Source organism: Saccostrea cucullata, unplaced genomic scaffold, assembly GCF_032062105.1.
Source record: "Saccostrea cucullata isolate Sc308-1 unplaced genomic scaffold, CSIRO_AGI_Scuc_v1 ctg5215, whole genome shotgun sequence".
Lineage (NCBI taxonomy): Eukaryota > Metazoa > Mollusca > Bivalvia > Ostreida > Ostreidae > Saccostrea > Saccostrea cuccullata.
This window is the reverse complement of record NW_026940463.1, coordinates 10,793-82,881: the sequence shown is the minus strand read 5'-3', so window position 1 is coordinate 82,881 and position 72,089 is coordinate 10,793. Positions and strand designations below refer to the sequence as shown.

The window sequence follows — 72,089 nt, the reverse complement described above, 5'->3', positions numbered from 1 at the left end:
ACATCAGAGGTTGCGCTCTATATTAAATATCGATAAATAGCTTAAAAAATTTGTCGTTTTTGTACACTTCTTCAGAATGAGGAAAATGACGCATTTCGTGACATCATAATGTATTGGTTATCAAGAAAACTGCATCATTTTTAAAGATACGCAGTCACCAGACATCTAAGTGATATTCAATGCATTGTTAACTAAAATTATGCATTTTCAATTCTCAGATACTCACAGGGCCAAAGAAGGCAAAAGTGAACCTTGTTCTTTGACAGAAAAAATACTTTGTTAAACAGAGGAATATCTGCCGATTTCAATGCACTAAATATTTTTCATAAGCAATGACGTCATATGCTTGAAATCACATCAGAAAAATGACGGAAATATAATATTTCTATGATTTCTACGGGAAAAGTATATATTATTTAAATTAACAGAGTAACAGTCACCGAGCGCAGGTCTGCTCAAAGTCAATTTTTAATATGATAATAATATACTGATATACAAAAGAAACGCAACCTCCAATTTTCGATAAAATTTTAAATATTTCATGTTTACATCTTACAGAAGATACACATGTGTTTTATTTAATAGTGCATCAAATTATTACCTACATGTATCTATCACCACTGTAGAGGTGGTAACAATTGAACTTTTCTTGGTTTATTATCGAATATGCGCTCCATTAGCATTTGTTGCAGCTCGAATTCTGCGATGCACAAAGTTTGTTTCACGGTTGAATTGTATCATAGGAATGTTCTGTCATTCTTCAAGAAGTCCCTGATGCAAAGCGGGCAGAGTATCTTTTGGATTTTGGCGCTTTCGTATGCGTCGATTTAACATGTTCCACACGTGCTTAATAGGCGACAAATCAGGAATGTATGAGGGCCGTGGTAACGTTTCGACAATGTTTCCGTGAATAAAATCAATTGAAAGTCGCGCTGCATGACTCCTTGCATTGTCTTGTTCAAAGATATGGTTTTGCTGGTAGACAAACGGAACGACTACAGGTTGCAGAACAGTGTCAATGTACCGCTGAGCTGTCAAACTGCCTTAAATGAATACTAAGTGGGTTTTCCTACCACAACATATCCTGCCCCATACCATAACGCTTCCACCACCGAACCTGTAATATTCCACCTTGCAGGTTTTGGCATAACGTTCACCGCGTCGTCTAAGAACAGGCCCACGACCATCTGAGCAGTAAAGCGTGAATTTTGACTCGTCAGTGAAGAGTACATGACGCCGTCTTTGCAGTGAAATCGCAGTTGGACGGTGTCGTTGCAACCATTGTAGTTTGCCGTCACATCAATGACGATCAAGGGGTATTCCGACTGCAACATTATATGGCTTGATGCCTTTTGAATGAAGACGCCTTAGCACAGTATCTCGGCTTATTCTTGGATTTTGCGTCACAGGTGAATGATGTCGGTTTCTAGTGCAGTTCTAAACAGGTTGCACAAGTGCTGCAACCTTATGAAACGATCCTGGCGTTGTGTCGTCACCTTTGGTTGACCAGTTCTAGGGCGATCAGCATTGGCACCAGTTTTCCTAAGGCGTTTGTACAGACGAGATATTGTGCTTTTGTGGACATTAAATATTCTTGCAACATCACTAAAGGTGTTTCCAGCCAACAATAACTGTACTGCCCTATTACGCGCATTGTTTGAGACCCTAGGCATACTCATTGTAGTACGAAAATCAAAGTTTAATGTCAAACTATTCTCATCAGATACCTGAAGAATAACTAACGCGCGAAATACTATAGCGAATATTCGCGCACGTGCTAATCGGGATATTTTATTGATGCCCCTCTTTCACGAAAATGTATAGTGTCACCGAGTTCAATCAACCATACCACTGCCTGAAAACATGTATGAAATCCCTCGATTAAAAATTGCTAACAATAAATCATAAATTCTTAAAAATTAATCATATTTAAATAGGGTTGCGTTTCTTTCGCGTGTCAGTATATCATTGAAATATATTAAAGTTGTTCTTGAACCGGAAGGAGTTGTTGCTTTTTTATCATTTTTTTTAAACGGTTATTATTAAGTGATAGAATTTCAGTTATCAGAATCATGATACTTAGTATAATCTTTCATTTCTTTCAAATGATATCATAACACTTGGTTAAACAAATATATAGAACTTTCGTTATAATGCACTATGCCTTCATGACATTGCATAACATCTATCTTAACCTAATTATATTTCTATAGAAAGTAATTCATAAAAAACAAAATAAATACATAGTTTAAACACGACATTAAGGAAAAAAAAATATTCGGCATATTTTTAATAAATTGAGACTTGATTTTTGAAGCTTCTTATTAATTACATTATTAAGAAATTAAATACATGCATATGTATACCTATCCAGTAAGACGAATGAACAGAACCAAAACCTTCTTTGTACTCATTCCAAGTTCTGTCGAAATCCGTTGATCCGTCAACACGCTTCTGTATAGCCTATTGTATAAATAAAAATATCTTTGAAATCATTTCATCAAATATTTACTAGTATTTCTACCCTTCTATCTGTTTCAATGTCATGTAGTGATTCATTAATCATTACACTGACCGTCCAACCTCCACCGTTTATATCCATATCACAGTAAACATCCACTGGACGGTTGTAGGAGGGATATATCGTATAAACACATGACACAGTATAGCCGTCAGCAAGTAAACTTCTGCAATCCATCGGATGAACATTCCCTAAAATTCATCAAGAAAAATCAATAATTATTTTTATTTAGACACAATGTGACATAAATAACAGAAACAAAGAAGGAGAAATTAGACAAATTATTACAAAAAACCATCAATTAAACGCATTTATGTCAAGGCAAGGTAGGTGAACAAAGAATACATTTCAACTGATTAATAATATTCAGCAATAATCAGCAGTACCCAACAGTAATATTAAGCAAAAATCAGTAGTGCCCCTAGCCAATCACACATGAAACCCTGACACTTTGCCACACTCTTCACAATTTTGAAAATGTCAGCACCCTTTCTTATCAAAGGGCCTGATTAATACCAAATAGCAGATTTTGAAACTCTAAATCGTTTTAGAAATTTAAATTGTTAAGTGTTACATGGATACCACCTTACCAGAAACTGTGACCCTGGAGTAATAAATTTCAATATTTTGGAAGAGGCAATCTTGCTCATCATAACTATGTACTTATTTAGTTTATTTAAAACACATTAACTTTAGCTAGGAGAGAAATCATACGGATTTAAGATCAAAAGTATTTTGAATAAAGATCTTAATGATGAATCAGATTCAATGATATTATATTTCGAGAAATCAATGCCATTTCAACAAAATTTAAAGGTAAGCCATTTGAAGCTTTCTGACAAATATGTATATAAGTTATAAAAGCTGACAATGTTGATAACGGTTCAATTTTTATCATTATCAGGAACTATTCCAAAGCGCATGCATTAAAGTGAATTAATTCATATCAAATGAACTATGGGTAATTTAATCAATGAAATTTATTCTGAATGAGGATCCTTGTATTAATCTAGAAAAAAAGGATATAAAGATACAAGTATGAATTATTAACTAAAATCAATTTCAAAGATTTTTTCTGAGCCAGTTCACCCATATGACATTGCGTAAATAATACTGATAAAATACCCCTTTTTAATCGATCTTGAGAATTTCTTTTTCTCTTGATGATATTTATTTTACTGATAAGTATTGTTAAAACTCTCAATAATACTATAGTATCACAACGTAATACGCTATTGATCAGTAACCTGTTTTATTAAACTTGCTTGGATTTTTTTTCAAATAGGGGCGTATTCTAGACTTTTCCAAATACCGTACCTTAAAAAACACCAGGCGAGATTTCAGCTGAGTCACACTTATGATCCCTAGCTTTTCAAATATTCAATACTAGTATCATGATATACATTGATAAAAAGTTCTCATCGGAACACTATGTTCCCAAATATTTAAGGAATGAAGCTTATTTCAACTTATGGTGTACGATACAACATTACTGACGATTTAAAACTGCGAAATATACTTTGAGACACTGTTAAATACAATGAACTATAATTATTTAGAATTGACAACAGAATCTGATAAAAAAAAATAGAGCTCCGGGTACCTTTTAAGCTCACATGATTTTTTGCACAAATTGATACCACATTGTTACAGTGCAATTTTGTGTAAGTCAACAAAATGTTCCTAAGACTAAAACTATCTTAAAAGTGATCATGACTTAATTTAAATTCTCTTACTTAAGACGTAATTTTCACAAATTAATTTGTATGATTTTGATGTTTTTGTCTGATAGATTGTGATAGTTCCAAAGTGGTTTTTCATTTCGTTTCTCGTTGACTGCAGCTGTCTTTGTATCTGAAAATAGTTCTTTGCTTTGCCTAGACACAAAAACTTAAGCCTATGCAACATCTTTATTCTCTACACATTAACATGACTCTAAAGCGCAAGATGATAAAAGTAATTTTTTATCTGTTAAACTGCTCTTCTTGTTAAAAAGCTGGGTTTTTTGACGAGTTACTTCCTGAAATTGAGCATAATGAAAGATTCGCCCCATCGTTTGAAAATTTGAAGGTTGAACGTTTCAGATACCTACGGTAAAATAATTTTCTATTCAAGAGTAACAATTAAGGGATAAACAATCCTTTACTTTCAAACCCTTTTGCATTATTTCTTATGGTAACATTGCCATTTTTAGGGGCCACGGTTCGACAAAGCCAAGACAAGTATGGAAATATGCAAAGTACTTAGAAAATGCTCATCGTTAAGAAGTCAGTTTGGATATGACAGATAAATAATATCAAAGGAAGGTCGATCAATTTCATTTGTGACTACGTATTGTAAATTCATACAGAAGTAACATCATACGATTTATTAATAAAGTCACCTTCAAAACCTCGACTAAGAAAACTTAAGATAATGATTTTAAGCATCTACCATTGTCATAAGATTTGCCATATATTAGGGTAATGTCTCGTGCGAAGTTCAATTTATTTTTAATTTTATTGCAAAAAGAATTTGACTTTTATTTGTGCGAAAAACCAAGTAAGCTTAAAAAGTGCGAGGAGTTGCACGCACGCTTAAAAGCGGGTTAATTGTAAATTACTGTGATGTAATCTAAAAAATAAAAACGACTTAGCGAACCAACTTATTGGCGAGTATATTTTGTATTACCTTCCGTGTCCGGAATAAAGTATCTCCATCCTACTTCCGGTCCTGCTGAATTAGTTGAATGACATCCGGTGTGAACTCGGCATTTCTGTCTTTGTAAATTGAAACCAAAGAAAGTACATCCTGGACCACACATTGCTGAGCACATAATCAGTGAATGAACGTAATATTCAGCCAACAGGTTCTCCTGGAGAATGTTATCATCTAAGTCTATTTTAGCAGTGTAGTGTCTTGATACAGACGTGGAGAGTCTGAACAAAACAACAAATAAAGCCCCAAAGAATACCTTGTTCATCATAGTAACTGTTGTTTCTGAAGTCTTAATGGGAAATATATGTCATTCTAAGCTTGGATACATTTATATAAATTTAAATATATTATCTTTTTTTCAAACCGAATTCTTAATTAACAAATTTCTGATTGGATAAATATACCGATATTTCATAAATCGATCCATGGGCGAGTCGTGCGACTTTGAGTTGAAAAAATATTTCAACTCTCGTCTCCATCATTCAGACACATGACAATTGTCTTTTTCCCACATATCGAAGCGAGAAGATGATACAGACTCATTTTATTGTTTATTTCTTTTATTTCCACGGCTACGATTGTATGTTACATAAAGGTTTTCTTTGTTATGCTAAATATGACTTGACCTGAGTAGATATAAACTTAAAGGGTATTTAGATAACAAACAGTATTCAATATCAAAGTCCATAAAACAATATAAAAATGGTGCAGAGCAATCAAGGACCTCTTAAACATCAGAGTTGGGATTGGGTACCATGGAGCAGTAAGCATCCCCTGTCAACTGGTCACACACGAAGAAAGCTTATACTGAAGTTCAACCTCAGTGAATAATAAAGATACGCGGGTTTGTTAAGGCAGCACATGGATCAGAATTCGGCGAATTAACACTTAATATTTATACAACACTAATAAATCGGAAAAGTCAAGGATAAAACTTTAAGTATAATTGTGTATTCTATAGACTTCAATGGAACTTATACTACAGGATGCACTTCACCACGTGACGTCTATAATTAGATATATGCCTTAATGAAAAGTGAAAATTTTAACACTACCCCGGGGATAATTAGTTCCAATTTATATCAATAGTTATGTTAAAACATCTCTGTACCATGAAAAGTGCTGCTAGAATCCTACTCTCCTATTATAGAAATAATTATTCAATAATTTCGGACGAAACCTTCCTAAAATTTTTACATTTTGTTCATAACATCGAAAAAAATGCATCAATTCCCGTAAACCATAGGATTCTAGCAGCACTTTCCAAAAACAGAAGAATATGAACTTTAGATAGAAACAAAAATTAAGTTTCAAGGTATGTGGCGTAGTGTTGAACTTTTGCATCTTTTTTTGTTACGAACGACAGAGGAAAGGCTGATCGGCAAGAAAACACCCTCTCTGCTTTAATTTTACGAAGAAATTGCAGAATTATTTTACCATACCTTATTTATACGCTTTATTCCCACAAGAATTACACATGATATTCATTCAAAATGCTTTTAAACTCCGATTTCTTGTGTTTGTTTACATCAATTTTCGTTACTTTTCACTTTCACTCTTCTACTGCATGATCAACAGTTATGACGTCACGGGTTTGGTATGTAACCCCTGTGAAAACTACAGAGGCCCAGGAACGACAAAATTCCGTTGATATTATTCCTCTGCATATTTTGGTTTATTTTTTCGACCTCAAATCAATCTTAGATATCGATTTTAAGAAATTTTCATCTCTAAATCTTACGTCATATAGCTTATTATTACATCATAGCATATAGGCAAGTAGAATATTTGGTTGTAACCTTAACCTTACCTTCGCATTAACATAAAAGTATTAAAAAAAGGTATTTAAAAAAAGTATTAAAAAAATGAATGTACATGTACAGTAAATCCTTTGGACATAAGCAACTGAACCACAAGCTTCATATGTACATGTAACAACAATCTATGAGATATAGACCTGTCGTTGTCTCCGTCTACGGTACTGAAGTGCAAAATACATTGTAGAGTAACACAATAAACATCTTTATTACACTCTTTCCGTTCGATAGATCAGAGTCTATCATACCGTGATCAGCTTACGATAAACAATTTGTCCAAACGAATGTACAGATACTAGTGGATGATCATTTGATTCTCATTTCGGTGAGATAGAGGAGGGCTGGTAAGATTTGCCAACTCAGTTTATTTAAATGCAATAATTATTATTCAAGAGTGGTCGTTATTTCAAAAGTGTTTGCAACACAGCCCCACTTGGTTATAAAAACGAATATATTATCAGCTATTTCAATACACACTGTTAAGACTGCGCAAGACAACACGTTGATATAGTCTAAATAAATTTGAGATTCTACAGCGAATATTAATTTGAACTGTACAGATTTGACATGTGTATCTGATCTGATAATTTTTATTGACCTTATTATTTATGGGAGAATAATGTCCGCGGCATTTGTTTGATCAAGGCAATAACTGTCAGTGGCAGAATCAGAGACAAACAATACAATACAAATCTCACCACGGATTATCTGTTGAAATATCTGTAGAGGTACACAACAATATAAGACACAGCTTATCATAGAAATTACTGTATAAAGATAGAAATGAATGGTAGTTTACCACAACCTACCCTCCGTTGTGTGCTTCAGAATATTTTTTCTTACTCTCAGTTTTACAAGATTATTATTCTTTCTTCTCTGATACAAATATTAAGTTAAAGGTCATACAGTTAATACAAAGACAAGCCGACAAATACATTAATGCCACTTTTGTTCTTATCTTTATTAAATGTATAGCTTTAAATTTTAGCCAAGGATAACCATTATCTAGTCATTTATAAGTACTTTATTCTTATTGTTTACTTAACTTGAAATTCAAAACAGTCTATTAGTTTCAAAATGATGAATATTAAAAGAACAATTATACATATAATACAAAAGTACTTAATAGCAAAAACGTTTTCATCTGCATTATCGTCAAGAACAGTTTTGTTCCAAACATAACTTAATACTATTATCAAACATTAATTATATCATGACATATTAAAAATAACTTACAGATCATTTTACATGGTAAGGAAAAGTTTTAATATAAAATAATTAAAATTATATAAAGATTTTACATTCAGCTATAACATAATTACAATATTATACTAGATCAATAACATAACCAAACTAATATGAGCTTTACAATAACAACGTCTAAAATCAATCACAGTATTACAATTCAATCAATAACATCATTTAATAGTAATCATATAAATCATTCAATTAATCATTTTACATGAACATGCGTATTGCAAATTGAATATTTGTATATATTGTATACTGAATATCCATGTTTTGGGGGAAAATATTTTAGAGATAAAGGACTCAGAGCAATTTATATGCAATTAAGATAACTATTTTCAAAAAATAAATTAGTGAACACAAATTTACTTAGTAAAATTTCATAACATAATACACTTCTATTTTTACTTTTTCAACAGTGGAAAACTGCAATTTATCCTTTGCACAAAAGTGATAATTTTGAAAGTAATATTGCTACGTTGAAAAAATATCAAAAGTGCAGCAATACATTTCTCCTGAATACCAAAACTTACTTTAGTGAAACATGTCTTGTCTTTAAAATGTGCATTTAAATATCTTGATCAATACGAGGCCATATTTAAATATAATTGTCTCATTGATTTTTTATTAGAAGTACTATCAAGTCCAGCCAACTAAAAAACTAGAAGGATCCGGATTTGACGAGTTGTACTGTATATGGTACCAAATTCCTTCCCAGGCAATAGCTTTTCAGTGATGTTTTATCATCATGGAAGTCTTCTTTATCTCACTACTAGACACAACTGTAGGAGACCATGGATTGTCCCAGTATTCCGGGTACCAGGGACCGTTGAGGTTGGCGCGGTGACAGGAGTTATACCACCAGCCTCCTCGGTTCAAAACGGCACAGTTACCACCAGACCATCCGTCATTATCCCGATCTCGGGTGGTAAATGACATCCCAGACAGATCTTTGCTAGAAATCCCAGTATCTAACAGACTGTCACCTGAAGAAAAAAAAGTGGTCACTTTAATAGTGTACGAAGTATTTAAAGGAGCCGACTGGGGCTTTATTGTGTGAAAACAATACAGAAAGAAAAAAAAAGAAACACATATTAAACTTTTGAGTTAAATTAAAACAATCATTTCGAATATGTTTTCCAGCATTGTTATCAAAGATTTTAATTCATCTATAATCAACAAGTTACCAAATTTTTGTATGATTTTGACGTATAATTCCCGAGTAATTGAAATTGATATGTCGACACCCCCCAAAAATAAAACTAAAAATACCATAATACCCCTTGCGCATCAGTATCAAACTTGATTTTCCTTTGCAGTTCATCAGAGCATTTATCTTTTTCATTTTTTTTTTAATTAATCCCTTCCGACGGTAGTCTTAATATCTGAGAGTAGCTGTATTATTCTAAAGCCAACAAATCCCCCCACCCCGGCCAATGAATTACCTGAATTTTTGATTCTGCAAAGAATGTACAGAATCCAGTTGGTTTGATACACGTGAATATTTTTAAAAAAAAGTCTCAACAAACACTATGTACATTTTCCCAGTGTAAACACGCTAAAAACACTAGGCATAAGACGCGTACGTGTGCGTGTGAGAATATAATCGACGTAAAATTGCAAAGCTTGCGGCCAAAATTAGACCTGAGAGTTTCTGTCCATTTTCGGTGACCGTTCACGGTAGCTCAGTCTGCAAATCGCTCGCTCCGTGACCGGGAGGTTGTGAGTTCGTATCTCGGCCTTGACTGACCCCGTCGATAAAATGGGTAGCAACTGTTCCTTCGCCATGCGGTCGGCACTTTGAAGTGAAAGTTGCGGGTCTTTCGGATGAGACCTTGAAAACCGAGGCTCCATGTCAGCGGTCCCTCTCTGCTCAATGGCCCTGAGTGCCGAGTGAAGGTCAAAATTTGAAGCCCTTCACCGGCATATGAGTGAAAAATTTTCGGACGTTAAACAATATACAATCAATCAATCAATCATTTTCCTTGAAAAAATTTGAGCATAATTGTCTCCTGTTTAATTATCAGATTCAGTGAAAATGCGTTGACAATAACCTAGGTGGCATGTTGAAAAGTCCTATCTTAATGTGACGTTGTTACGCGCCAACGTCATCATGATGGTTGGTCGGAAAGATTTTAAATTAACTGTTTGGCAACCGAATAAACTTATTTTTGGTTGAATTTGGTTTAAAACAATCTTCACAGCAACATGCTGTTGCCTTTTTATTCACTTATGCAATATTGAATTAAATTACTAGACCCAATGTAAGTTCCGGCAGCCATACCATGATTGCCAGAAATTTATACTGACTGCAAATATGCAAAAACGATGTCTATGACTAAAATGCATCGTATGGCACTATAAAATGTGATCACAAAAATAACATCATCAACATGCACGTGTTTTTTTTTTTTTACTTTTTATTACTTCCTTTACGTTATGCCATATATTTCATGGTTGAGTATTTTGACCAGCGATTTTAGTGCAAAGTAACCAAATTTTTGGTCACATAGTAAATTTTTTTTAGCATTTTATGTCCTAATGCGTTTCCTTTTCCTTTCAATATACAATAGAGAGACTCTTTAATTCTATAGAATTTGAACTAAATAAAACCTCTAGTGTACATTCAAATCCAGCCTAAGGAAAGGAAAATTTACTGCCTTGGCCGTTTCAATATAGGTACATTTACTATAGGGTTACGTGGAAATGCTAATTTTTCGCACTTGGAAATAAATTTAAACTAGAGGAACTGTGAGCAATGAGCCCACTAAATGATACCCCCTGCCTTCCATAATGTCCATGTGTTGCTATATATTGTTTTACGGTAATGTGTAAAGAGGAATAACTCGTCCTATCAAATGTTATCCAGAAGCTTCTATAAGTGACGTCATAGGTAAACATATAATGGTATTGTCCATGTTTTGCTATGGGAAACCTAAAATACGTGTCGACGAAAAATGTGGAATGGGAGGTCACAGTGGCAATATGTAATAAAGATTCTGTGAAAGTTTCATTAAATTTCATTTAGTTATATAAGAGGATTTGCGGATAAGAGATAAAGCGGAACAGACGGACGGACGGACGTGCGGAAATCCCGATTACTATATACCTTCCCACTTTTCAAGCGGGCGTATAAAAAAATCGATAGATAAGTTGCTTTAATTATTATATTTCATGAGTGATTCCAAATTGTACAGTATATTCAAAATTGCAGTCTTGTTCTTTAGATAATGCATATCAAAATGTCATATTTAACAAGTTCCCCCCTCATTATTTTAGGATTGTTTTAAAGAATTAAATACGCCTGATTTTACTTTTCTGTCAAAGTATTGCGCAATGAAAGCTTCGGTCTGACCTTCAAGCCGAAATAATGTTAAATATTTATCAATAATAAATGGTTTCAGAGCAAAAGAAAAACCTTTTTTTTCATGCAAAGAAATATTAAAAATTATCATTTTAAAGAGCATCTGAGGAAAGTTTTTAAAGAATATATAACAAAATGCACTACTTTTAAAAAAAATCTTCATAAAATATTCAAATGTGATTTAAAGAAGATTGAAAATAAACATGCACTTTAACATCAAGAAAAGGTAACCTTCAGAAACATTTAGGAAGAAACATAATCAGTAAGTTAACATAACCTATCTATATAATCACAAGAATGTTTATCTTTTATCTTATACTACTATTGTTATTATCAATAATTTTGTTTTCTTGTAATCACTTTTAGTACATTTTAGCATTTTAAATTGTGCCAAATTGATGTATAATTTCCCATGATCAGCACACTGTTCAGTCATATAAAGCCTGTAACTCAAAAAAAATGTTATAAATAAATGACTGCCGTCACGAGAAAAGTGCCCTTAAGGTCAATTTTTCACAAATTTTTTTTTTGGTAAATATTGGTAGCCGAACTCTTTCTGAATACAAATATACATAAATTTTAAAAATATCGCACTTTTTCAATATTTTATGTGAGGCGCTCCAAAAACAACTTTGACGTTACTCACCGAAAACGTAATGACGTCGCCTGTCTATAATTCAATTTTCAAAAATTCTTAAAATGACATGTTATTTAAATAAGTTATATTAAATCGGTTTGCGAATAAGAACTTAAGAAAGTATTTTTTTTTTCTTCCAAGCGACTAGTATGTAACAATTCCTTTGGGATTTCTTGTGTTCTTTCTATTTTCATACCATTTTAGAGCATATATATATATATAAAGAGAGAGAGAATCCTAATGCAGAAGGACATGGCGCGCAAAACGGGGCACTCCTTCGCAAAAAATTCTTAGGAGTCAGCATTAACTCACCAACAAACACACACGTAATTCCCTATAACTGTTACGATAGGATTGAAACACCATGTATTTTCTGTATCATCGAAAAATTTGAGTGGACAATAACTGAAATAATTGAGAAATAAATTAAGAGACGCCAAAATCTGTAAACTTGCTTTTTTAAAAATGTTTATTTCGTTCATAAAAATTCATGAATTTAAAAAAAAAAAAACGTTCGCTACTTCCACGCAAGCGGATTTTAAAACATTTACGTTTTTGAATATTTTATTTAAAATGTTTAAAGCTCTAAGTTTCCATTGTTTATACAATTCAGTTTCTTCGCCTGTCTTAGTCGTGGGGTAGAAACATAGTAAATAGGCATATGAAGGATTGTCTTTTGAATGGTTTTTAACCGTACCTTAAATTGAAACTTTCTTTGAAATTATACCTCAAATTGAAACCGTCTTTTAATTTCTTACTTTCTAAAAAATTACATCAATTAAAATCGGTTACTGCACATTAATCTTTTATTTTTGTGGCACCTTTACCCTGTTTCACTTCAACACAACATTTGTATACTAGTATTTCTAACAAGGACCGCTACTATGATAAAAAAAAGGTTTATGTATAATATTGTATAATTTAATCAAAGAGATGGCGAATCGTGCTGTTCTTGTCTCTTTTTATTATTTGTGCACTAAACGGTGCTTGACTTTTCTGTTCGAAATTACAGTTCCATTAAAATTTTGACGAAATCTATTTGAAACTGAAACTGATAGAATACTAGTATATTTTTACGGAAGAACGGCAGGCCCATACGAAAGTCATTACAGTTGCGGGTGGGGGGCAGCTATATTTTTTTCAGTTGTTGGCACTTTCAACTTTCCACTGTTTGATCAGAAAAGCTCAATTGATCCTTCGGCTCAGGTGAGCTATTAAACATAAATCTCACCTAATGTTCCTGTGGTCGATCCATTCAGGTAAAGTCTGTATTTGTCTGTCTCGCCGGTTATGGAGAATTCCTCGTATTGTTGGTATAGAGTGGTTCCATTGGTCAGAGTTATGGACACGTACATAGACGGCTTGTGTTTGGTTAACAGATGAATGACGTCATTTCCTAAAATGTAACAGTAATATTCATTAAGTAAAACCTATGGAGGAACAAGCTATGAACATGTACATTTTATATAATTAAAAAAAGGGGAAAAAATCGTATGTATAAAAGTTGAAACTATTAAAGTATATGTCTCAACCATCTATCCTTCTGTGTTCAATAAACCAGAAGTGAAAAAAGAATAAGATAGATTACACGATCAGTATGTACTGGTTCCTGCTGACAAAGCAGGTAACAACATTGTGTTCGTTTGTAAGGCTCACTATATAAATTGCATTCTAGAAGAACCTCTATTTTTTATAATATTATTATTTAATTAATATTATATTTAATTCTACAAGTGGTAATCCTACTTATACTCATACTTCTCTTTCTAAGGAAGACATTCTTCAAAATCACCTTTCATTTTTGAATACTTTTAATATTCTACAGTGCCAAAATGAATTTGAACTACTTGATATATATTAGATTCCGAAACCTCATAAAAATCCTTACAAACAAAGATACATTGCAGGTTCCAGTAAATGTTCAACCAAGACTCTTTCGTTACTTTTCACTAAGATTTTGACAGTAGTGAAGGAGAATTTTCAAGAGTACTGTGCAACTATATATTCAAAAAGTGGTGTAAATCAGATGTGGATACTTAAAAATTCTAAAGAACTTTTGGACAATTTAAAATCACAAGACTTTACAAAAATCAACAGCTTAAAAACTTACCACTTTTCAACTTTATACACAACAATTCCCCACGATAAATTAAAGTCTAGGCTTTTTGATATCATTGACAGTTAATAATTCAATCGAAGTGGAACTCGTAAATTTTCTTAACTTGTCATTGGTCATGTGCAAAATTATTTTGTTAAAACAGATTCTGATTGCACACATTAGTACTCTGAATTTGACATCAAAAATATGCTTGAGTTTCTGATTGACAATATCTATGTGGTTTTTGGAGACCAGGTATTCCAACAATCTATTGATATTCCCATGGGTACAAATTGCGCTCCGTTACTGGCAGACTTATTTTAATGTTCATATGAAGCAGAATTTATGCAAAATCTTATGCGTGAAAAGAAGAAAACACTTGCTGTGGCCTTCAACTCGACATTTAGATATATCGACGACGTATTGTCAATCAATAATCATGATAATTTCCATTCCTACGTCGATACGATATATCCTGGAGAGCTTGAGATAAAAGATACCACAGAGTCCGACATATCTGCTTCATACTTGGATATTTTACTTGAAAAAGACACTAATGGCAATCTAACAACCAAGCTATATGATAAACGTGATGACTTTAACTTTTCTATCGTCACCTTCCCTTACTTATGCAGCAATATACCTTCATCACTTACATGCGGAGTATATATATCTCAGTTGATTCGATACGCAAGAGCATGCTCTACGTATGAACAATTTTTTAAATAAGGTAAATTATTGACAAGCAAGTTGATGAAACAAGAATATCAACAGTCTCGTTTAAAGTCATCATTTCGTAAGTTCTATATGGTCGATACAATGACCTTGTCAGCAAATACAATTTATCATTGAGTCAAATGCTGACTGACGTTTTTCATACCAAGTTTTAGTCCATTATTTATACACTAAATTGACGACGGATTTTTTCCGTTATTTCCTGATCATGACAACGAGCACACGGCGGGTGTGACCGGTCGGCAGGGGATGCTCACTCCTCCATGGCACCTGATCCCACCTCTGATGTTTTGGAGGTCCGTGTTTGCTCTGCTCTTATTTTGTATATTGTTTAATGCACTTTGAGATTGAATACTGTTCGTTATCTCCATATCCTTCTCTACTGAATTTCATATATACCTCAAATAGAGATATAATTTTCCTTTTCAAGTGATTCAAAATGTATTTACCTAACCAATAAGATGAATTAACTGAACCAAATCCATTCTTGTACTCATTCCAAGTTCTGTCAAAATCGGTTGATCCGTCAACACGCCTCTGTATAACCTAGATTTATGAAGAATTGTCTTTGATATTAGTATAACAAATCTTGATTTCTTTTATCAGTTATTTTGCCATGAACTAATTGATCGAAAAATTATTAAACTGACCGTCCATCCTCCACCCTTGGTGGTCATATCACACTGGACGTTTACTGACCATTGGTTGTTAGGGGGATAAATAGTGTAAACATTAGACACTGTATGGCCATCAGCAAGCAAAGCCTTACAATTGAGCGGACGTTTATTTCCTAAAAAAATATAAAAGAACAGGGTTTAAAGAAAACAGTATTGACATTATAATAGCTATACATATGAATATGTATCTTAACCACACTTTTCAATCTCTTGAGTCCCAATCAGGCCTTTTTCGGCTATTTATATAAGGCCATGTTAAATATCAAAATCTAAGATTAAAATTAATGATAAGACCTTCTAAATTTATTTCAGTTTTAAATCTATAGAGAATATTTTTTTTTAAGAATTCTCTGTTTTCAGTAAAATTATTCCCTATTATTCCCTATTCTAAATTTTCTATAGTCCCTCTGCATAGGGACTGCTCAAGTCTTTAACTTTTCTTTTTTTTTCTATTACCATATTTTAATTTCCATCAGAAATTTCAAATTATTAGTAGCTTCAATAATTTTCTTTTAGTAGAGTTCGTAATGTGAAAATGAAATACCTTCAGATTCCGGATTGTAGTACCTCCATCCCTCTTGAACATCTGTAAAATTAAGTGGCTGACATCCCGAGTAAACTCGACATTTCTTGACATGCAAATTGACGCTAAAATACGTACATCCTGGACCACACATGGATGCACACATAGTTACTGAGTATGCGTCATACTCTGCCAAAGGATTTTCTCGAATAAAAACGCCGTGTTTATTTAATTCAGCAATATACCGTTTCGATACTGATTCGGAAAGTCTTATTGAAACAATAAACAAGGCCCACAACAATCTCCTATGATCGCAATTATACATCATTATCATTTCTCCTCTTTCTGAGTGGTGATTATGGATATCCATTTTATACTATTTAAGTAATTTTTAAACGAATTCTTTATCAATCCCTTTTCTGATTGGATACATAAATTAAAGGAAATCGAAATGAAGGTGGGTCTTTTTATTTACATGACTTGAAATAACATCAGTGGTTCTATTGCATTGAACTTTTTTCATACTTTTAAAACATTGAAGTTACAGTCTAAAACATCTGACAATCTAATACCAATACAATTGTTTTAAAATATTAACTTAAATACTTGTATGGTACAAACTACTTGCAATGAATCAAGAAAACGAACTTAAGTATTCAATTGGGGTTGGGAACCATAATTTCTTTGAATTTCATAGTTTTTTGCACTAATGGATATCGATTGTTCTTTGTAGGCAAATGCTGGAACCATCTTGCTGACAGTAAATATTTACATTTCCCAAAGTCTTTTCTGAGATAAACGTAACATTCTTAAGGCTGAAAAAAAGAGGGCTAGGCCTAATATAAGACATTTCAATGCACTTAAAAGTTGCTAGATAAAGAACTGCGAACGATAGTATTGTTATCCCGCCTACCTCCAAGTCAATTTTCAAAAGTAAACATATTCGATGAATTTTGATATTTTTTTATAGCTAATTACATAGATTTTCATAAAACATTACTTATTTGGGAAAACAAAGAGAGATAACTCTAAAATTTTGGTCAAACTTGTGTTTTTCACTATAGAAATCAACGGAAAACGGAAAATATTTTTAAAACATCTTTCCCCCCTCCCCCCGTGTCACAAAAATTCCTTTTTACATGTAATATGGAATGTTATTTCACAAATTCATACCAAAGCTTTTTGTGTGACACGGGGGGGGGGGAACATATATTTATTCAAAAAAAAACGATAAAAATGCTTATTTTCCACCAATTTCAAAGCAATATACAATTATATTTTGTTGAAATATTTATGTTTTATTTACTTGCCTAAAACATAAAAAGAGATATAAGGAACATTTAATCATATCCAAGACAATTTCAAAATACGGTGATGCTTGAAACTCCGATTTCAATGGAAAATATCTTCTACCCCCCTGTCTTCAAGAGCTGGAATTATGGATAATTTACTGTTTAGCGCTGGTATCAAGACGATTTATCAATTATCATTGAACTGTTCTTTGTATTAAACAAAGATTTTTAGGCCAAATTGCTATTTATATTGAATTAAATGGTTCCAAAATGTAGGCGAGAATCGAGAGTTAGCGTGCGTGTTTCTTCAAAACAACTGGTTATAGAGAAATCACTGATCGCAATGAACTTGTCAACATGACGTCAAATAGGTAAACTTGGTATTTCATGTGCTATGAGAGGCAGATAGAAGACTTCTTTTTTTAATTGTAAAAGGCGTTTTATTATTAAATATATACATTTGTGGTATCTTTCCACTAAATAAACATACAGAGAGAAAATATCTTCAATTCTGTATTAAGTTTGTCAGAGGTCAGAGGTCATACATGGCCGAATCACTCGGCGTAATAATATCTACATGTAGAAGTACTACATTTTACATGTAAACATTATAAAGTAGGTTACACAACTAAAAACAATAAAACATACCAAAGAAAGCCCTGTTCTGTGATATTTATTAACAAATCTACATATATCATTTATTTTCTTGGATAAAGATTCATAAAATAGGGCTAAAAAATAAAAAACCATGTAAATATCAAATCCGGCTGCTGCTAAATTTTACATGTAAATTACACATGAAACATGGCTGATAAATGGAAGTTTGATATGGGATAAAATAAAATTTCTGAGGAGCTACGGCAACTCTTTGTGGATGAAATTATTGAAAATATGGGTCTGACAAATATGGAAGCGGTATCTTCTATTGAGAATGTTAATGAAATGAAGGATGAATTGTTAGAGAGTGCCTTTACTTGCCTTTTTATATCTTTTAAAAGACAAAGTCTAAAATTTTCCCTAAAAATAAATTTATTAAACAAAATTAAATTTTAAAAATCTTACAATAATTTAGCATATTTTACGGTGATATTTCAGCGAGTCTCCCCACTGGTGGTAGGTAAATACGAGATCACCCGTGGGTTTCCAACGATGTGTGCTGCACAGGGAAAGGAATGTATGTTGATTGATTGTATACTGTTTAACGTCCCTCTCCAGAATATTTCACTGATATGGAGACGTCACCATTGCCGGTGAAGGGCTGCAAATTTAGGCCTAAGCTCGGCACCTACGGCCTTTGAGCAGGGAGGGATCTTTATCGTGCCACACCTGCTGTGACACGGGGCCTCGGTTTATACGGTCTCATCCGAAGGACCGCCCCATTTCGTCGCCTTTTACGACAAGCAAGGGGCTACTGAGGACCTATTCTAACCCGGATCCCCGCTAAAATGATGAGCGTATTCGTAATTTACATCAAAAGGCATAGACAATGTTTTTTGAGCTGAAATTTGGAATATTTATTGCTTATATAGTATATATTTTAAAAAGTGCTAGGAGCAGATACAGGACTGCATTACCTTATTTTTATTTATAACAGAAATTAAGTGAAGTGGAAATTTGTAGCTATTATAAGCATTTTCGACAAAATTTTCAGTACTTCGCAAACAGTACTGACTAGCCCCCAGCACTTTTTGGGTAGAGGAAATAAACATCTTTTAATGTGTATCATTTTTTTTCTTGATGGACAAGCGTATGCCCTTGCACTATGCTCATTTCCTACATTCAGCTTAACAGTTCTTTGTTTTATACAAGTCACGTGACAAACAGCTGATACATGTTATATAACTGGTAAAAACTACGCCCTAGTTCTATCCATTATTGATAGCTTTATGATATTTTCTACAAGTATTCAGTTGCTTTGTTTATTTTTTTAAAATAAGTAATACATATTAAAACATATTTAAACTGTGCAAATGTCACGTTTTCTATATCGGTCTTTAACATATCTGAGTTTTTAGCATCTTGAATGATGCTAAAAAGTAAACGACACATGCGTTCTTTGGAACATTCTAGTTTGTTTAACTAAGTGAATTGTTTTGGTTTGGCTACAACATGTATTATATTTATGTTCTTTTTTTATTAAAAGTTATTACAAAGATAATAACGATCCATTTCAAATTAAAGGCTAAGGGCTTCTAACAAGAACATTGTTCTACCTCCCACACCCCATGTTAGTTTAAACAATGCTTATTTTATCGCAAATTCTAAAGGAAATTACAGACGAAAAAATTAACTTATTACTCAATTGTGGTGAAGACTAATGGTCATTTCTCTATAAATTTATAAGTAATTTTAAGTCTAATGAAGTTATGAAGTATGATTACTGTTTACAAAAGTGTCTGCCCTTTTAAAAACGTTTGAGCATTTACCTATAGGACACATAAAAGACACATATAAGATATTCAAATAAATGACTATTGGAAACTCTTCGATAAAAAAATTTGAGGTCAAATTACAATTGCTTAAGTTTATAATTGTTATATGTAGACTGTTAAGAGGAGTTAGTGTATTTGTTAATAGAAATTAAAAAGAAACCACTTTAATTTAGTGCAGGATGTTGAACCTCAAACATTTTTCAACCTTCCTCCTGATCCTTATTTTTATGTTTAAGGCAAGAGAAACATTTCGTGTGAGAAAAAGAAATTCATTTTTTTATAACAGTTTATGTTTTCCTTGCTTTAACTACTTCCCGTTTTATTAGCTTTATTAAAATGTGAAATTTGTGCATTCTTTTAAAAGGACGAGAGAAAAAAAATAAACTAACCTATACCTGTCTTCTTATCTAAAACTAATGTTTATTCTTGCACACGAATCTTAATTCATTTGTAAGTCCAATTTTATGTATAAATGAATGAGAATTGCGCTAAGAAGACAACGTTTTTGTTAAAGATAATAGCTTTAGACGAGAACAATTAAACAATTACCACTTAACAGAAAACTCCAACTTTATTTGAGTGAATATGTCAAAGTTCCAATCTATTAGTAAATTTACAAGAGAAATAAATGACACTTTATCAGTGTATAAGTCGATCACGTGATAAACATACATTTATTTGTTATATGCACCTGATTCCACCTGCTATGTATTGGGGCTCTGTTTTTACTCTGTTTCTATCTTGTATTGTTTTATGGACTTTTGATCTTGGATACTGTTCGCTATCTCCATATACCGTATTTTAAAAAAAAAAAAATTATCGGAAATGAAAAGCAATTTTTTTATTCTATCAAGGACATTTTGTGATAAACTGGTTATTGACAATAAATAAAACCAATGTGAATAATTTACAGTTTTTCGAACAGAAATGTTTTTCATATCATAAAATACACATTCTTTTTGAAAAATGTTCAGATATTTCAAATAGTTTTTGTAAAAATTCTTTTGTCGCCCAGAAGACTAGCTGAATTAAATAAATTGTTAACATTCTCCTTGTTAAGTGAAATGATGATCAACAAAAATAGAAGATAAGCGTTTAATTAATCATGTAAGATCAGTTATATCTGTGTATGAGGGAAAAAATGCTAAATAAATATTGTGTTAGACACAGCACTATTGTTCTAGGATATGGACCAAATTGAACTTCATTAATCATATTTTGCAATATTAATGAAACGTTTGGGAGTTATCTCCCTTGTGCCATATTGTACAATCAATAAATAATTGTAAAAATGTAATTAACTGGTTATTTGATTAAATGATTTTACAAGAAAGGATGTTTTATTTACAAAAATACGACAAAAACTAATCTTTGGTTAATATGAGCAAAGTATGCTTGGAAATTTACGGAATAGTAATTCTGCACTTATAATCATTGACATAAAGATCATATAAGTAAGCAGATGGTCAGTGGTTTAGTGGTTGTACGTTTGAAACCAAGTTGTTGGTAAAAGAAGTTTTGTCAGTGACAATTGTAAGTCAAACGGCTAATAATTACAACTGTGAAAGTAATTAGTATAACAGATATATTTGTATATCGAAGGTGTCTTAGCCAGTTGACAGGTTAGTACGACGTGGTACATGTATATAGATAGCCAAGGGTTTATAGTGTTACCAAGTGGCATTTGTTTAGCCAAGTGGCAATTGGCGTTGGTGCAGCCAAGCTGCAATCGGCATTGGCATAGCCAAGTGGCAATTGGTGTTCGTATAGCCAAGTTGCAATCGGCATTGGTATAGCCAAGTGGCGTTCGTATAACCAAGTGGCAGGGTTTTCCGTACATATCGTTTAATTATACACTAGGCAAGTGTCCTTTGTATTTGTATATATTGCTTCAACTTGACACTAGGCAAGTGTCGTCCGTATTTGTATATACTGCATTTCTTTTATTTGTATATTTTGCACTCTTACTTGTCTTTATAAGACTTGGGCATTCCAAGTACGATCCCAAGTAGATCGCTCGGGTCCCGCACGTTACAAAATTTGGTGGCAGCGGTGGGATCTTATAGGACATTATGAGTGCAACGGGGAAAGACCACATTGCTGTAGATGAGAGTATGCTTGCGACGATGGACAGGATAGAGGAGAAATTGAAGGTTATCGTCTTGACAGTTCTACTCATAAGAGTGACAAGCATTATGAACCAAAAGGCCGAACCAATTTGTCGCCTGGATCATATGACCTGTACCAAGGGGAAATGTCGCCATATTCATTTACAGACCACAATGTAAAAGAAGATACAAACTACAAAAGGCTTGAGCCTAGAGACAAGACGCAATATTCCTTTACAAACGGCAATGTACAAGAAGAGGCAAATTACGATAGGCATGAGTCCAGAGACAGATCTCGATATCAATATGCCAGTGATGGAGTTAGACCAAAGGTCCACTTTGCTGAGGAGCCACGTGGCAGAGGACAAGAGAATGATAACTGGCTGAGAAGCAATCTGTCCTTCGGTGCAAGTAATCGCCAGAAGTCTCCTGAGCGAGAAGACCCCAAAGACAACACTTCTTTGCCATTGCGGACAGAGACGTCCATGGTGGATCGAGACAATAGAATAGCCATTAAACCAGCGACTTATGATGGCTCGAGCTCTTGGTTTGATTACAAGTGCCATTTAGAAGCATGTGCAAATGTCAATGGCTGGGACGAAGTGAAAAAGGGGTTGTTCCTTGCGTTATCTCTGCGGGGGCAAGCACAAGCTGTGCTAGGCGACATGCCAAGTGACAGGGGACAGCAATACGTGGCACTTGTTAGATCTTTGCAAGAAAGATTCTCTCCCCCGAACCAGACCGATTTGTACAGAGTGCAACTTAAAGAAAGGCGACAAAAGGCTACTGAAACGTTATCTGAGCTTGGTCAAGCCATTCGTCGTCTTAAAAACTTAGCATACCCTACAGCGCCTGGTGAAGTCAGGGAGACCCTTGCCAAAGACCATTTCATTGATGCACTGATAGATTCAGATATTCGTATCCAAATCAAACAGTCACGACCAGCCAACCTTAATGAGGCAATAAGTCTGGCAGTTGAACTAGAGGCATATAATAGAGTCGAAAGAAGGGAACGAGAGCTAAAGGGGCATTTAAGATCGGCTGTGGCAGAAGAGCAACCGGAGACGCTTGTAAATGGCAGACTTGAGGGTTGGATGAAGTCTGTTGAAGATAGTATGAAAAGCTTAGCAGAGGAGTTGAAAGAATTAAAGACAACGAGGCAAATACAGAATAACAGGTGGTATAAGAACAGTGGAAAGAAAGCAGACAGAGATAGGCCAAGACCAGAAGTCATTTGCTATGAATGTGACCAACCAGGGCATATCAAGCGCAATTGTCCTACATTGAGAAATAAATCGAAACAGAAGTACAGTAAATCTGATGACCACAAGTCAAAGACTGGCCAAGATGACAGAGGGCCAAATAAAGGTCCCCAAGTGTCTGTTGGTCTTGGATCTTCAATTGAAGAATGTGGGTTGTATGTTAGTGTCAATATCCAGGGTGAGAAAACAAAGGTTTTGGTTGACACCGGTGCTACTGTTACTCTCGTATCGACAAGGCTTGTGTTTATGTGTTGTCACATTTTATGTGTTGTCACAAAACATAGATGGCTGTGAGCGTGTAGTAGCATATGCAAGCAGTACTCTAGCCAAATGTGAGCGAAAGTACTGCGTGACAAGGAAAGAACTTCTGTCTGTAGTGCACTTTGTAAAGTATTTTAGGCACTATCTTTTCGGTAAGGAGTTCCTTGTCCGCAGTGACCATGGGTCGCTGAGATGGTTGTTTCAGTTCAAGAATCCCGAGAGCCAACTGGCTAGGTGGCTGGAAACACTCAGCGCTTTTAAGTTCCAGATCCAGCATCGCCCAGGGTTGCAACATAGAAATGCAGATGCCCTAAGCAGAGTTCCATGTCGCCAGTGCGGATATGAACCAGACAAAGAGTACCCGAAACCAAGTGGCAGGGTTTTCCGTACATATCGTTTAATTATACACTAGGCATGTGTCCTTTGTATTTGTATATATTGCTTCAACTTGACACTAGGCAAGTGTCGCCCGTATTTGTATATATTGCATTTCTTTTATTTGTATATTTTGCACTCTTACTTTATCTTTATAAGACTTGGGCAGTCCAAGCACGATCCCAAGTAGATCGCTCGGGTCCCGCACGTTACATTAATGACGCAGCTAGGTTAAGGACTACCAAAGGTAGATCAGTCAATGCAGAGCTTCGGGAAGTCGATCATGACGTCACGGTGAAACTGCACAAATAAATCTCGGCGAATATTTATAATAAAAGGTAGAGCCAATTTATGCATAAAATGACCCTGCCCTTATATCAATTAATTAACTTTCATCCTCTCTCCAATTTCATGTATCAAAATAGTGTAGAGACTTCGTGCTTTCATTTCCAATATCAGAATTTCTTTTTGAGAATCTAAGTATTAAAAAACAGGTTTTGAGAAAATGCAATGTTCTTTAATTATGCATAAAACATGCTTATTTGACTACCTTCAGCAAAGAAATAAAATATTAGAACAGGCCACGATCCAAAAAATCAAACATGTTATGTAGTCTTCACAATTAGATATTTCATTCTGTAATTGCACATTTTGGATCAGAGGATGTGCTCTATATAAAATATTGACAAATTGCTTCAATTCTAGGCTATTTTTAAATGATTTAATTAATATGGGGAAAATGAGGCATTTTGTGACAACATAATGCATTGACTAGAGGGAAAATTATGTCATGTTTATATATACATTTTCACAAACAGTCTAAGAGATAAATACTAGTTTTCAACCTTAACTGAACTGTTTTGATTTTTCAGATATACGCAGGGCCAAAAAAGCCAAAAGTGGCTCTTGCTCTTTCTTTTTCATACACTTTTGCATACAGTAATTTCTCTTAATTATTGTAAACTTTAATTCATATGAAAATAATCTTGTCATTGGTGTACAACGCTTTTTGAATGTAAAATAAATGCAACTTGATCTCACTGTAATGACAGATATGACGTCATAGACTAGTTTGGCACGCAATTTCTCTGCACTTGAAATGCAGATCAAGCTATAATTGCAACCAATAAATGTGAAATTTACACTAAATAAGCGTTATCTGACTAAAATTGAGTCATATTTTTTAATGCATTTATTAATATTTCACAGTCTTATTAAATTGATAACGAATAAGTCTCTTATAGAGCTGCTACCATGTACTTTTATACACAAACGTACTACAATCACAGTGCACACCCCCTCGAAAATTTCAAAAGTTCAACAATATCCGCTTAACTATGAATTATGATATTTTGTACACGTGTAGCTATTGTCTCTATTATCTTAAGAAGTGGTGGGAGCAAGTTGTGCGCTGTTGATTTTTTTCTGTAATTTTACATTATTTCAATGTGTATAGTGTAAATGCACGAGGTTTTTAAATATGCGGCTACTTTTAATATAATTCCCGTGCATGGGGAAATTGCTCCCAGCACTTTTTGGGTTAAGAAATTTGTCTTAAAGAAAACACAATCAATTTCTTGTAGCTGGTCTAGATTTTGTTTGTCGTACATGTAGGCTCTATATCTTGTGTATATTCGGGTAAAATAAGATTTTTATTAGGTTATAACTTAATAAATGATATATTTAAAAACAATTTATAAAGACAAACGGGTTACTTTATTGATACCAGGTAGTGCATATTAGACTTCCTTAATTGTAAAAGGTGTGTGGATCTTAGATTTAAAATAATGAAAAGGAATGGGGGATTCAGCTCCAAGTGTCTGTTATCAAGTCTTTAAAACGTTAATGACCCATTATGGTCATGATGTAAGCAAACTAGAATAAACTCTGCCTGAAAATGTTTTAAATCAATCTGATTAGTCAGGCCTTTGCTGATACGCAGAAAAATGCTGCTCAATATTTTTTTATGTATTCCTATATTGATGTATTTAGATTGCCAATTGCGGGTCCTCTCCATCACCAAAGAGATCATAGTGGTATTGACTACGTTAAGCTGAATGCATATATATTTTAATACATCATTTTGCGGGTATATTGAATATTGAATAGTTTTTGTATAAAATAATATATCTAAAATTCATACTTTTATGCAAAACTTTTTAAAAAGATGTTTTTAGAGATCATAGATGGAATCAATTTATTTACAATTTAGATAATAATAAGAAATAAAAAATAAATTACTTCATACTGTTTTGTCTAACGATAACCCCCTTATTACTTGTCAACAATAACAAACTGTTCTCTATCTTCTGAATGACAGTGATCATTTGGAGTTATTGAAAAAACTCAAGAGAAGCAGCACTCTCCATGCACACTAACTATAATAAATAATTTCTTATCTTTTTGATGTGTATTCGAAATTCTTGTCTAATACAAGGCGATATTTAAATTCATTTCAGTAAATATAATTCTTAAAATGTGTTTTAATGGGAATACCAGCTATTCCGGCCGCCTTGGACATAGAGGTGTTTCAGTAACGGCAGGCGCGTAGCTGCCTATACGCAAGTACGCAAGTGCGTACACATCATTTTCCAAAAAAAAAAAAAGAAAGAAAGAAAGAAAAAAGAGGGATAAAAGAAAAGAAGGAAAAAGAAAGAGAGATTTATTCGGGGAAAAAGAGGCACTACCCGTGAAATGTTTCAATTTTTTTTTGCGTCTTATTGTTTCGATTCAAATTTTTTCAGCATGTCTGCACATTCAAATTTAGTCCTTTATAAAATCAATTCCAAAAACTTCTTTCAACATTCATAAGGAAAAAATTATTGTTGTACCAAAATGTTCAACTGTTAATCTATGGAAGGGAAATACCGCCAAAAGTCTATGTATCTTGCTTTTATTCTTATTCTGCCTACTTCTTTATGCTTTGTTATTATTGTAATTATATGTCACTTTATTGTTTTCGTATTCGTCTTTATTACATTACACTTGAGCTTTTATCGTTCTTTATATTGTCCTTACTTATATGTTGCTTTATTCTTGTGAATACATTCTACTTTCTTTTAATTTGATATTGTTTTTTAAATAAACTATCTTGATTATCTCGATTACGAACGTAAATTCAATCATGTAAACAATGCCGCCTAGCGTTATAATGCGGCACTAAATTCAATGAAGACGAATGTAAGTTGTCCGAATTTAGTGCCGCATTATAACGCTAGGTGGCAGGGTGTTCGCTATACGAGTGTTGGTAAAAATAGGTAAGCAAACCCGGACCGGGGTTATTAAAGATTTTTCAATTTTCTGCCTTATTTCTTTATCAATCGAACTTAAATTTTCAAATGATGTTTGTTATATGTTCAGGTATGTACCCGATAATGCCATTCCCTCGGAAAATGGTAAGATTAATTTCCCCTGGAAGACTGACTACATAGTGATGCTTCCTTCGGAAGACTATTCAGTGAGACTTCAATATATATATACTGTAAATCACTTTTTATTCGCGAGAACTTTATTTTCGCGTAATTACGCGAGACAGTGTGCTCGCGAAAATTTAATTCTCGCGTATAAATGTATTCCTTAAGATAATATAGAGCAATAACCACAATTCGTGAAAATTTTGTCTCGCTAATCAAGAGTCAATGACTATCTCGTGAAAATAACTTGTCGTGAAAATAAAGTGATCTACAGTAGCTATTCTTCCGTGGGGAATCTAGCTGTATATAGCAATTCGTCCCCCTTCATAGCAACCCCTCCCCCGAATATTTTTTTAAATCGTAAAACAATGGTTATATGCTAACGTTTTCAGTTTTTTAAGAAAAGTTATACGTCCTACATGAATAAATGTTTAAATGAAACCATTTAATAGTGGTTAATAATTTAATCATTTTAACCATTTAGTTTAACATAGATAATCTTCACGAGTACAAATGGATAATGAATCCCCCCCCCCCCCGGATGCCCCTCCACTCGGGTGCAATCGCCCGCGTGGCACTGTGGTTACAGCGTCTGCTCTAGGGTCACGAAACACAGTAGTTAGGAGTCAATCAATACGTCGTTGGTTCGAATCCCACTATGGGACGTGGAGTTCGGTCCTTCGGATGAGATCTAGAGCGTATTATTCGAGGTCCCGTATCGCAGTAGGTGCTGGCCCGATAAAAGATCCCCCACTGCACAATGGCTATAAGTTCCGAGTATATAGGACAAATTTGCAGCTATTCACAGGCAAGAGGTGGCTTCTCCATTTGAGTTAAAAATTCTCCAATTTAAAGGGACGTTATACAATCATACCCCCAAGTCTCAATATATATATATATATATATATATATATATATATATATATATATAATATATATATATATACTGACTTCCGTCTGTACGACCTCCGATGGGGTAAGTTTCACCGGTAGAGGGGAGGATGCCACGAAACATTTTCTTAAACGTAACATACTTTTTACTACTGGAAAAGTTCAGCAAAAGTCTTGTTGCCCCAATCCCTTACACTTTTTGTTGCAGTACTAATCACATACTAATACAATGTAGTCAATTCATATATTAAAGTAGTCATGTACTTAGTGGCATATGTTCATATGAGTTATATTTGGTACTGAAAAAAGTTGACGACCCCCCCCCCCCAACCATCAAATATAGAATTTTCAAGTTTTAAGATTTTTTTTTTTAACTCTCCTGAGTCCTGGCTGATGTATAATACGGTGTGTACTAAAAGATATTTCTTTTCTTTATTAAAAAGTGCTATTTCAATATAAAATATCAATGCATGAGAAAAAGACTGGGGAGTTTCTAGTATGCCTGGGGTGTAGCCTGGTTCCAACTTTGCCTACCAATAACACTCCTCACTCCTTTGCAAAGCCCCGTCCCTAGAATCACACGCAGGAGCAATTACTATCTGTCGTGAAATAAAGTTCAGTTCAGTGGAACCGGTGACGGATATAAGGAGGGGGCGCATCCGGCGCCCCCCACCCCCTAAAATTGTCAAAGTTAACATAAATCACAGTTTCGTCTAGAAAATGTAAATATGCCCACTTGGTAGACCTCATTTTTACCCTACAAAATCTCTAGAACCCAGGGGCTTCCGGGGGTTCGCCCCCTGAGCCCCCACCAGGACTTTGCCCTTGACCTTCTGGGAGCCTCAAGGCGGCCTCCAGACCCCTTGCCTTTTTTTGGCGCCCCTCTAACTTCAATTCCTAGATCCACTCCTGTGAATGTCCTGAAAAACAACTCAATTTATAAATTTATAAAGGGGCATCTAGTATCAAAATATTTAACATTTTTATGTCAATTAAACTGTAAAGCGGGAATTCAATTATCAAACAAATAACTTTAGTGGAGTGATATTTTTTCAGGCGAGAGAACAGTGACGTAGCATCGTTTTTGAAAATTCAAGCTATCCGCTGAAAACAACTTGACAAGCAAAAAAAAAAAAAAAAAACGAAACAAAACAAAACAAAAACAAAAAACAAAAAACCAAGAAATTGTCCAAACTTGAAAATACATAGGCGTCGATCGGAATCGCAGAGAGAGAGGGGGGCTTAGCCCCCACTTTTTCACAAAGTTAGACGTAGTATAGACATTGAACATTACTGCGTAGGTTTAGCCCCCCCCCCACTTTCCATGGAATCGATGCAGCATAGGTTTTAAATATGGAAAGTGGTGGTGTTTTGAAAAAAAGAAATTGGCACTGAAATTTGACACCCCCCCCCCCCACCATCACCACCACCACACAAATATGATATAGGATTTTTGTGTTTGGACAGTGGAGATTTCTCTTTTTTTTTTTTTTTTTTTTTTTTTTTTGCTTGTCAAGTTTTTCTTTGAAGGTCTAAAAAATATTTCTTCCGCTTAACCCCCCCAGCCCCAACTTTCACTTTGCTTCCGATGCCAATGAAATCATATTAAGGGGGCGGGTGGGTTTTGGGTTAGATTCAACTTCTTCTATAGTATCAAATTTAAAGGTTATCCCTACTATACTACATTAACCTTATTTGACCCTTATCCTTACAAAAAGTGGGTCGGCCTTTCAATGAGCATATATATTCAGTAAAGTGCCGATATATAAAGTTATGTTTAAAAAAAGAGGCAGCTATTCCTGTGTGCCCAGAGGAAATAAATATGGAGTTTCCATCATTGGATCGGGTGATCGGATTCGGCCTTCAGATGTTTGATTGATAAAGTAGTGAGGCAGAAAATTGAAAAATCTTTAATAACCCCGGCCCAGGTTTGCTTACCTAGTTTTACCATCACTCGTAGCGAACACCTCTGCCACCTAGCGTTATAATGCGGCACTAAATTTTGACAACTTGTATTCGTCTTCATTGAATATGTTTCATTCTTTGTGTGATTGAATTCACGTTCGTAATTGAGATAATCATTTAAGAAACTGTATCAATTTAAAAGAAAGTAAAATGAATTAACAAGAATAAAGCAACATAGAAGTAAGGGCAAAATGAAGAAGGATAAAAGTCAAAGTGAAATGCAATGAAGACGAATATGAAAACAATAAAGTGACATATAATTACAATAATAACAAAGCATAAAGAAGTAGGCAGAATAAGAATAAAAGCAAGATACATAGACTTTTGGCGGTAATTCCCTTCCATATTAATGTGCGTAATTCTGATTATCAGGGCAAATATTTGATGAAGGAAAGTGATCTAAGGGACTTTGATCGAAAGAAAAAGTTACAAAGGTCTTGGACTACTACAAAAGATTTTAAATTTCCGTAGAGGTAATGAACAATTGTCGTAAAACAATTTAAATTATGATGAACAAAATGAATTATAATACATGTGTGACAGTTGAGATCTTTATTGAATATTTATTAATTAATATTCCAGTAATTGATTATTACTTTTGTACATTGACTGATATTAAATTAGCATAAGTCTATGTTTATTATGTATAAAATATACCTATTGCTATTTTGTTAGCGTAATACTTATTGTTCTATTGATTTTGCGCTAAACGTCATTTTTATGTTATGAGTATGACGTCACAGTACGTCCCGGTCCGGGTTAGCCCGACGGTATTATTTACTGACGACTGTTGTAATTTTGAGAGTGCTGATTTTTATACTGAAGGAAGTGAACGTGTTTGGAGGAGAGAGCGGTCTATTTTGACCTGTAAGCATTGTCATCATTGTTATAGATGTTTTATTATTCCCAGCAGGCACGCAACGTTGTTTCAACGTTGAAAGGAGGTGGAATATAGGTTGCAACGTTGATCAACTATATTTCAACGTTGTTTCAACGTTGAGGTTTCAACGTTGAATCCTCAACCTTTTTTCAACGTTGAAACAACGTTGAAGCTGCAACATATTTTCAACGTTGAATGTTCGTCGATATTTCAACGTTGAAACAACGTTGGGGCTGCAACATATTTTCAACGTTAAATGTTCGTCGATATTTCAACGTTGAAACAACGTTGCAGCTGCAACATATTCTCAACGTTTGATGTTCTTTGATATTTCAACGTAGAAACAACGTTGAAGCTGCAACATATTTTCAACGTTGAATTCTCGTCGATATTCAACGTTGAAACAACGTTGAAGATTCAACATGTTTTCAACGTTGAGTATTTTCTGATTATGTGGAGTTAAAACAAGATTTAAAAATGCAAAGTTGACTGTCTCTTGGTTTCAACGTTGAAACAACGTGGAAGATGCAACGTATTTTCAACTTTAGGAAAGTTAGGAAAAATTAACGTAGATACAACGGGTAAACCGAGTATTGAGCACTTTAGTTTTTAAGTTCAAAATATAAAGGTGTCTTTAACTTCTAATCCAAGCGATTTCTCGCAACATACACACAGCTGTTTACATTGTTAGAAAATATTATATACATAATAATTATACTTAATAAATGAAACGCATACATTATAATTTTTTTCACTCAAAAGAGTTGTGCCAATAGCTAGTACCATTATAAAATTTTGAATATGAGTTTATATGAAGCATGGCATTTACATTTAACACTTCAATATAATTATTGTTTCAAAAAAGGTTATTTTTTTTAATAAATTGTGAATGCTATTTTTGGACATATTTATAACCCAGCAGGCATTTCAACGTTGATTCAACGTTGAATCAACGTTGCACTTCAACGTTGAATCAACATTGAATTTTGGTTGCATATGAAAGTTGAGTCAACGTTGAGATATAACGTTGTTTCAACGTCAATTTTCAACGTTGAATAAACGTTGAAAAAGGGTTGAATTTTTGGTTGATTTATGGTTGATTTTTGGTTGCAAATGAAAGTTGAGGCAACGTTGAAGCTTCAACGTTGTTTCAACGTCAAATATCAACATTGAACAAAAGTGAACATTGGTTGAAATTAGGTTGAGATTTGGTTGAAATTTTTCGGTTGTACAAACGTTGATATTTGGTTGAAATCACGTTGAATTCATATAACATTTTGCTTTAAAAACAAATACATTTCAAATTCTAATAACAAAATGTATTCAAGTTGCGTAATATTTAGATAAGTTGTAATCCAGTATTATGATTGTGAGAGAATTTATTTTACATGTATTTTTAATGCAAACACAAATTCAAATTCAATCAATGAATCTCAAAAAATCACTGCTTGACAAAATTTATATTCCTAGTGAAAAGTGGGTCACAGTAATCACATCCAGGTCCTTCAAAGTACGCGTCTGCCTTACACTACTAAGTTCCACAAAGTGGCGGATCCATTGATTTTAATCACGCATATAGTTAAGTCCCACGAATGAAAGAAATGAACAGGAGAATCCACCCTCTAAAGCAAAAGCCTATTGATAAAAGAAATAAAGATGTTAAAGCTATTTGTTCGATAAAATGTACGTAACACGTTATTTCAAACGATAAAAATAAATATACATGAATGATTAAAAAAATCAGACAAAGGAATATATTCCGGTACTTGGATTTAATTAACATGATTAAAAGAATTATAGTTAACTGCATGTAAAAATTCGTATGAGTATGCTTATCAATAATTATTACTAAAGAAAAATGTTATTGACCTACATATACATAGTGTACTTACAAAATGTTGCATTCCTTTGTATAATTTTCACGGGCGAAGAATCTGATGCAATCAAGGCTAACTATACAATCAATTCTCTGCACCACTGGTTGATTTAACCTTGCGACGAACTACAATTAGTTAAATTGTATAATATATTAGTATACTAGCTTATATTTCATAACCAAATGAATATCAACAAAACACATAATACAAGAACCAGATTTCAAATATACATGTACTTATAAAACAAGAATTAAATGATGAACAGATACTAAAAAACTTAATTTCTTAAATTCATGAAAAGGAAATAATACTTACTGAGCAGAAGTTGATATTCCAGCCTTAATCCTTGTGTATATAGCTTGAAAACACATTAAATATGAACAGCAAGGAGACGCGCACTTCTTGTCCATCAGTTGAATTCAAATTTTGACCTAGATAAGCTGCAAACAGCTATACTCTGCCCAGCAAGAAAATTGCATAACAAGGTTATCCTGACACTGAAACTGACCAAGTAAGCGAGAGGCACTCCTTATCTGATATCTCGAAGGTTTTTGGGGAGTGGATCTTAAGTAATGCAGCTTGACCGGGGTTAATTGTCAGTGTGAAAATTCTTATGAGTTTATTTGAATTTTTTTTATATTTTGTGAAAAGAAAGATTATAGAATTAATACACACAACAAAAGCACAATCTAATAAAATAAGACTTCTTGGATTCGCTCTGTATACGTATAATCTGCGCGAGTGTACGGCACGGATCCAACATTAATTCGGAATAATTATTTTTATTAATTCTATAGTAACATGGAATTACCGTGAGATGTTGGATAAAGATGTTATTATTTATTAAAAGCTTATATTTAACATATCTTAATATAGTATAAGAAAAAAAAAGCCAATGGCTTCAAATGAATCGTTTTTACACAACTTGTCAAGTGGTTTTAATGGGTTTGTGAAATTTTTCACACCAAGTTTCTTAATGCGCGGACCGACTACAGACGATAAGTCTGTTACCTTAGATCAAAACAGATCTTCCAATCAGTAACTAGTAACAAACGTCAGAACTTACCCCTAGACATCGATTGTTCAGAGACCGAGTACGAGTCCGAGCGCGTATATCATGGAATGTATGATCCGCCTCTTGTCAGTCATGGAAAGAACGATAACTCAGTCGTTAGACCTAAATCTTATCCAGACAATGCCCGGTGTTTTTCAAAATCAGATCATGAATTTAACACTTGTACTTGTCCGCAAAACAGAAATTGTAGTTCAATCACTGATCTTTCATCACAGAAACGTGATCCGTACCTCTTTCCAGATACACAAGTGCATGAGCACGCTGAATCAGATTTGTTTTCATGTTCACAAGAAAATCCTCACTACTGTCTTGGTATGAATGAAGACTTATCGTGTGATTCAAAACAACGAGTGTCAAATAGGAGAATAAATATTCCTGACATAGTTGAAACATTCACACATAATCCAAAACGTGAAAGAAACACAAGAAATCCCCTCGATTCTAAACATGTCGCGCCGTCAACATTTACAAATCACGTGACTCGGAGAGGCCCAAAAGGGGCAAATGTCGATTTTAATGAACACGCTTTTTACAATGACTTAGAAAATACAAACTTTGGAGAAAAAGCTGCAAATGTACAGAAAAGTACAAAGCTTGTAAATAGAAAGCCGAAAGAACCGGACACTTTTGACGAAAATAAAGTTGAATGGAATGATTATGTGTGTCATTTTGAGCAAGTGGCTGAGTGGAATGAATGGAATGATCATGAAAAAGCGCTTCAACTTGCTATGAGTCTACGAGGTGTAGCCCAGCGCGTGTTAGGAGAATTACCCAGAGAAATTTTATGTCAGTACGAGACATTAAAATCTGTATTAATGCAGAGATTTTGCCCACCTGAACGAGTTACAGCATATCGCTGTGAGTTTAGAAATAGACGTCGCAATCGCGAAGAATCAGTAGTCGAATATGGCTATGCGCTTAAGCCTCTCGCGAGTCGCGCATTTCCGTCTATACCTATAGAAATGAGAGAGAGTTTAATTGTCGAGCAGTATATTTCCGGGTTAGGAAATCAAGATATCAAAAGACATATTCAGTTCGCACACCCGAGCACCCTGGATCGAGCTATATCATTAGCTGTAGAGTTTGAGGCCTTTGAGGGTTCGTACAATGTACTACGGAAACCGAACGAGTCCGTTCATTAGAATGTTATGGCCTTGACAAACGCAGGAAATTCTGAAAAGAATATTCAGAAAACCTCACGTCATTCAAACCTTGAGATATCTAGACTTGATAGATTAGAGAATTCGATGAGAGATGTCAAAGAATCTCTAAAGAATTTATTAAATAAACCGGAAAGACCCAATCAGGTAGAGAGAACTGAACAGAGAAACAACATGCGCCCGCCTATCAAATCACGAGACTCTCAAAAGTTCACTTGTTTTAAGTGCAATGAGGAAGGTCATATAAGTCGCAACTGTCCAAAGAAGAACTCAGTTACGCGAAAAACGAGTCAGTTAGGACTCCAAGGACACAACAGTCCGAGGAGAATACTGATTTAAACTAGAACGAGCTGGGATGGAGGCCATAGGCTCAGCTCAGGCAAACAATTGTGATAAAAAATTTGATAAAAATGTAAGGCCATTGAATAGCTTTAGATTAGCTATTTCTCAACACTGCTGGTTTATAAAAGTTTCAGTAGGAAACTCAGATATTAAAATGCTTGTAGATACGGGTTCTGCGGTTACTCTGATGTCGAAGCAAATATTCGATTCTTTGAGAAATGTAAAACTGGAGAACGAATCGTCTATTTTGACGACCGCTGATGGAGAACCTATGTCCGTGTTAGGTCGCTGTACTTTGAATTTAGGGATCGCGAATGACGAATTCAGTCAATCGGTTATGGTAGCCGATTTAGGAAATCTCGAAGGAATTCTCGGATTAGACTTTTTAGCTCGTAATCATGTCACTTTTGATACCTGCAGAGGTGTTTTGAAATTCAAAAATTTTGACTTGGCCTTAACAAATGAGTCAGTGTCAGAAAATTCGTGCGCTCGCGTTCAGTTAATTCAAACATGTAAAATTCCCGGAGAGTCAGAAATATTTCTGAAAGGGAAAATCAAAGGGAAATTGCCTGAAATTGACAGTATTTTAGAACCATTTGAAGGTTATATGGGTGAAAAACATGTCATTATACCAAAGTCAATAATAAAGTCAAAAGACTCAGAAGTGGTGTTTTCTGTTTTAAACCCTACCCCAGAGACAGTCATATTAAAGAAAAACGCATATGTTGCTTCTCTTGAGCCTGTAACAGAAATTTATCAACAAAAACAAGCGTCTAAAGACGTTAGACAAGACAATCACGGACTGTTAACCAAAGACTTACCAGAACATTTAAGTCCTCCTATGTCTGATGTTTCTGACAGATTGTCAGCAGATGAGAAAAATAAACTTAAACAAGTTTAGCTCAGTATTCAGATATATTTGTCGGACCAGATGGACGAGTAGGTCAAACAGACCTAGTCCACTACAAAATCAGGTTAAAAGATCAAACACCTGTAAAAATTCCTGCTAGGCGATTGCCTATACACCAACGCGAGATAGCTAATGAAGAAATAGACAAAATGCTAAATCAAGGCATCATTGAGCCGAGTGAATCACCATGGGCAGCGCCCATCGTATTGGTTAAGAAAAGGATAATACCACTCGATTTTGCGTTGATTATAGAAAATTAAATTTGAAAACAATCAAAGATAGTTATCCTTTACCGAGAATCGATGATTCTTTAGATTCACTTTCAGGTGCCCAATACTACTGTACTTTAGATCTCGCTCAAGGATTTTTCCAAGTAAAAATGTCAGAGGAGGATAAGCCTAAAACGGCTTTCGCGACTCACCGTGGGCTGTACCAATTTCGCGTAATGCCCTTCGGATTGGCCAACAGTCCTAAGACATTCGAACGACTTATGGAACTTCTTCTAAACGGGTTGCAATGGGAACGTTGTCTCGTTTATCTTGACGACGTGATTGTTTTTGGTAAAACGTTTACGGAAACTCTAGACAATTTGAAACAAGTTTTTGACAGATTCAAAAGTGCTAAATTAAAACTAAAACCCAAAAAGTGTACATTTTTCCAAGATGAAGTTCGATATTTAGGACACATTGTGTCAGTTGACGGAATAAAATGCGATGAAGAGAAAATCAAGGCAGTCAACGACTGGCCGAATCCTGAATCTGTTACCGATGTTCGAAGTTTTCTGGGTCTTGCGTCATACTACAGAAAATTTATTCAAAATTTTTCAACAATAGCCTTTCCATTAACGCAACTTACTCAGAAAAACAGAAAATTTTCCTGGACCGATGAATGCGACGAAGCATTCCAAAAGCTGAAAGAAGCTTTAATTTCCGCACCCATCTTGTCTTACCCCACACGTTTCGCTCAATTTGTGCTAGACACAGACGCGAGTAATTCCGGAATTGGCGCGGTCTTGTCACAAATTCAAGATGGCGAGGAGCGAGTCATCGCTTATGCTAGCAAGACTCTTTCTCGTTCTCAGCGGAGTTATTGCACAACATACCGAGAATTACTTGCTGTAGTTTCCTTTGTGAAACATTTTAGATATTATCTGAGTGGTAAGAACTTTTTAATCCGGACAGATCATTCATCTTTAATTTGGCTCAAAAACTTCAAAGAACCGGAAGGAATAGTAGCAAGATGGCTCTCGTTACTCGATACTTACGATTTTCATATCGAACACCGCAAAGGAGTATCGCATGGTAATGCAGATGCGTTATCGCGTAGACCACGACGCAGATGTTTACGCGCTGAGTGTGACCAATGTGGAAAAGAGCAAGTTAGCTCTGCGATTGTCAGTTCCGTAGATTTGAAAACTAATTCAAACAAAGATGCGTCCTCACAGGAATCTGATAAGTCATGTCAGACTTCAGAATCCGAACAACGGGAAATGCAGGAACCAAACTGGTTACCTCAGTGGAGTCAGGAAAGTTTGATAGAAGCACAAATAAATGACAAATCTATTGGTCAAATTCGAGAGTGTTTGAAAAATGGCGAAGATATATCTAAATTAAAGAGTACTAGTATGGAAATGACAGCTCTAATACGAGAGCGACAGTTATTGAAAGTTGAAAATGAAATCTTATATCGAATGTGGAAAAACGAAAATGGTTTGACATATTTACAAACAGTTGTGCCTAGAGTTCTTAGAATCGAAATTTTGAACCATTTACACAATACAAAGTCAGCTGGACATTTAGGTCGAGAAAAGACCCTAGGTAAAGTTAGGGCTAGGTACTACTGGCCAGGGATGACAAGCGATGTATCTCGCTGGTGTCAGACCTGTCTTCCCTGTCAGCGTAGGAAACCCGGTCCAGGGTTGGGCAAATCGCCTATGAAACGCGAGCCAGTATATCGACCCCTACAATGCGTCGCAGTAGACATAATGGGTCCTCTTCCTTTAACAGACAAAGGCAATCAGTACATTATGGTAGTCGGGGACTTTTTTTCAAAGTGAACAGAAGCCTATCCTCTGCCAGACCACACTGCACAGACGGTCGCTGACAAGTTAATTTGTGAATTTATATGCCGATATGGTTCGCCTCTAAGAATTCATACAGATCAAGGGCGCGAATTCGAGTCAAATCTTTTCAAACGCACGTGCGATATTTTTGAAATAGAAAAATCTAGGACAACGCCCTTTCATCCCCAATCAGACGGGATGATAGAACGCTTCAACAGAACTTTACAACAAATGTTAGCGATGTTTGTTAACGATTACAAAGACGATTGGGATGAACATTTACCATTTTTAACTATGGCCTATCGCGCTTCTGTACAAGAAAGTACTAAATGTACCCCAAACCTCTTAATGCTAGGAAGGGAGACTTCACTCCCTATAGACCTCATCACAGCGTCATCGACTCACCCTAATGACGCTCCTGTAGAATGTCCAATAAAATACGTCGAATGGTTAACAGAAGCAATGCAGAACGCATTTGACTATGCACATGAAAATTTACATAGTAGTTTTCAGAAACAAAAGCATTATTATGATACGAAATTAAAGATAAGGTCATTTGAACCAAAAACATTAGTATTCACCGGAAGCAAATCAAAAACTTGGTTTAGGGTGGACAGGGCCCTATGAAATTATCAGAAGGTTATCAGACATAACTTATGAAGTAAAAAGATGTAGTGACGGAAAACTAAAAATAGACCATCTAAAATTACTCAAACAGAAATTAGAGTCAGATGAGGGACAGGGGGTGGACTTTAACTTGGAAGACAATTTTGCAATTGCTGAGGATAGCAATGCATCTGAAGACAATTTTGCAATTGCTGAGGATAGCAATGCATCTGAGGAGGAAAGTGATGAAAGGGTTGAACCTAGACCCGAATCACCACGATTCAGTAGAAGGGGCAGACGCCTCAAGTCTAAAGTTATTTATAGTCCATAAATATAATACACTGGATAATTTTTTTTTATATATTCATATTTAATTAACAATTAGTCTTTGTTGTTGGTGTTGTAGAGTCCATCGTAAGAATTAAGAGAGTAACAAAATATTCATTTACATAAGTCCATGAACATAGATCCATGAGTGAAAAGTTGAACTCGTTGACATAGATTGTCCTTAATAAATAATATTATTTTTATACTCATATGAAATGGGTTATAGTTATTATTGAGATTATTGTACGTAATACATGCATACATATGTAATTTGACACCATGGGCTACTGCTTTCGGTTGTGTATCGACTGTATTCGTACATGTAAGCAATTGTTGATATTGCATGAGTGATTGAGTGATGCACGATTTTGTACGTTGTGAGAAACTTAGTGAAATGTATTCACTTGAACATTAGACTAGAGAAAGGTCTTGTTCAGGAAAACCAGGTATAAAAGTTTCAGTTTTTGTCGTGTTTATGAATTTGAAAGTATGTTATTATTTTTTAGGATTTATGTCAAGTTTCAACATGGACATTGACCATGGACAAGTAGATGTTCTAGACCTCATGGCTGAGGATGACTTTTACTTCGAAGAGTCCGTCTTTGACTTGGACATCCAGGAATTTGGTTATGTTGCCAACATGAAATGCCCCATTGCAGATAGCAATTTTCAGGGGACATTCCCATCGAGGGCGAAATTCCAGCGCCATTGGGAAGAGCGTCACGTTCGGGAGGTTCACAAGTGGGCGTGCCCTCACCAAGGATGCCATGCACTGGTCAGAAGAAAATCCGACATGAAGAATCACCTGAAATTCATTCATAAGCAGACTAATCCTTCCATCCTTGAAGCCATTATTGCCAAAGCAACCAGCCAGATGGTTAGGGCCACGAATTATATCGACCCTGGGCTTTTGAAATATAACTTCCGACGTGCCCAGACTTCCCAGACAGCCGGCATTTCTTCCTCCACAGGATTCCCCTCGATGGTGAACGTTGCTCCCGGGACTGTGGTGATTCCTCCCCCGGTGACTGAGCCGTTCTCTTCGTTGGATCTGTCTTTTACGCTGGCACCATCTTCTTCGTCGTTGGAACCGTCCTCTTCGTCGTTGGAACCGTCATCTTCTTCGTTGGCACATTCGTCTTCGTCGTTGGCACCGTTATCTTGTTCGTTGGTGGAGCCGTCTTCTTGCTCGATGGTGGAACCTCCTCTTTCTTCGATGGAACCTGCAACACTAGCAACACAGACCAACTTCAAGAAAATATCCGTTGCCGATTATTTAAAGAAACCCCAGTCCAGATCTACACAGACTCTTTCATATTGTGATGATGATTTTTATATCCCTCCCATACCTTCCACTGAGGACTCACTTCAAATGTATATCGTTAAACTGGGTAGCCAAATAGATAGAATCGCCCGTGTGCGTTTGGTGTCCAAGGAGCGCTTAGAACAACTTCAAAAACCAGGATCGTCCCTCCGAGAACTGGAAAGCGAGAACCGCGCACTGAAGAGAAAGATATCGGAACTCCTGGAGCGCGAGGAACTTTTTCCAGAACAGTGAACAGTGAGACATTGGTATAATAAGTGTAATTCATTTGTATTAACTTTAATCATTTTCATGTTGTTACTGTTTGCTTTAACATTTTTATATCTTAACTACTAGTATTTACTATATACTATGAGATATGTATATGTCTTATTGCTTATTATATGACATGTCAGTATCATTAATTATGCTTTTATGTGAAGCATTAATACTTGTCCAGATTTTCATTGAATGTCCATTGAATATTTGAATTAATACTAGTAATTTAGACTAATGTACATGGTACATTAGGTCTTGGGAAGGGGGGAGTGTGACAGTTGAGATCTTTATTGAATATTTATTAATCAATATTCCAGTAATTGATTATTACTTTTGTACATTGACTGATATTAAATTAGCATAAGTCTATGTTTATTATGTATAAAATATACCTATTGCTATTTTGTTAGCGTAATACTTATTGTTCTATTGATTTTGCGCTAAACGTCATTTTTATGTTATGAGTATGACGTCACAGTACGTCCCGGTCCGGGTTAGCCCGACGGTATTATTTACTGACGACTGTTGTAATTTTGAGAGTGCTGATTTTTATACGGAAGGAAGTGAACGTGTTTGGAGGAGAGAGCGGTCTATTTTGACCTGTAAGCATTGTCATCATTGTTATAGATGTTTTATTATTGTAATTAAATAAATAAATAAAACTGAAATCGATTCCTGTTAATTGATTCTGGGACTATTGGGCAACCGCCCGTTACACATGTATAGCTTCTTTTACTGATGTTACCAATTTAAAGAATTATATTATAATTGGAGCATTCTCGAATCAATTCAGCCATCAAATATGAAGTTAATCAAAAGACAACAACACCCCCGTTTATATTTTGAAATATTTAAACTCAAATGATAACGATATTGAAATTGCTACTCCTTGTTATCTTGATGCATTTGGAAACTTTTTTCCAATACCAATATATGCGTAAATTAATTTGATAAATTATCGTTCTCTTCCCGAAGTATCAATGGAAGCAGTATAACTAAGCTAAGTGTTTGCTCGAGAAAAGTGATATTATCGTGATTTCTTTTGCGAGAAAATGACTGAAAAATTTCGTACAATCCAGGACCAACTGGGGGCCTCAGGGCGGCCCCTAGACCCCCGGCCGTTTTCTGCGTACACTTCATTTCCATGCTGGCTACGCGCCTGAACGCAGTACAGTTAAGGTGCGCAGTGGAAATATCGACTAAATTTTGTATTTAAAAATGTATTCGCAATCAGGATGGCGATTATTTTAGTACATTATTTATATCGGATAATTGTAACTATGATTAATAACTACATATCAAGGACGATTATATTTTATATTAATACTAGTCACGTGATGCGGTAGTCACGCGATTTTAGCACATTGACTTGAAGTATTGATGTTACATATAAATATCACTAGTGCAAAGGCATAAACAAGTTAAATTTTAAAATTTAATATATAAATATTTTCAACACGCATTGTAGTTTCTAAAAAGTGCTGCGATCCTGTGTAAATTCTGCAATTTTATTGTTTAAATTATACTTGTTTGACAGTATGCTATATTTTTTGCTGGTCAGAGGCATGAAATATTGATATAATTAAATTGTTTTTACGATTTCAGTAGGATCGCAGCACTTTTCAGATACCTTTATAGTTCTATTGTTAAAATGTAAAAGCTTACTTTGATCCATATAGTGTATGCCCTTGCACTAGATCGATTTATAAAGACCCCCACATAACCCTCCAATGTACTTGAATACAAATATACGGCGGTATCAATTAAATACGTAATGTACAGAAAAAATATTAATAAAATAGTAAAGAAGATATTAAATTCAAGATATTGGACCATAGATTATCTGTAAAAAATATTTTATTTAAATATAGAATACATGTTTTGTTCAGAAAATATTTCTTGATCTGTCTCTCACTGCATACAAACTGCGTCACGTTGTAAGAAATGACGTCATATTGACAAGTCATAGTTCCGACACGTCAATCAAACTTATTTTATTAGCCAATCAGATTGTTCCGTATAATTAGTCAGAGAAGCGCTTCGATCGGCCGCCATATTGTCCCACAAACAAACCTTTGACAAGTTGTGGGAAGTCTAAGTTTTTGTTAAAAAAAAACAATGGTTTGCGGTGTGCGTGGGGAACGTGTAATGTTGACGAGAGATATCCTGAGAGGTTACAGAACGGTGTTAAGCTTATTTTGTTCCCCAAACCGAAAACAAATCTCCAGAAATGTCTTCGGTGGATCAAAGCTTGCGGATGTCCACACGAACAGTTGAACATTCAGAGAATAAACAAACACAAAGCTGTTTGTTCAAAGGTACATCTGGTTATAATTTAATGTTTATGACTGTTATGCACACTGAGTCTTAAAATATTAGCTGTATACACGGCAATTTTTGGCCGAGAACTTCAGGAATATACCATACCTGCATACCGTACAAATTCGGAATGCATCGATTTTACACATCTTTGTAAAGTTTGGCTATGTTATTCATATTGCAAGAGATGGTAATTGATATGTATGTGTGTTCCGGTGTTGCTATTATTTATGTAATAGTCTTTAAAACATCCAATGGTTTGTCATTGCGGTCAATGTTACTGAATTATTTACAGCATTTTGTGGGAGGTAATGGACCAACCCTTGAATTTCCTGACCCATTACAAGCTGATGGATCAGCTGTTAGACCGACCAGGCCACTTCCCAAGCGGACTAGCACATTCACTGAGAGTAACCCAGTGTCAAAGAAAAAAAGGATTCTAAGGTAAAAACCCACAAATTGACAATTTTTAGTTTTCAGAGATAATGACCAGCAATCGACTAATTATCCCCTTCACGGTAACTGCGGTAGTACACTTTTGGGCAAAATTATAACGTTTGGTGAAGTTTTTGTTGACGGATAATTAAATGAAGTATTTTAAATAATTACTTTTATGTCATATTTCACCAAACTATATCATTTTGCCCCGCAAAAGAACAGTACCGCAGTTACTGGGAAAGGGTCTATTCCATTCATTACATCGATCACAACTTATCCATCAAAGAGTGAAAAAAACATACCATCAGAGATAGTTGCTGCAAAAACACCAGATACCTTTAGGTCTCGGTGATCACATGTAGTGTGATGTACCATAATTTATGATTATTATTATAATCTTTTAAATTTTTAATTTTGATAACTTCATGCACACTTTATTTGCCATTATAACCAGCTAGTTAATTGTGGGCATTGCATGACAGACGCAAAATCTTTTTCTTTCTTACTAATTTTTTTAATTTTTTATAGTACAACAGATATAGAAGAACATGGAGAAAATTTGAACTCAACAACAGAAACTGAAACGTCAATCAACATCAACAGTGGTAACCATATATCTATACAAACAGAAGAACCTTGTAAGCATTCAAATATTTCCTAGTTGCTTCACTTAATTTTGGACTGTATGTGTAGCAAGAAACGGCTTTGCATAGGTTTTGAAAAAAAACACAATTTTTCCAGCATAGTGGTCATAAACGGAAGGTCGGGCTGTATTCTCTCCACAAAGATATCTTTCTGTGTGAAAACAACAAAATCACAAAATGCACAACCTGTGATCATGAGTTGGCCCTAAATTTGAGCATAATGTGCATGATTTTTTTTCAATGTGATTTCATTGTTTTTACACAAAAAGAAATCTCGCACATTCTCGCATGCTTCCGCAATTGTCATATTCCTAGCAGAATATGGACATTTTATTTCAATAAGACTGCAGTGACCATTGTCGCACACCTTACCATCAGGAGTTGCCCCTAAAAAGGCAAACTCCTTGTTAATAACTAGCCCACAGGTGTGGATATGCCTAGCTGGAAAGTCTTTTAAGTATCTAGACTTTGCATCCTTTTCGTGGATTTTACCATATTCTAAAGAAGGAGCGGAAATCTTTTTAATGTTAAATATGCTTCCAAGAAATTTGTCATTAGGGGTCGACTTTCTTTGCAAAATTTTTCCAAAATTAGATGCTGTCAAACGATTCTTTCTTTCATTGTACCATTGTGCTGAATCACTTTGTTCTCGTGTATACAATTCAATTTTAATGGGATCACACTCTTTGTACTTCAAATTCAAATCCATATACTCTTGTGGCAATGGTACAGGGGCTGGGTGGAATACATCAGTATTGCCACAACCATCTGATATGGGTGGCTCAACTTCCTTAATGTTATTTGTCTGAAAAAAAACTGGACTTTGTATAAAACTGAAATAAGTGTAAGTAAGTATCAGATTGAAATCAGTCTTTCAATTTTTTTAGGGATTTCTCCAATTGAGATGTTTGCAATGGCAACTGAGCTACATGTGTTAAGAGAAAAAGAGAAGCAGCACGAAGCTACAATCTGCACCCTGAAAGAGGAAATAAAGGAACTTGAAGACAAACTATCATCTGAGGATCAGAAGCCATCGTTTGGAGTCGATGAAGTGATAAGAAGAGAGGGAAAATTGAAAAATTTGTTCAAATATTACACTGGCATTGTATATATAAGATTTGCTGGTCTATTGGCATTTTTAGTCTCAGATGGATCCTCAGTAAATTATGAAAAAGGTCGAAAAGACATTAAAAAGTTGTCACTGCAAGATGGACTCTTTTTAACTTTATGTAGACTGAGGCATAACTTTGGTTTGAAAGATTTGTCAGTTAGGTTCAAACTATCACTGCAGTCATCTGGAATTGTATTTAATACTTGGATTTCATTGATGTATTTTAAGTTGGGTCAACTTTGTATTTGGCCTCATCGTGATGTAATTATTAATAACATGCCTAAAGATTTTAAAAATGATTACCCTACTACTTTGGTAGTTATTGATGGTACTGAATTTAGAACACAAGCACCATGTGCACTTGGTTTGCAAAGTCAGCTTTACAGTGATTATAAGTCTAGTACTACTTTGAAAGCTTTAATTGGTTGTGACCCAAATGGTTCAGTGATTTTTGCATCGGAATTGTTTACAGGATGTATATCAGATAAACAAATTTGTGAACAGTCGGGATTTTACAATGTTCTTGAATCACTAAAATTAAAAGGTTATGTAAAAGATGGTGATGCTATAATGGCTGATAAAGGGTTTACTGTTAGAGGGGAATTAAGTAATTTAAATTTGGTATTGAATATTCCACCAATGGCTTCTTCAACATGCCAGATGTCAGTTTCAGACACTGTGCTTACTGAGAAGATTGCAAAGCATCGTGTGCACATTGAAAGACTTATCGCAAAGGTTAAAACTTACAAAATGCTTTCTCTTCGCATTCCTACATCATTATTTAAAAACATTAACAAAATTTGGTCTGTATGTTGTCACTTGACTTTATTCCATGATGTGTTTGTCAAAGACAGTGAAAATTGATGTAAAAATAACATTATTTGTTTAAATTGTTAAAGGAAAAAATCGAAGTGTGACCATCTTTCTGTAGAAATGTTGGAGAAACTGAATGCTTCATAATTATGTATAAAAAGCAGTTTTTAGTCAATGATATAATTATGTATACTATTAACATGATATTGATAGTCTTGTACAGGTGATGCCCCAATTCTATAATCTGTGTAATCTTTCAATACATATGTTTATGTAATAATTTTTTGTACCTGATATGACAATATTGAGCCTATCTGCACATCACCAAGGGGTGTGTTTACAAGTGGATGATCTGCTGATATCGTATATTCTAGAGGGGTTCCCTTCAACGAACTCAGCTGCATTATGTCACTTGCGGACACTTTGGGAAGTCTATTATTAAATATAATAAATGAATCAAGATTTGTTTTTATTTATCTTATAATGAAAACTTATCATTCAACTTTTAAAATATGTAAATATATACTGTTTTAAAATATCTTGAATTGCATCTACATGTAAACAAGTGTAAAATGCAATGGCCAAGAAAAGAAAAAAATTATCTAGGATTTCACATACTCTTGATCTAAGTCAATCTGACATGTGACAGGTTTTCGTTTTCGGGATTCTGTGGGCCTTGCCACCACTAAATGGTTGATTGGAATAGGCTTAATTTTAGAACCCCTGGGCACATGCCACTGCTGTGGTATACTTGTACAGCTTTGCTGTTCGGGTACATTGGAAAAGTTATGAAGTTTGAATCCCTGCAAACTTTTTATAAGGCCAACTATATGAGAGCAGTGACCATTTAAGCTGGAAGAAAGTATATCAGAAATGCATGAATAATTGTCAGTGTCTATAAAAAAAATTATGCATGATTTGTCTAGAAAAAAATGCTACAATTGAAAATTCTGGATTAGGCAACTGTTTCTGTTTAAAAGCATGGCCTTATCACAACAAATTCGGTAATATATATGCTATAAATTGCACACTCGAATCAGGAAATAAATCAAGGAATGAGACAATAAATTGTTTAATGATTATGTTGTTTTACATTTAATGAATTTTTCAATCATAATGCATACACATGCCGCACAAGATTACGTCACTACAGTAATGTTTACATTTTTTTTTCAATACACAACCGCCGTTTCATTTGCATTATTGTCTTGTGAAATGCGTATAGAAAGTGGGTGTTATTAGTAATTTTTATTAAACACATACCCAACTTTACAGGAACAATGTGACTCATTTATGGAATCATTTTTAATTTCCAAATTAAGACGATGTGGGGGTTGATTTTTCCGCATCGATCTCCAGCATCATGCTGTAGCTTGCACGGACTCATCCGAGTCAAAAATCTTAATATCGTGAATGTAACCTTGCGTAAAGTAATTTAAACCCTTTTGCAATACTTTGTCCGACAATTTTTAGCTATTTGGCAAATATTTTACGCAAAAATCGTCTGAAATAGACCTAAGACTGTCAGTCGCGACATCCGCTGATGTACTCAGCATCGCCATAATGTGGGACTTAGTAACTGTAACTAAGGTGGGCGGGGCATAGGGAGACTATTCGGAACTATGAAGTATATTGCGATCAGTGACTTGTTTATAACTTGTTATGTGGGATTTAACTAACGACAAAACAAAACGCTGAAGTAAGTTTTTATGTAGTATGATGACTTCTTACAGGTTAAATTAGCACATAAACTCATTTTGTGGTATTTTAAAGAAATGTTGTATGAGGTATATTGTGTATGATGTCATAGTCAAGTTTTCCCGTACAAATTAGGCTCCGCCTCCTTTTTGTAACCTAAACTGTGCTGCGAAGACAAGCAGTACTGAATATGGTAGTACATGTACTAAACCAATCATCTGCAAAAAACTATTCAGTGCTTGTGTTTTTTTTTTTTTCTTTTTTTTGAGAAAAAAAAAAACAAAGCAAAAAAAAAAATCCAAAAATTCATTAAATTTTCTGTCGAAAAAACCTTAAACACTATAAGTGTGTTTTTATCATCATAACAGTCTCTTTTATCTCTGTACCATCCCTCACTGTGGGAGACCACGGATCGATCCAGTGTCCCGGGTACCAGGGGCCGTTCAGGAAGGCGTTATGGCAGAAGTTAAACCACCAGCCTCCTCCCCAGCCAGCACAGTTACCACTAGCTCTGTCGTTATCCCTGTCTAGGGTGGTGAAGTACATCCCAGACAGATCTTTAGTAGAATCCCCTGTGTCTAACATTCCGTCACCTGTAGAAGTAAAGAAAATGAAAATTAAGAAAATCAAGGTATATGACCCTATAAATGTCGTCATTTCCAGATAAACTGACTTTTTATAAAATATTATTGTGTATTCTACAGTTAAATCATGATCTTTAGATTGGTAATTTAATTGGTGTTTTATCCAATGTCATCTTTATAGCTGGATAACATTGCCACCTACCCGATTTAATTTCACTTGATACAGATACACTACATTTTTGTCCATTGAGTTTTAACTAAACTAAAATACTGGATAAAATACTATCTCTCGAAATTTATATTAAAATCTAGATAAAAATAACTTGCGTAAAGTTTTTACTTATCCATAGATACCATAACCATCTTTCTCTTTATAATAACTATTTACGGATAAAATACGTACATTATTTAAAAGTTCAGGTTGGAAAGGGAACTACTTATAAACATTTTACGAATTGTAAAGTAATATTGAAATGTAATTAATTCCCAGATATTATATCCGTGACATAATTCAACTTTTCTATCACTCAAAACTTTTCTACTGCTTAAGTTACTGATATTTCGTTAAAAATTTACAAATTTACAAAACATCCACAAAGATCCAACATTCATCCAAACGATTAAACAGAAGACCAATCTAATGTCCCTTTCGTTGGTCCAGAAGGTAAAGTTTGTATTTATCTTCCTCGTTATTTACAGAGAACGTCCCGTATTGTTGATGAAGTGTGTTCCAGTCGTCAAAGTAATGTACACGTGTACACGTAGAAAGATGCTCTGTTGTTTTTTTTTTTTTTTTTTTTTTTTGGTGGGGGGAGGTTAATTGATGAATTATATCATTTCCTATAATAGAGTAGTGAATGGCATGGCGTGATCAACTTTCCTGAAAAAGATCTATTCAAAAGAAGGATTCCTGACTGGAATCTGACTAAATAAAATTTTTAAAGTATATCTGCTGATTTTTTATATGTGTTTTGGTGTTAAGGGTTCTTAAGATCATGAATATCTCTTTTTCTCCGAAACCACTGAACCACATTCAGTCAAAATTGCAACGAAGTATCCTTGGTTAACTGGATTTCAAGTTTGAGCAAATCAATGGTCATGCCCTTTTTCAAGTGAGATAATGAAGAAATACAAATATTTAATAATTGAAAAAGTATAGAAATTTGGTGACATGTTTAAAAAATCTTTTAAAAAACTACTGGGTCGGGAAAGTTAAAATTAATGTGGAATCATATTCGGGAAGTGTAAATTCAAGTTTGCTCAAATCATGACCCCCAGGTTTTGGGTTGGGCCACAATGGACGATAAAATTTTCACCCAAAGAATATTTAAGAAATCTTATTTTTTTCAGAAGAACAACAAAGTTATAATTGGTTCTGTTGATAAGAAAGAATCCATAGGTACAGTAGATTCAAATTTATTCAAAGCATCACTCCTGGGTGTATGTTGGGGCTACAATGGATAATTGAAATTTACATAGGAATATATGGAGAAAACCGTTTTAAAAAGTCTCAACAATAACACATGAACAGCCATGATTGGTCATATTTTTTGGAAGAATCCTTTGGTTATGTAGAATCAAGTTTGAACAAATGACCCCCCAGGGTTTGGCGCGGCCACAATGGGCGATTAAAGTTTTATTTAGGAATATTTTGGAACAATCTTTAAAGATGTTCTTTCTCAAGAACAACAGAGCCAAGACTGGGAATATTTATATGGTAGCATCTTTAGGTAATGAAGATTCAAATTTCTTCAATACATGACCCCTTGTGGTACATGTAGGCTAAGTCATAAATGAAAGTTCAAACTTATAAGCAAAAAATCCACAGTATCTCAAGGGATATGTAAATATTCTTAGTTCAGATTCAAAGTAATCGAAATCATAACCTAGCTTCCACCTCCATTTACGATTAGGTTGCTAACATTAATTTTTATACATTTAACAGGTTGAGCACAGTATCTTTTTCGGGGAAGTATTACCATAAAAGGGAATTATCAGTGATCAATAACATTTCTTATTTGCATAATACAAAGCATTTTAGGTCACCTGAGTAAACTCAGGTGACCTATTGCTATCTGTTTTCGTCCGTCGTCGTGCGTCGTGTGTCGTCCGTCGTCAGTCGTGCGTTAACATTTGAACATTTTCAGCTTCTTCTCTGCAACCACTGAACCAATTTCAACCAAATTTGGCACAAAGCATCTATGGGTAAAGGGGAACAGAAATTGTGAATTTCATGATCCCTGCCCCCCTGGGGCCTGAGGGATGGGGCCAAAACCACTAAAATTAATGCAATCTTTAAAAACCTTCTTCTTTACTCCTGGACATCAAGCAGTCAAACTGTTTGCATGATTGTAATTAGCAATGAGTCCTCTACTAAAATTGTGAAATTTATGGCCCTGGGGTCAGGGGTTCTAGTGCTAGGGCGGGGCTAAATAAGTAGGTAGTGAAAATGCATTATTTCTTTGAAAATCTTCTTCTCTGCTCCTGGGTATTAAATAAACCAACTAAATACATAGTTATGATAAGCAAGAGTGCCTCTACCAAAATTGTGAATTTTATGGCCCCAGGGTCAGGGGTTCTGGTGTTAGGTCGGGGCTCTATTGATTATATAGTGAAAATACAGGAATTTTTTGAAGATCTTCTTCTCTGCTCCTGGGTATTAAATAAACTAACTAAGTACAAAGTTATGATGAGCAAGAATGCCTCTACCAAAATTGTGAATTTTATGGCCCCAGGGTCAGGGGTTCTTGTTTTAGGGCAGGGCTCTAATGATTATATAGTGCAATGCATGAATTCTTTGAACATCTTATCCTTTGCTCCTGGTTAACATACTAATGATCTAATTATATATTTAAGGCCAGGATTTATTTTATTTTCAGTTTTACAAACCCTCCACTCAAGGTTTTGAATTTTCAGAAAAAAATAAAACTTTTTTTTTTCGATGTCAAATTTGAGTCGGGATCGAGATTTCAAATTTACGAACTTGCACTTCCGGTTTTAAGATGAAACGGCGCGTAAATAAAGCTAGATCTGAGAAGAAAGCTTGGTTTACTGTAAAATTCATCGATAAGAGTGCCATTCAAAACATTTCACCCGTTCAAAGGACAAATAAAATGCGGACGACTTTGTTGCACAATAACATGCTGGTGAGATAATTATGTATTCGTTTCAAAGTATCTGTCTGTAAATTATTTTCCTCCCCCAGGTTTTAAACTGCCCATGGTAGCTATTGCATATTGCCAGCGACATTGTTTAGGTCTCTGTTATAGCTTACAGTCTAAGCATCATTCTTCAGAAAAGGGTTGCTTATGCATCAGATGTAATGAATAAAACTATGGGAGAAGTTTAGTCCATTTGAGGAAGAAATAAACAATAACCCGAAGAAATAAAAAAAAATTCAACTATTAAAAGGCAAGAATATACAAATATATACAGGCATGTAGTATCATTTGTATCAGCCAGAAAAATTATTTTACACTTAATTGAAAAAATGTTCACCCTACTCCCCAATACTCCCTCTCTGATTTATGATAGGAATTATAATTTTAGGCATTAAGTAAATTTTAGAACAATGTCTACACATTCACCTAACATATACTTAAAAAATGATTCAGAAGATATATTGAAAGACTTTTAAAGAATTGATTTTTTAGAATATATTTTGACCATCATCACAAAATTTATATAACTGGCCCAAACTTGCAGATGATGAAATAAGCAATTAAATGTTCTACTTTCCTATTTGTAAGCATTATGTGTCCAGTGACAAGGAGCCTATTAAAATAGCATAAAAAAAGAATGAACAAATGTTAATAATTGATTTATCAAATTTTTTTATTATTTCCTTCTACTTTGGGATATTTTTATTCTCATATTCATAACTAAACCTAAACATAAAAAAATGCTGGCCTTATAAAGAAGAAAGGGGCCTCTTTCAAAATAGATAATTTCAGGGCCGCTGGGTCAGGGGTACCAGGGGTTTACTTTGACTGAAAGTAAATTAATGCTATGAAATCTGCCCTTTCATAAGCAATGGTGCCTCCTTCAAAATTTGTGAATTTCATGGCTTTTGGATTAAAACACGAACCAAATACAATCGCTGGAAAGTTGTTACATGATACTCAGGTGACCTATAAGGCCCGTGGGCCTCTTGTTTCAAGGAACATTTGATAAGCGAAAAAAACTGTCATGTATACCGTGTATTACAAATACGTCATCGGTTGCAGGGAGTGGTGATATGGATTCAGAAAACCAAAGTGTTGAGATCACATCGTCACGTGATCGCGTAAAATCTACAGTAAATTGTGGTGATACTTACTGGCGACATCTCTCACTTATGCTCATTGACTTGGCAGAAGCAGAAATCAGTCAAGAATTGAAAAAAAGTAGCTGGTGGCAAAGTAAAAAAAAATACTGCCTTAGACTGCCTCCATATCAACATTACTAATCATGGCTAGGCTGTTCTTAAAAGAAAGAATTTTTAAAGATGTTTTTCCTATAAATTTCTACGAGAAATTCTTGTGGCTTTTTGTGACACTTCCCATCATAAATTGAACGTGTTCGAATCTACACTACCTGAGGATACTTTTGTTATAATAAGACAAATGTTTTGTTTTCCTTTTAAAAAAAAGATATTTAAAAACATTTCCTTATATTTCTATTTGAAACTCCGAACCCCTGTCCCTTTTATTACTCCGCCCTAACCCATGGTTTATGATATGAACTAATTTTAATCAAAAGATTAAACATCATTGAAGCTTTTGCATAAATTTATGCTTTTTCTGCCCAATTGTTTTGAGGAGATTTCCAAGCGATGCCGCCAAATTGTCACGAATTCTTAATTATTTCCCTTGCAAAAATGGGTTGAACTTCTTGTGAACAAACTTTAATCCCCTTAGCCAAGGATGTTTTTTGGCAAGTTTGTTTGTAATTGGCTCATAGCTTCTTGAGAAGAAGACGAATATGTGAAACGTTCACAGACAACAGACGCCAGGCACTCTTAGATCAGAAAAAACTCAATTGATCTTTCGGCTCAGGTGAGCTATTAAACATACATCTCACCTAGTGTTCCTGTGGTCGGTCCATTCAGGTAAAGTCTGTACTTGTCTGTCTCGTCGGTTATGTAGAACTCCTCGTACTGTTGATATAGAGTGGTTCCATTGTTCAGAGTTATAGACACGTACAGAGACGAACTGTTTTTGGTTAATAGATGAATGACGTCATTTCCTAAAAAAAATTATAGTAATATTGATTAAGTAAAAGCTATAGAGGAAAAAGGAATGACTGATTTATAAAAGACAGCCATTTACATACATATTTTATATGTAAAAAAAAGTTGAAACGATCAAATATATGTCTATACTGAATTTCATATATTCTTAAAATAGAGATACAATTTTCTTTTTAAAATGATTCAAAATGTATATACCCAACCAATAAGATGAATTAACAGAACCAAATCCCTCCTTGTACTCCTGCCAAGTTCTGTCAAAATCGGTTGATCCATCAACGCGCCTCTGTATAACCTAGAATTATGAAGAATTGTTTTTGAAATTAGTCTAACAAATCTTGATATCTTTTGTCAGTCATCTTTCAATGCTAATTGATTGAATAATAATTAAACTGACCGTCCATCCTCCACCCTTGGTGGTCATATCACACTGGACGTATACTGACCATTGGTTGTCACGGGGATATATAGTGTAAACATTAGACAAAGTATGACCATCAGTGAGCAATGTTTTACAATTCAGTGGACGTTTATTCCCTAAAATTATAAAAGAAATGGAGTTAAAGAAAACAGTCTTGAAATATAAATTTTTATGCATAGGAATATGTATCTTAGCCACTCCTTTCAATCTCGTGTGTCCTAATCAGGCCTTTTCCGGCTATTTATATAAGGTCATGTCAAATAATAAAATCTTCAAAAGATTATAATTAATTATTAGACATTCTCAATTTATTTCACTTTTAAATCTCTAGAGAATGATATTTTAAAAAATCTCCGTTTTCAGTAAAATTATTCTCTATTGTAAATTTTCTATAATCCTCATGCATACGGGCGGTGTATAGTCTGTAACTTTTATTTTCTTTTCCTTTCTTTTATCATATCTTATTTTCATTAAACGTTTCATATTATTCAGTAGCCGCAACAAATTATGTTTAGCGGAAGTCGTTATGTTCGTTACGTTTATTATATTTGAAATGAAATACCTTCAGATTCCAGATTGAAGGACCTCCATTTTATTGTATTTCCTAAAAATAATAAAAGAAAATGGGTTTAAGGGAGCAAGACGAAACTTATATTATTTACATAAATATGTATAGTAATTCACTCTTTACAATGTTCTTGATTCCCACCACTTCTGTGCCGTCTTTGAAAAGTATAGCAGTAAAACTTTAAAAGGTTTGAAAAAAGAATAAGCCATTCTAGATTTATTTAATTTGTTATCTCTGAAAACAAAATGGTTTATGAAATTTTCTTAATTGTGTAAAATAATTCTCTATTATCAATTTTCTATAGTCCTTATTTTCATTCTCTTTCTCTCACCATATCTAATTTTTATCATACCTTTCATATTATTTAGTAGCTGTAATAAATTATGTTTAGCAAAGGTCATTACGTTTGTTACGATTATTTATAACTGAAATGAAATACCCTCTGATTCCGGACTGAAGTACCTCCACCCTACTTGAACTTCTGTTAAATTACCCGGATGACATCCCGAATAAACTCGACATTTATTAACATGCAAATTGACGCCAAAATACGTACAGCCTGGTCCACACATGAATGCACAGTCGGTTACTGAATATGCGTCATACTCTGGCGACAGATTTTCTCTTATAACAACGTCGTTCTTTTTTAAGTGAGCAAAATACCGTTTCGACACTGATTCAGAAAGTCTAAATAAAACAACAAACAAGGTCCAGAACAAGCCCCTGTAATTGTAGCTATACATCATTTCTATTTCACTTCTTTTTGATTGTGATAGTTGATATCAATTTTACACTTATTTTTCTAATCGAATTCTTTCTCAATCCCTTTCTGATGGGATACGTATGTTACAGATAACGGAAAGAAGGTGTGTCGAATTTATTAAATGGCTTCAAATCACATGAGTAGTTATAGTTATATTGAATTCAACATTTTTTCATACATACATGTGTATACTTTGTTTTACAGTCTGAAATCACATAGTATTCTTATACGGGTATATGTTATTTGCAATGTTGACCAAAATTGCCTCTATGGTAGAAACTCTTAGAAATAGATCACGAGATCCAACTTAATTATTCTGTTTTGGGCCAGGAACCATGTTTTCTATACTGAAAGGAAAAATAAACGCATAGTAAACATTTGAATTAAATTAAAATTTTTATTTCAAACTTGTTTTCCATAATTGTTATCAAACATTTTACTTCATCTTTAATCAACAAGTTACTAATATTGCGTGTTACTTTGACTAAGTTTATGAGTTACTGAAATTGATTTGTCAATACCCCCAAGAATTAAAATAAAAATTCGCATTATCTTCCTTGAGCATCAGTATCATGTTTCATATTCCTGTGCATTGTGTTCATCAGAGCATTTATTATACTCCCCGCTTATAAGTGGATGGGTATAATGTAAGTAAGAGCATTTACTTATAGTGATATGTAAATAAATGACTGTAAGACTTCGATAAAAAAAAATTGCCAAATTGTTGCAGTTAAGTATTGTGTAATGTAGGCTTTTAACAAGGGTGGGTGAATTTCTTTATTTAAATAAAAAAAAAAGTTAATGATTCCACTTAAATTAAGTGCAAAATGTTGAACCTTCAGCATTATTTAACATATCTCTTGGACTTTATTTGTAAGTAAAGCTGTGACAAAAAAAAGAAAACTTTGTACAGTTGGTTTTCTTTGCTTGAACGACTTCTTTGTCTATCAGCTGTTTTTCAAATGTTTAATGTGTTCATTCTTTTAAAAGGGTGAGAAAAAGAACATAACAGCATTTAACCTATAATTTGTATATGTATCTGAAATAAATGTTTATTTATTCATGGATGAATGAGAATTGCTCTTAGAAGACAACGTTTTGGAAAATAATAGCTTTAGACGAGGAAAATTTAGAAATAACCACTGAACAGACAACTTAATCTTTATTTGAGGGGATGCAACAAATTGTCAATCTTTTAGGAACTGAGAAATTAATGACAGTTCTGTCAGTTTATAAGACGCGAAATATACGAGGGGTTATCAAAAAGTTCGTGAACTAGCGCCATAAAATTAAAACCGCTCAAGGAACATCAATGAATTTTTAAATATCTAGTAAGCATCATCTTGTCTATCTTAAGAATAAAACACAAATCATGAATTTTACTTTTTAATAAATTAGTAACGTTTTTGCAAGCAACGGTGTGTCCAAGCGGCGCAACATCGAAAAATCAATCAAAAATGATGTTGATCATGTGTTGTAGATATAGAACTCCCAAAAGCAAAATATGCCGGCACAATCAAGCACGGATCTCTCCCAATGTATTAATCCATCTGGAATATTATATTCATTGAAGGCCACTGTTAATGACATTGTAAAGTCATAAAAACGAGGCGGGTTTAAGTCCTTTCTCAGCTCGAGGGAATTTCATCAAAAATGTGTATGAGGTAGAAGATGACATTGAAAAAACAATGACGTTATCGGACGTCATGAAAATAAACGACGACAGCGCCGGGTGATCATATAATGTCGTTTTAATTTTATAATAATTCGTAAAATAATGAAGATATCAAGCTAAAATTTTCAACATTTCTCTGTTTTGTGTTGTTAAATGTTCCATATAAATTTTGAAAGGACAGACTACATAGTACTAATTTTATAGCCTCAGTCCACGAACCTTTTGATAACCCCTCGTACATACATTTATTTGTTGTAAGGTGTATAAGTAAGAACTATTTATCTTAAATGGGAAGCACCGTTTCAATCTATCAGGGACATTTTGTGAGAACCTTCTTGTCATTGATGATAAAACACCAATATGAATAATAAACAGTTCTTCGAACAAAAATTGTTTTTCTTAGCTTAAAATACACATTATTTAAAATTAATGTTCCGATATTTCAAATAGTTTTTGTACAAATTCTTTTGTCGCTGAGAAGATAAGCTGAATAAAATGAATTGTTAACATTGTCCCGGTGAGGTGAAATGATGATCAACAAAATAGCAGGTAAGCGTTTAATTATCCATGTAAAATCAATTATATGTGTTTGTAAGGGGAAAATTGCTTAATAAATAATTTATAAGATATTGCACTATTTTCTAGGAAATCAACCAAATTGTACTTCATTAACCATATTTTGCAATAATAATGAAGTTAAAAATAAATATAGCGAACAGTAATTAATCTAAAAGTCAATCAAATAAAAAAAAAATTTCAGGAGAATACGCCCGGGCCTCTAAATAATACCAGAGGTGAGATCAGGTGCCATGGAGGAGTAAGCATCTCCTGTCTATAGGCCACACACAAGAAAACAAATGTATATCTAACCTACACAGCTAATTGTACCACGTCAGTTTAAAGCTGAACACTACTCGTAAATAGGCATAGTCCGCCATATTTCTCGTTCTTCAAAGCTCTCCCTACAACTCGTATATAAGGAACAGATCGCTAGTCAGTTCAATTTATTTTACTATAGAGATCTGACGAGTGCAGACGTACATCTTACAAAGCGTGCTACTCAATATCGATGAAATTATCAAATTTTACGTATTTTTTTCCAAAACAGGACAAAAGTATCATGGAAAATAAAGGTTAATACATTAATTACAAACAGAAAATGCACATAAAAACAAGAAATAAACGCAAAAAATCTAAGACCACAATAGGAGTACTATATGTCGGCCACGAGTTTCGAGTATGCAATCGGTGTAACGAAAGCGAACGCTTTATATACCCGTCTGACAGTGCCTATTTATGAGAAGTGTTCAGCTTTAAAGTATGGTTGCACATAACATATGTTACATGTACCTGAATCGTACAAAGTACGTATAATATGCGTGTGACGACATACGTTTAACACAAGGTACGTGAAACGTATGTTTGGAATACATGTATGTTTACGTGCGTTTCACGTATGCTATGTGTAAGCATATGTTACACATACGTTCATAAATCTATGGTTCACGTGTGTATTGTCAACCACATGTTACACGTATGTTAATGAAAGCATGGTTTACATGTGTATAGTCAACCACATGTAACACGTACGTTAATGAACGTTTATAAAACATAAATTTATTGCATAGGTTACATGTATTTAGGAAACAGAGTAATCATGGTGATATGACCATCTATAAAATCTTATTACGGGTCCCTAGATCAGAAGATGCATGGATTTTAATCATTATAATACTTTAAAATCTAAACTATCTTTTTTTTAACATAAACAGTAATTTGATATTTGATTAAATCCAATCACAGATGTGTGCGTTGTTGACTTGTGAATGCCGTGCGTGTTTTGTGTCTTTAATGTTTCAATTTATTTTCACATTGTTTACCTTTCGTCTACCTTCATGTCAGTTCGCATTGGTTTAAAATTTACTCTAAAAACAGTAAAACAAAGTTAAAAATAAAAAGTTCTCCAATCCCTTCATGTGGATCGGATATCGACAGAGGCACATAAAATTAATTTTGGTCATTGGAAGATATAATCATTCTGAATTCAAGAGCAAAAGTAAATTAAGAAAAAATAATTCACGATAATTTCACAACAAATCGTAATTGGGAGTAAATGATTCACCAAAATAAATATCAAATATATTGTGGATAGCGTCCGTATAAAGTTTTTTTTTTTAAATTAAGTTAAAATTTATTTTTGCTCTTGAATTACCATACCATTTCAGTGATTGAAAATGTGTGAAATGTGTGAAACTTCAACCATAAGCTGGTATACTTGGGTATCAGTATTTCACGAAACACATCTTTTTTTCTAGTTCACCCACAAATCAATGCAATCTAAAATAAAATTTAGGCAGAGAATAACCAGGTACATTAAACAATATACAATCAATCATTAAACAGTACAAATCTTTGAACAAGGCATTTAACAGGGACCCTCGAAATTCCATTAATACATCTCTCTATCCCACCTCTGATGTTTCGGAGGTATGTGTTTCCTCTGCTCCTATTTTGTATTGTTTTAAGGACTTTGATATTGAATACTGCTCATTGTCTCCATATCCTTCGATAACATTTTAATGCATACATAATCAGATTTAATGAAGAAAAACGATCAATCACATAATTTAAAAAGACTCCTTCTAAGAATAGAATCAAATGCATTTCCATTCTTATACTGTAATCGTTTAAACTACAAATTAAAGCTGCTTTTCAACTCAGTATACATAATGTGATATTTAATCATAATGAATATAATAAAGATGTGTCTTTTTAAGATTTGACCTGAATAAGCGTACGTATATGTCAGAAATACAATGGACCCTGTTTGGTACACAACTTTAATTTCAAAATCGCATAAGAATTATCTAACTGTTATATTTGTAACATTGAGATCTCCACGTCATCGTTGGTTTTTAGAGTTGAAGGAAGTACTTTTGCTGTTAAAAACATAATTTTTAAAATAACACAATGTAGACTTAATTTCTCTGTTAATTTCTTGTTTGTTATCTCTACCTTTTTCGCTGGATACATTCAAAAAAATAAGTTGATATTTCATTTAGTATTTTAAAAAATATATATATTTACAAAATAATAAGTGTTACAATACATATATTACACCTATTAAGAAACTTTTTTCTGAAAAACTTATTTCTTATGTAGGCTGATTGTTAAATAACTGAATTTTTTCCACAAAACATCGATTAATAATAATAACTAGTGATAATTGTAACGGGGACCGTTACAGATGTTCCCCAAACGCTCCCCAACTCCCTTTTGGTGCCATATTCCCTGTAATCTCTATTAAATAAAAAATACTTTATGGAATTTAGACTTAATCAAGGTCTTCCCAGAAAAATGCAAAATATCTTTGAAAATAGGCATTGCACGCGTGTTCATGTGCGTAACGACCATATTATCATGTCTACACTATTTAAAATTTTAATGTACTTAATTTCAAACCATTTAATCCAAAAGTATTAAAAAATACACTCATCTGAGTGTAATTTTAATTTTACTCATTTCTCGTGCATGCACGTGCATAATGACTACACCTTCTAGTAGGAGTCCCTTACATTTATCTATGTTCTAAATCCCATCCTGTTTGGTTGAAAAACAAGGGAAGTATAGCCATTTGAAGTTTCAGCCAATCAGATTGCAGCACACATGCATGCGCATGATTTCATAAATTTTTATCTTTATTGTATTGAAGGATATCTAAATGAATGACTATATTTTAAAATTCCAAACATTTCGTCAAAAAACAAAGTAGATATAGCCATATAAAGTTTCAGCCAATCAGATTGCAGCACATGTGCATGTGCGTGATTTTATGAATTTTTTTCTATATCATATTTTAGAATATCCCAATGCATGACTATGTTTTAAATTTCAAAGCATTTCGTCAAAAAACAAAGTAGATATAGCCATTTAAAGTTTCAACCAATCAGATTGCAGCACGCACGCATGCACATGCTTTCATGAAAATTTTTATATATCATGCTGTAGATCTTCATAATGTATGACTATGTTCAAAATTTCAAAGGATTTTGTCAAAAAACAAGAAAGATATTGAGACTTTAGTTTCAACAAATCAGAGCAAAGTGCACGTGCATGCGCGTGAGATCTTGCTATTTTGACCATGTCATCATGTCTATACTACTAATATATCCTCACATTATGAGTTTCAAAGCATTTCATCAAAAAATAGAAAAGTTGCGGCTATATCTAATATATTGGTAACTTCACGTGTTGCACGTGCGCGCTCTTGCAAGCACGTGCGCGCAAAATGACCTTGATTCCGCAAATCTACATAACATGTCTACTGACCCTAAAAAGGTTTTACCTACATCGGACGAACAGTTTACAAGATCATTCCCGGACAAAAAAGTACCCAGGAAGAAGAAGAAAAATAATAATAATAATAATAATAAGAAACAGAGTAAAAACAATATGTTCCCCAACTTCGTTTGGGGAACATAATAATAATTAATATTGTATTTTAAATACACCATTATAGCTATATTTTATATATACACTTACTTAAAAGGTAGGCTGAGATTTATTTAAGATTTATTGTAAATACTAGGGGTTATCAAAAAGTTAGTGGACTGAGTATATAAAAATAGTACTTTATTGTCTGAGCTTAGAAAATTTATAAGGAACATAACATGACAAAAAATTTTTTAAAAAGTTGAAAATTTCAGCTTGATACGTTCATTATTTCCCAAATTATTATGAAATAAAAACATTATATGATCACCCGGTGCCGTCGCAGTTTAGTGTCATGACGTCGGACAAGGTCAATATTTTTCAACATCCACTTCTTCTACCTCGTACACTTATTTTGATGAGATTCTCTAAAACTGAGTATGTACTTCAACCCGTCTTGTTTATATGACTTTACAATCTAATGTACAGCGGCTTTCAGTGCATATATTATTACAAATGGATTTATACATTGGGAGAGATCCAGCTTGGTTGTGTCAGTATAATCTGTTTTTGGAGTTCAATATGGCTAAAACACAAGATCAACGTCATTATTTCACGTGATTGATTTTTGAACCCTTGACTACAAATCGACATTAACTTTACATCCCTCTTCTCTCTGAATCTATTTTGGCATTAAAAACAAGTAATCTGGATGCATATTATTTCTCCTTAGCCAGTTTAAACATTTCTTAGGTGTATACAAGTTTTTCCAAGGGCTAAACTTTAAAGAATGTTGGAAAAGGAAACCCCTACCCCCTTTTGACGTCATTTTCAGGCAACATTTGTTTGGATGCTTTGTGTAGAATTTAAGATAAAATTTCATAGAACTTCTAGAATAAGGTAAAAATTTATAATTTTATGGAAAAATAGTGTCCTAACACATAGCTGAATTAATGGGATTTTAGGACGTCAAATGTTCATATCAAAAAAGTTTTTGTTAGATGCACTTAGGTCGGAAATAAAGTCGTTATCGAGGTTGCGCCGCATGACCATACCATTGCTTATAAAAACATTACTAATTTATAAAAAAGAAAATTAAACTTTTGATTTGTAATTTATTCTATTGATAGAAAACATTATGATAACTAGATAATTTAAAATTCGTATAGATATTTTTGGAATTTTGGGGATTGTGATAAACTTATTGATTGAATATTGTTAAGCGTTCCTCTGAAGAACTTTTCATTCATATGGAGACGCCACCACTTGCCGGTGGAGAGCTGCTAATCTTGTCCTATACCCGGTATTTACATCGAGATGCCTCAACAAATCGTACGTTCGCAAGGGCATACACTGCATAGATCTGAACCATTTTTTGAATATAGATAAAGGATATTTTCCTTAACTGAAAAGTGCTGCTGCTTTCTTTAAATCGAGGGTGTGATTTGATAAGTACACAAAGCATTTGGTAAAAGTCAAACATATTTCGACATTGGCCTAGTATTTACTTGAAAATTTAACTATTAAAACGTGAATTCTATTCAAATCAGCAGCACTTTTCAGAAACTACAAAGTATGCAGAAACAATTAATTTTTAATTTCAACTAGGGTACACCCTTGCGATATTGAAATTTGTTAATGACCTACATTCAGTACACGAACTATGCTTTCAACAATTGACTTTCCATCGATGGGACTAAACTTCGTACAGTACAGTGTGGGTTATACTATGCTATTATGCTATTATAGTATAAAAGCACTGTGATAATAAAACAATTATACTATGCTATTTCTATAAGTATTTAAACACTTTGATAATAAAACAGCTTAATTGAAATAAATTCAATTTTTTTTTAAATCCCCCTTTTTTGCTCGTCTATTTTCCAATGATTTCCAAGTCAGAACTCTAAATAAAAAGAACGACAACTCTTTGTAACTGCCTTATCACGAAGAGACAGTTTCCAAACATAAATTGTACACTGCAATCAAAAATAATTTATATAACTACATTTTTAAAATAAATAATGATAGATTAGTAAATATTTATATGGTAAGAAGTAGCCAAAATTGGAATATAATGTATATAAAAGATTTAACATGGATACATGTAAGTTATATAATTAGGCAATTGAGATAGATCAGTAATGTAATTAAGTTTACGACACTAGCTATTTATAAACGGTGCCTTCCTTTAATAACATAGGATCGCTGAATTACAATTCATTTAAAAACAATAACATCACAGTTGTAATCACATGATTCATTTCTATAGATCATTTTGCAGGCATATTGTATATTGAATGATCTATTTTTTAAAAATATTGTATATCTAAAATTCATAAATTTTATGGAAAAATTTAAAAAAAAATTGAGATAATAGATTGAACTCAGTTATTGTACAATTTAGATAACAATAATAAGTACACAAAAATAACAATCTTCTTCATAATTTTTCCGCAAACGACACATTCCCTTGTTACTCTCAACAAAGAAAAAGTGTAATTTATCTTCTACATGAAAGTGATCATTGAAAGTTATTTTATAAAATCAAAAGTGAAACAATCCTCTAATACTTCCCTTCTCTTACAAAACTAACTATAATAAATAATGTCTTATATTTATGATCTATATTCAAAAATCTAGTCTAACACGAGGCGATATTTAAATTCATTTCTGTAAGTATACTTCTTGAAATGTTGTTTTAATCGGAAAAACATATTGTCTGGCCAATTTTAAACAAGAGGGGTCCGGATAAGATAATTTGTACCTCATATCGTCTGCCAAAAACTCTCCAGTGCTTGTGCTTATTGTAAAAAAACGATAATTAATCAAATTTTCTGAAAAAAAAAACAACATTGAACACTATTAGTGATTTTTTATCATCATAATAGTCTCTTTTATCTCTGTACCATCTCTCACTGTAGGATTCCATGGGTACTCCCAGCGTGTCTGGGACCAGGGACCGTTAAGGAAGGCCCGGTAACAGGAGTTAAACCACCAGCCTCCTCTCAAGTCATCAGCACAGTTATATCCACTAGATCTGTCGTTATCCCTCATGATGGTGGAGAAGTACATCCCAGACAGATCTCTACTGGAATCACCTGTATCTAACATACTGTCACCTGTAGAAGTAAAGAAAATGGAAATTAAGAAAAATATGGATATGACCCCATACATGTACATGTACATGTCTGCCATGTAATTTCATTCCAGACTTCCCACACACTATTATACTGTGTATTTTACAGATTTATCCAATGTAACAGTCATCTTATAGCAGGATAACATGGTTACCTATCCGATTTTGTTTCACTTTATACAAATACACTACATGACTACACATTAGGTGTTACCTAAACTAAAATATTGGATAATATATTATCTCACGAAATGCGATCGTGATATTTTAATTAAGAAAAAAAATTTGTACTTATCAATAGATATAATAAACCATTACCATATTTCTTTTTATAATAATAATTTACAGATGAAATAAATTATGCATAAAGCTAGGGTAGAAAAAGAACTACTTATAAACATCCAAGGGATTGTGATCTTCTGCATTCTCAGATATTGAATCCGTGACATAATTCGACTTTTATAACCCACAAACTTATTTACTGCTAAAGTTTTTGATTTCGTTAATAATTAACAAATGTAAAAAAAAAAAAAACCAAAGATTCTATATTCATCCAACTGATTAAACCGAAGACCCACCTAATGTACCTTCCGTTGGTCCAGCTAGGTAAAGTCTATAATTATCTGCCTCGTTGTTTACAGAGAATTCACCGTACTGTTGATATAGAGTGGTTCCATTGGTCAGAGTAATGGAAACGTATAGAGACGGTCTGTTCTTGGTTAATTGATGAATGGCGTCATTTCCTAAGATTAAAAAAAATGATATGATATGCTCATCAATCTCTTTTAAGGAGGTATTTGTGCCTGATTTCTGACTAAATTCAATATCTGTTTCATATTTTGATTTTTTTTACTAGAAAAAGACGCTAAAAGTTACCTAACAACAAAGCTTTATGATAAACTTGTTGACTCTAACTTTTCAATCGTCATCTTCCCTTACGTATGCACCTAATATACCTTTATCATCTACATATATGGAGTTAATATCTCTCATTTGATTCGATACGGAAGAGAATGTCAGAGTTTTTGAAATAAAAATATATTCACTGGTCAAGTGGACCAGTGATTTAGTGAAATTCACCGGTCCACACAAATATTCACTGGTCCATCAACAAACACATATTCAAAAACCTGAAAACTGTTATAATTCCAGTATGGGTCTTAAAATTCAAAAGGGTCAAATACCCCCGGACTGAATTAACCAGGTGTGATATTTACAGTGGATACCCAACATGGCTGCCTACCACAGAAAACGAAGTTCTAAATGTTGTTGGGATAATGTTTAATCTAACAGTAATGATTATTAACTCTTTATATTAAAGGTAAATAATGATTAGGTTGGCATATGTTTTATCTCAAATAAAGCTACAATTAACATTTTGTACAAATTGAAGCAGATGATTGAACAAATACAGATATGACGGGAAAAAATCATGACTATCTATCGTAAAAACCCTTGAGTTTATTCCATCATACACACAGATTAAATTCTTTAGACTTTCTCACAAATAAAATAAAAATTCAAGGATTAACAGATTAAAACTCCGGTATGGTTCAATTTTTTACCGGTCCTTTCGACCGATTACATTAAGAAAATTACCGGACTTTTGAAATATTTACCGGTTTTGCCGGTGGGACCGGTGGATTTCAAAAACTCTGGAATGTTTCTACGTAGGACAACTTTTACAAGAGGTAAGTTGTTGACAAAGAAGTTGATGAAGCCAGAATATGATCAGTCTCTTTAGAGTCATCATTGACTAAATGTAAGTTCTATGGTCGATACAATGACCTTGTCAACAAATAAAATTTATCATTGATTCATATGCCGACTTTTTTCATTCTAGTTTTTTGGTACATGTGAAATTCTTTAACACTGAGTTGTTCATGAATTTTTCAATTATTATAAAAATCCGAATCCTGACAAGGAGCACACGGCGGCTCTGACCAGTCCAATTGGGTTGCTCGCTCCTCCATGAAACCTGATCCCACCTCTAATGTTTTGGAGGACCGTGTTTTTCTTCGCTACTAATTTATAATACTTGGTGGAATTTTGAGATCGAATTCTATCGTTAACTCCACACATTTCATTTAAAATATACATATTAGCTCAATATTTTAACAAATGAAGATAACATACAGGAGCAGAGTGACCGCTGACCTTAAAAAAGTAAATTTCTTACTTAATTTATGTCTCTGTGTTAATTCAATACACATCTCCTCAGGCACGTAGCAGCAGGGGGGGGGGGGGGGAGGCTTGGCTTACCACTTTTACTCTCAACATAACCTTTACTATTGTAAATGTCAACTGAAAGGTCGGTTGGTTGATCCCCTCCTCACTTCTTACCAAAGTATAGTGATATAAGGGAAAGATAGTGTTGTATGCAAAAAATGGAAGTGAAAAGAAGTTGGTCGTGTAAAAAGTTGGCCACTATCCCACAGTCCCCATCCCCAGAGGATTTCCGAGTTTGGGCAATTACCTTTTTTTCGCTTGTCAATTGTTACAGGTAAGTAAAAATATATTCTCTGGAAGCCCCCCCCCCCCCCCCTATTTTCAAAAACGATGCTACTTGTCTGCTCCTCTTATGAAAAATGTCTACAAGTCATTGACAATCAAGTTGTTGAAACATTGACATCAACATTAGTTTGAGGTCCAAATTTCGCAAGAGTAATGGTCAACACAATATAAGTTTTTATTCGCAACACAACCTATCATTTTGTCTATTACGGACGGACCTTTTCAAATACATATTGATAAAGTCTGTCCCACGACCGGATCGTCACTACTTTTTGCAAAATATCTCAAAATAAATAAACACCTTTGCCTTCAACCTATGTCCGATTGGTAGATTGATTTTTTCCCCCAAAACTGTCGGCATTTATACGAACCCTCGGGGTCAACCGGTAAAATACACACGGCGGCAAATTCAAAGTCTACGGGGATTTAACATGGTAAATTCGTCCATTAGCGTCTAGATCACGGGGCCGCGAATCAGTTTTTAAAGGGAGTAGTCGTTCTTGCCGAAGTAAAATTCCGAAAAATCTCGAAAAATTAAAGGAATTAATTTTAAATGTTTTTATTCATAATGCAACTTTTACTTTGAATTAAAATATTTTTTAACAGTATTTAACAAGTTTTGTCTTAAAAACCGAATAAATAGTCCAAATTTAATGGAGTACGACTTGTGGATAATAGATGTTAACACGATGATGCAACCTTGCTAGTGTTTAAAACGAAAGTTTTTTTTATCTATTTCATGTCATTTCTTGTTGCTGTTGTTGTTGAACTAGGTAATATACACACAAGGAAGAAGTGTCTACATATGCTGAGAATATGTATTTATGTCAAAACGAGTGATATTGCATATTTGAAACTTCAACATTTTCAGCTGTCAGGATATCGTGATTAGGGAAAAGGCCTAGTGCTCTATAATATGTAAGTCCATGTAAAATATTTTAAATTGTATTTCTATTACCGGTATTACAAGGCAACAAGCAGCTGATAAAATAATTAGTTGAAATAATACCCCAAAATTATAACAGCTGATAAACCTGGTTCTTATTTCAGTTTGAAATCTCTACATTATTTCAATGAACACGATTAACATTTCATGTACATGCATTTGGCAACAAGAGATCTAAAGTGCTCTTTTATTTTTACATTTATGTGTTGTGTCAACACCCTGGGGACGTCAAAATCTTCGATAGATAACACATTTTTGCCATTCATATTTTTCATATCTTTTTATAAATAAAATGTGTGCATTATGTATACGTAAGATCCTACTACTTTTATATTCAAGTAGCTTTGTCCATTATACAGGATAGATTTTCATTTGGGTATATTTGTTTTTCAAAACCTTAATATTTTAATATTATATATTATTATAATATTTGTATAGCTGCTGAAATGTATACATGTAACTGTCCTGTTATATACCTTAATGACGCTTTCTCTTCTTTCAGTAGTATGTAGTTTGATTAAGCTATAAGGAGAGTAGCAGACCTGAAGCAAAGATGGTATGCATAATACAGGCAGTTAGTTTAGTATAATATTCAAGATCTTCAAAATATCCAGTCTCTTTTAATTACAATAGAGATCAATGAAACTTTCAAGCTCTGACAACACAACATATCTATACATGTACAATTTCCCTCTAATCTCCCAAGTGTATATTAGTCCCTCAGCATCACCAGTATCTATTTTTTTTTCTACAGATGTTTTTTTTTTCAATCAAGAGATTTAGACTGTAAAATTACATGTATTTTTTTCGTTCAACCTTGAAATATGAAACTTATAAGGAAGCATTCTCAGGTGGTGCAGATTTAATTTCATGAACCGGGTAGGCCGGGGCCACATTGGCTGATCCAAGTTTTACATAGGAATATATAGGAAATATCTTTAAAATCTTCTTAAGAGCACCAAAGCCATGATTGTTCATATTTATGTGAAAACATCCACAGATATTGTAATTTCAGGTTTGTTCAAAACCATGACCCCCTGGGTAGGGTGGAACGCAAAGTTCAACTTAGGAGTATATAGAAACAATCTTCTTCTCAAGAACAGCAAATCCATGTTGAAGTAGATAGTCTTGTAGATTAAAGTTTGTTTAAATTGTACCCCCTTCTCCTTACGCCTTATACCTTTCGGGGGAAGGTTCGGACCACTTATGCATTTAAACTTTTTAATACTTAACTGATATCTCCATATCCTTCTTAAGCCACAGTACTCAGGTGAGCGATGTCACCGATGAGGTCCCTGGACCTCTTGCTCATGACATTTTTTTTTCAGTTTTACCTTAATACCAAAATAAAAGAAATAGTCTTGTTTCTTACAACCAGCCTGAAAAAACTTGGTAGGTAGAGAAGACAATTATTTTATTTCATTTTGATTTTTTCCGAAAGTATTTTTTGGATATTAACCAGTACAACACAAAATTAAATTTGTTATACATGTATATCGATATTAATATCTTTTAAAATGAAATTCCAAGTCTCTGAAGAACAACTCAAGTGAATATTTATGAAAGTCAATATTTAAAAGATAATTTATACATGTGTTTCATGTAATACAACTTAAATATATATTTTTATTCACTTTTGGAAAATGAAATTTCCCCCCCCCTCCCTCCCAGAATAAAAAAAAATTAGAGTTGGGGGCAAAAAGAATAGAGTAGGTCAGGTGACAAAAAATTGCACAGTCTTACCCACTTGAAAGAATAAACAAACATTGATCAAAGAAAATAATAACGGAAGCATATTTGTGGAATTTTTTTGTACTTTTATTAATTACATAACATTTTTGAAGGTATATTCACAAGAATGCAAAGTTATGATGACAAAGCAGAGTCGAGATATTGTGACAAAGACATGCCTGCATTAAGAAGACAATTCAGTTATCCACTAAATTTTATAGAATTATGTGTCAGATTGAAATTCATCTTATGGTGGACAAAACAATCAGGATATTCTTCTTGATCTTGTAAGTGTTTATAAATATGAATGAAAAAGATATTTCTCTTCCTTTGTATGCTTCAGATTGGAACCTGGAAATGAGAATTGACACATGCATTTTTAATAAACAAAAAATTCATGTTACTTGTTCATGTATTATTTTAAGCATTATCTGAATTTTTATTATACCTTGAAATTTTACTTCCGAAAAGTATCTTCACGACTGAAATCTGAATGACGTATTAAAATATATTTTATCAATATTTTTTTTCAGGTTCAGAATATTGACAGAACCAAAGATTACCTGAAAAGGTCTGCAAATGGAGTGATTATTCTGATTGGACGAACCAATTAGCTCAGAAATTCTAGGATAGAGACTCCATCTTCATTCATAGCTATAGATGATTGATGTTGACATTTTCTCACTAGCTTCTGTTTCATGTCTTCTTTTCCATAACATGGACACCATGTTATGAAGAAGCTGTAATAATATATGATAGCAAAAATCAAAATATTATGCTACTTTGTAAAGTAGAAGTCTTAATTCATGGAAAAATAATGATGATTTACTTTGCCTATTTTAGACAGGTAGAGCTCTATAACTGATTGACAACTTCTATCATTGTTTGGGTGGAGGGGGACTAATATATTTGGATTTCATCAAGTAGATCAGCTTCATTTTTATTTCTACAAATGCCTATAAAAATTGGATATTCATTGATTCAAACTGTACCAAAATTGAAATAATTTGTCTATTGGGTCAGTCAGTAACACTGTGGCATCTAGCGTAGTTGAGGTGGATTGAAAATGAATTTTGATTTGCAATTTCAATCGGATGTTTTCCCCACGTCCGCGTCGAATTGTACCCACCCATTTTATTGTCTATCACTGAATGTTTTGATTGTAACAGATAGAAAGGACGTAAGCTGTATATTTCTAATTTAGCCAGTTAATGTTCATAATATTTATTGATCTAAAAAGTATACATCCTGGGGTCTGAAATTACTTAATGTCGACATGACAGGAAGTTTTTGAAGGGCAAAAATTCATTAGTGACGTAGTTTGATGCAGACAACAAATGTTTGAGATTCAAAATATCAACGAAGGATATATGTGTTTTATTAAGCGTTGGAAGTGTAACAAATTCAGTAAACAGGCCCGGATCCAGGAATTTTTTTCCAGGGGGGTCCATCCCAGTCCATAAAACCCCCCAAAGAAGAAGGTACGGTTTTAGCTTTATTGCGCCCTAAAAATGTGATGACATTAAAAGGTTTTGAAACTGGCTTAAATATTAGTTAAACAAATGACTCTGATAAAACAGGAAAGAATATGGCATGAAGATTTATCATTCTGCAAAATTGACGTCATTAATGTGAAGCATTTCTCTATTTTCAACAGAAAAAGCCTCAAAATGGCACATTTCAAGGGTGATTTTCCTTTGGAAAACAGTGTCCACATAAGTCGCCCAAGTTAATTTTTTTATATTTTGTGCAAAATTCAATAACAAATCAAATATCTCAAGATCTTTTTGGGCGAGGCCTATAGACAATATTATCTAAAAGAAAATTCCATTGAAAATTGGTGTCTTCTACAACTTTTTTAGAAAATACGGGAAAATGCACATGTTTATGACGTCATAATTAGCATTTAAAAACACATGCGAGAAAA

General features: G+C 33.9%; 3 protein-coding genes and 1 long non-coding RNA gene across 4 annotated transcripts; 1 reads left to right on the top strand and 3 right to left on the bottom strand.

Moving 5' to 3' along the window:
• Nucleotides 1–8,681: 8,681 nt before the first annotated feature.
• On the bottom strand, nt 8,682–16,612 carry LOC134255446 (ficolin-1-like). Its single transcript, XM_062737977.1, has 5 exons — nt 16,339–16,612; nt 15,768–15,907; nt 15,567–15,663; nt 13,516–13,680; nt 8,682–9,269 (listed from the first exon to the last, which is right to left on the bottom strand). The coding sequence occupies exons 1-5, from the start codon at nt 16,481–16,483 to the stop codon at nt 9,013–9,015; spliced, it is 804 nt and encodes a 267-aa protein (XP_062593961.1). The 5' UTR covers nt 16,484–16,612; the 3' UTR covers nt 8,682–9,012.
• Nucleotides 16,613–32,191: 15,579 nt separating this feature from the next.
• LOC134255445 (uncharacterized) lies at nt 32,192–33,920 on the bottom strand. The gene is made up of 3 exons (XR_009989549.1): nt 33,389–33,920; nt 33,089–33,198; nt 32,192–32,831 (listed from the first exon to the last, which is right to left on the bottom strand). It is a non-coding gene; the product is annotated as an uncharacterized LOC134255445 (long non-coding RNA).
• Nucleotides 33,921–41,603: 7,683 nt separating this feature from the next.
• LOC134255450 (uncharacterized) lies at nt 41,604–46,513 on the top strand. Its single transcript, XM_062737980.1, has 5 exons — nt 41,604–41,630; nt 43,165–43,455; nt 43,752–43,900; nt 44,423–44,532; nt 45,426–46,513. The coding sequence occupies exons 1-5, from the start codon at nt 41,604–41,606 to the stop codon at nt 46,511–46,513; spliced, it is 1,665 nt and encodes a 554-aa protein (XP_062593964.1).
• Nucleotides 46,514–47,064: 551 nt separating this feature from the next.
• On the bottom strand, nt 47,065–55,322 carry LOC134255448 (ficolin-1-like). Its single transcript, XM_062737979.1, has 7 exons — nt 55,316–55,322; nt 54,958–54,999; nt 54,372–54,511; nt 54,173–54,269; nt 53,806–53,970; nt 48,547–48,753; nt 47,065–47,288 (listed from the first exon to the last, which is right to left on the bottom strand). Exons 1-7 carry the CDS (start codon nt 55,320–55,322, stop codon nt 47,065–47,067), a joined length of 882 nt encoding a protein of 293 aa, XP_062593963.1.
• Between the last annotated feature and the right edge of the window lie 16,767 nt (nt 55,323–72,089).

Bases quoted from the DNA above. Each gene is read 5' to 3' on its own strand.
- LOC134255450 (XM_062737980.1), top strand. From the start codon at position 41,604: ATGACGTCACAGTACGTCCCGGTCCGG. The intron at 43,456-43,751 runs GTACATCTGGTT...AATTATTTACAG, and splicing joins ACAAAGCTGTTTGTTCAAAG to CATTTTGTGGGAGGTAATGG. The intron at 43,901-44,422 runs GTAAAAACCCAC...AATTTTTTATAG, and splicing joins AAGAAAAAAAGGATTCTAAG to TACAACAGATATAGAAGAAC.
- LOC134255446 (XM_062737977.1), bottom strand. From the start codon at position 16,483: ATGTGTGCATCCATGTGTGGTCCAGGATGTACGTATTTTAGCGTCAAT. The intron at 15,908-16,338 runs GTATTTCATTTT...ATATTTTTTTAG, and splicing joins CTACAATCCGGAATCTGAAG to GAAATAAACGTCCGCTCAAT. The intron at 9,270-13,515 runs GTGAGATTTATG...TTTTTTCTTCAG, and splicing joins ATCGACCACAGGAACATTAG to GTGACAGTCTGTTAGATACT.
- LOC134255448 (XM_062737979.1), bottom strand. The intron at 54,512-54,957 runs GTATTTCATTTC...TTATAATTTTAG, and splicing joins CTTCAATCTGGAATCTGAAG to GGAATAAACGTCCACTGAAT. The intron at 48,754-53,805 runs GTGAGATGTATG...TTACTTCTACAG, and splicing joins ACCGACCACAGGAACACTAG to GTGACGGAATGTTAGACACA.